This window comes from Prosopis cineraria, unplaced genomic scaffold (genome assembly GCF_029017545.1).
Source record: "Prosopis cineraria cultivar Desert tree isolate PC_DT_omini unplaced genomic scaffold, ASM2901754v1 PC14, whole genome shotgun sequence".
Classification (NCBI taxonomy): Eukaryota; Viridiplantae; Streptophyta; class Magnoliopsida; order Fabales; family Fabaceae; genus Prosopis; species Prosopis cineraria.
Window position 1 is genome coordinate 14248878 of NW_026555345.1, and position 72089 is coordinate 14320966.

General features: G+C 33.7%; 2 protein-coding genes, 1 long non-coding RNA gene and 1 pseudogene across 4 annotated transcripts; 2 read left to right on the forward strand and 2 right to left on the reverse strand.

Moving 5' to 3' along the window:
- The first annotated feature begins 5532 nt into the window (after nucleotides 1-5532).
- On the forward strand, nucleotides 5533-7626 carry LOC129292040 (profilin). Its single transcript, XM_054929541.1, has 3 exons — nucleotides 5533-5758; nucleotides 6453-6590; nucleotides 7212-7626. The coding sequence occupies exons 1-3, from the start codon at nucleotides 5636-5638 to the stop codon at nucleotides 7344-7346; spliced, it is 396 nt and encodes a 131-aa protein (XP_054785516.1). The 5' UTR covers nucleotides 5533-5635; the 3' UTR covers nucleotides 7347-7626.
- A 22156-nt stretch (nucleotides 7627-29782) lies between these two features.
- Nucleotides 29783-32388, reverse strand: LOC129293935 (uncharacterized). The gene is made up of 2 exons (XR_008589240.1): nucleotides 31963-32388; nucleotides 29783-29948 (listed from the first exon to the last, which is right to left on the reverse strand). It is a non-coding gene; the product is annotated as an uncharacterized LOC129293935 (long non-coding RNA).
- Nucleotides 32389-43583: 11195 nt separating this feature from the next.
- Nucleotides 43584-44912, forward strand: LOC129293643 (protein OXIDATIVE STRESS 3-like). Of its 2 annotated transcripts, none has more exons than XR_008589188.1 (2): nucleotides 43584-44129; nucleotides 44443-44582. XR_008589188.1 is itself a non-coding variant. In XM_054931710.1 (2 exons), the coding sequence occupies exons 1-2, from the start codon at nucleotides 43758-43760 to the stop codon at nucleotides 44648-44650; spliced, it is 465 nt and encodes a 154-aa protein (XP_054787685.1). In that variant the 5' UTR covers nucleotides 43606-43757; the 3' UTR covers nucleotides 44651-44912. The 2 variants fall into 2 exon arrangements, 1 of the variants encoding a protein (XP_054787685.1); XM_054931710.1 differs by having other exon boundaries at nucleotides 43606-44014; nucleotides 44443-44912.
- Nucleotides 44913-46107: 1195 nt separating this feature from the next.
- LOC129292509 (arginine--tRNA ligase, chloroplastic/mitochondrial-like) lies at nucleotides 46108-65486 on the reverse strand (annotated as a pseudogene).
- Between the last annotated feature and the right edge of the window lie 6603 nt (nucleotides 65487-72089).

A 72089-nucleotide genomic window follows, 5' to 3' on the forward strand; every position in this document is an offset into this window, starting at 1 on the left:
TATTTATTAGGAAAGATGATGAAAGCACCTTTTACTGGGCATGGTGAGAGGGCTAATGACTTACTGGGACTCATACATACAGATGTATATGGACCAATGGGTACACCTGCTAGAGGGGGTTATATGTACTTCATTACCTTTATTGATGACTACAGTAGATATGAATATATCTACCTAATGAAACGCAAATTTGAATCTTTTAAAATGCTTAAAATATTCCAAAATGAAGTACAAAACTAACTTAATAAGACTATTAAAACTCTTCGATTTGATCTAGGAGGTGAATATTTAAGTCAAGAATTCATTAATTATCTCAGGAGTTGTGGGATAGTCTCATAATTATCTTCTCCAGCAACACCATAATGGAATGGTGTTTCTGAGTAGAGAAATTGAATACTATTAGATATGATTCGATCTATGAGTTAAGTAGATCTTCCACCATCCTTTTGGGGCTATATATTAGAAATAGCTGCGTTCACACTAAACCGTGTTCCATCTAAGGCAATTGAAAAGACACCATATGAGATATGGACTGAGAAAAAACCTAGTTTGTCTTTTCTCAAGTTAGGGAAGTGAGGTTTATGTTAAAAAGAAAATCTCACAAAAGTTAGCACCCAAATCCATAAAGTACTTTTTTGTGGGGTATCCTAAAGAAACAAAGCGATACTATGTCTACAATCCCACCAATAGTAAAGTGTTTGTAATTCGAAATGGTATCTTTCTAGAAAGAGAATTTATCTCTAAAAGAACCAGTAGGAGCAAGATACATCTTGAAGAAATTCAATAACTACAAAATAGCATAGAGTTACAGATAGAAAACCGAGAAGACTCACAAGAAGTAAATCAGCCTACTCAAATAACACAAGGCCCACAAAGGTCTGATAGGGCCGGCATCATCCTCAAAGATATGAATTTTTGATTAATGAATGTCGTGATGTGTTGCTTATTGAACACAATGAACCAATCACCTACCAAGAAGCCATAGTGGGACCAAATTCTGAGAAATGGCTAAATGCCATGAAGTCTGAAATGCAATCTATGTATGATAATAAAGTATGGACCTTAGTTGATCCTTCTGAAGGTATAAAAACCATCGGGTGCAAATGGGTTTTTAAGGAGAAAACTGACATGGATGGCAAAGTAAATGTCTTCAAGATACGATTGGTTGTAAAAGGATTCATCTAAACTCATGGTGTAAATTGTGATGAAACTTTTACCCTAGTCGCAATGGCTAAATCAATCAGAATTCTCCTTGCCATTATAGCATATTATGACTATGAAATATGGCAGATGGATATTAAAACAACATTCCTTAATGGACATCTACTAGAGAAAGTGTACATGACATAACCTGAAGGCTTTATGCATCTAGAAGGCTTTAGAAAGGTGTACAATATTTAAAGATCCATTTATGAATTGAAGCAAGCATCTTGAAGCTAGAATCAATGTTTTGATGAAGTAATCAAAGAGTTTGGATTCATTCAAAACATTGATGAACCTTGTGTTTACAAAAGGGTTAATAGTAGCACAGTTATATTTCTAGTGCTATATGTAGATGATATCATACTCATTGGGAATAACATTCCTACCTTGTAGAATGTCAAGTCTTGGTTAGGAAAATCTTTCTCTATGAAGGACTTAGGTGAAGCCACTTACATCTTGAGATTAAGATCTATAGAGATAAATTTAAAAAGTTGATAGGCTTAAGTCAGAGTACATACATAGACAAGATACTATATAGGTTTAGTATGCAGGATTCAAAAAGGGGTTTCATCCCATATGTCTTATGGCATTCATCTCAGAAAGACCAATGTCCTAGTACACAAAATCAACGAGATTGCATGAGTAAGGTTCCATATGCCTTAACAATTAAATCTATCATGTATGCCATGCTGTGTACTCGACTGGATGTTTCATTTTCCTTAAGTATGACCAGAAGATACCAAGCAAATTTAGGAGAGGATCATTGGACTGCTGTCAAGAATATCCTAAAGTACTTAAGAAAGACTAAGGATTTATTCTTGCTATATGGCGGATTGAATGAAAAGCTAGTTGTAACAGGTAAGCTTCCAAACTGACCAAGATGACCTTAATCGCAAGCAAGATATTTGTTCACCTTAAATGGTGGGGCAGTAAGGTGGAAGAACTCAAAGCAGAGCACAACAGCTAATTCTACAATAGAAGTTGAGTATATAGCAACATCAGATGCAGCTAAGGAAGCCATTTGGATCAGGAAGTTCATTGTTGAACTAGGAGTGGTACCTAGTATATCAGATCCAATAAACTTGTTCTGTGACAATAGCAGTGCAATTGCACAGAGTAAGGAGCCAAGGTCACATCAAAAGACCAAGTATATACTCAGGTGTTTCTACCTTGTCAGAGAGATTAATGATAGAGGTGATATAAAAATATGTAAAGTAGCAGGAGGAGACAATGTTGCTGATCCTCTTACAAAGCCTCTTGCACAGGCGGAGCATAAGCATCATGTCAAGACAATAGGAGTTAGACAAATTAATGATTGTACCTAATGCAAGTGGAAGGATATTGGAAATTATGCCATAGGGCAAATAATTATACTATGCACATTATTATTTAATGAATTTCTCTTTTGTTATTATATCAATTGCATGTTTACTATGATAACTTTATTATTGGACAAACTATATTGATTGTTCTAAATATCCCTAGTTAGTCATTTATGAGGGATTATAAATGAAATAAGACTAGTATGATTTTAATTAATTATAGAGATACAAATCAAAGTCACAAGTACTTAAAAGAGTACAAGGTGCTAGACTAACCTGTTATGAGAAAGTTGCATGGTAGAAGTCATAAGTTTATCTCATATGTAACTATATCACTAAACCCTTTGACTTGAGATCATCATGGATTCCTACATGATAACCACTGAACTTTGACCTAGTCAAAAGTCACCTTTGACCAGGTGATCATAAAGGCCATGATTGAGTTCAGTGATATTCATGTAGAGGAATATGAGTGGTCAAGATGAAATTTGTCCCTCACATTAAGTGAGATATATTACTGGGCTCCTTGATGAGTAAGACTAAGAAAATGTATAGTCATACTATAATAGAAAGGGTTTTTTCATTGCTACAGTCAGTCCACTCAAATATCGAGCAAGTAATGGTTAGGTAAAGGAGAATAACAATTCCATGTCTCACACTTGACTAAAATATCACGTGATAAAAGGGATGTGATACAGTTGCATGATAGGTTACATCAAATCATCGATCCCCATGTGAATTGAGTAGTTGCAATATCTTACTAGAGGCCACTTGTGACTTCTGGGCTAATAGCGTAATTAGCTTGTTACTAACTTCATATGGACCTACAGGATTGAACACAAGAACAGACTAACTCGAGCTATAATGTTCAAGTTTATTGAATCTGAAATATGTCTAGATTCAATGATCATAATATAGGGTGAATGAATTATATATATATATATATATTTAAATATTTATTTGATAAACATTTATATATATATATATATTTATATGAAATATAAAATTTGAAATATAATTATATATATATATATATATATTTTGAAATACAAATATTCATATGTGTGTGTGTATCTAATATATATATGAATATGTATATGATATATAAAATTAAATATATATAATATAATATATGTATATTTTTGAAATAAATATGTATATATTTGTGTGTGTATATATATATATAAATAATATAATATGTATATGTGATATATATTATATTATGTTAGTTTTAAATTTAATTTTATATGAAAGATTAAATTTAATAACTAACATGATATGAGAGAATATCATGTTTATTTTATAATTTAAATTTATAAGATAAATTTAAATTAGATCTGATATCATGGATTAAATTTATGAGATAAATTTAATTAAATTTTTATGGGCTCTTTAAGTGGAAGGCAAAAATCCTAATCTATATACTATATATAGATAGTGACGTGCTTTGTGAAGATATAGAGTTAAAAAAGTTTTGATGGCCAAATACTTTGAGAGTCACAAAACACCCTAGAAAAAAGAAAACTAATGTTTAAAGAAGAACGGATGCTGGGCACACTAGCATGTTGTTTGAGTTAGAGAGCTGTTCATGTGGATACTGGTAGAGGGAACAGATTTACATTGTTAGCTCCTAAGATCCAAACTCTTGAAGAGAACATGTGTCAAGTTTGAGAAATTAATATGTAACTCTTCGATCCACCTTGACTTAAATGAGTTCGTTCAGTTCATATCAGGATAGAGATTTTAAAATTTTAATCTTTCGCTACACCTCCTTATCCAACAAGAGGTGCCCTCAATTGCCAACTAGATTAGTTTGGGTCAAAGACCTAGAATACCGGACCCCATGCACGAAAATAACATTATATTTTATAAATTAAAATTTAAAATTTTTTGTGTTACATACAAGAAATTAAAATTTAAATAACACCTTGTCATATTTTAACTTTTTTATCTATGCACATATTGAAAATATAAATAACATACCCCATAAATATTTAAAAAAGTATATATAAAAAGTTTGTTACTCTATATATGTTAAAATTATAAAGAATAATTTATTATTCTAAGATGTGTTATTCACTCACAAATTAAAATTTAAATAATAAAAAAATTATTTTATAAATTGTTAATTTAGCTTTGTATTTTATTCTACCATTTATTATCTTATGCATAAAAAAGGTCAATGAGAAATATATTTCTTAAACTATTACGCGAACAGCATCCTAAACCTTAAATTTTTAAAATGCGCAAATTTTTTTTTTCAATTTTTAAATTTCTAGCACTTAAAATCCTACAGTTAAATAGTAAAAAATATCACTATTTTTCAAGTTATGTGGCTTACTCACATGCGGTCCCTATAAATAGTAAACATGATATACTTTTTATATATATATATATATATATATGTATGTATGTATGTATGTGTAATCCATCACATTCTAATGTCATATCAAAATATTTAATGATAAAATTTGTAAGGGGAAAAAATAAAAAGTGATTTAATTTTAAGATAATTAAAATTTTAATTTAATTTTACTAATTTAACCAACTTATCTTAATTTTATTAATTTAAGAGCACCCATGTATAGAAATATACTATTTCAATCTCTCTATTATAAGATACTTTTTAAATAAATTTTTTAGTTCCTAATATAATACACTTAATGAAATGTTAATTACTTTTTTATATTATTTTTATTTAATTTATTAATTATGAGAGAGAATTTAATATAAATTAAATTTTTTTATTTATTATGGGTGAAATTAAAAATTTATCCTTTTTTCAAATAAAATTAATAATTTAATATTTTTTCTTTTAATTTCAGTGCGGTTAATAAATAAAAGAAGTATAGGATTGAAGAAGTATATTAGCATTTGTACCAAAATGGGCCGTGGTTTCAAAACAAATGGCCCAGCATAGCGCAAATGTGGGGTCAGTCTAAGGGTACTATAGTAAATTAACATCGGCACCGCATCATTACAAGAATTTATCACATCTCCGTGGTTTCAACGCAGGCGAAGAAAGACAGAAGAAGACAGAGGAAGCTCCCATTTTCAAGAGACAACGAAATCGCCGAACTTGCTAGAACTCAACCCTCCCAGAGAAGAAGATGTCGTGGCAAACCTACGTCGAGGAGCACCTCATGTGCGAGATCGACGGTAATCATCTCAGCTCTGCTGCTATCCTTGGTCAAGACGGCAGCGTTTGGGCCCAGAGCGCCACTTTCCCTCAGGTTCCCCTCTTTCCTCTTCTCTTTCCCAATTTCAACTACTTATCTTACTTGGAATTTCGATTTCTTCTCTGTTTCGTAATGTTTTTTTCCTTGATCCGAGCTGAATTCTTCATCGCTTTCTTCTTACCGACCACCTTTTGTCGATTTAGATGCTTCTTACTTCCGTCGAGGATGATTTTCTTTCTGATTTATTGGGTTTGCGTGGAATTTTTTATTTTTTGTTCTGGAGAGATTGATTTATGTGAGATTTGCATGCATAGGATATAGCGCATGATCCTGCTTTTGCTTTGATTATGATGCTTCGTTGTTTTGGGGATTGAGCTAATAGTTCATTTTAGCATGCGAATTATGCTTTTGTAACTAATCAGAATCACTTTGGTAAAACGCTTCTCACTTGGGTGAGTTTGTAAAGATAGGCGATACAATCAGGGGGAAAAAAAAAAGCTCCTAGTAGCCTGGAATGCTTGATTAGGGTACGGATGTACCTAATTTTGCTCTGCATTTTTTTTAAACTAAAAATAGGCTTTGATATTGTTGAATAAGTAGTCAACTGACAGTACTACATACTTGAATTGTGTTTCGTTTACTGCATATATCTCATTGCTTTGCTCACTTACCCTTCAATCAGGAAAGGTTCTTTTTAAATATTGTTCTAATTGACATTCTTATGCATTCCTTGTCAACATTGTATTAGTTCAAGCCTGAGGAAATAACTGGTATCATGAAAGACTTTGCCGAGCCTGGATCACTTGCTCCAACTGGGTTATATCTTGGCGGCACTAAATATATGGTGATTCAAGGTGAAGCAGGAGCTGTCATTCGAGGGAAGAAGGTATACAATGTTTCTAATATTGTCTTTTGACTTTCGTCACACCTTAAACTTCTGTGGATTGATATTTGTGGAACTAGTCAGTGGGTTGTGCAATCAGCCGCTATCCTACAATCCGACCATTTTTTTAATTAAGTACTATTTCATTCCCAAGATGATGATTATAATGGAGTTTGTTTGGTTAAATTTACTAGGTGACCTCCCAGAAGTCTAGAAACCTTATTTTTATTAAGTAACACTGCTACACAATCATGCAAGCGAAGTTTTGCATGTGGCAACTAAGCAAACCATACCTCTATATGACTGCTGCATTCTTCTTACTGAAATTGGTCTTGTTCATGCTTGTTTTCATTTAGTAGCAATTGCTAGATCGGCAGGCATGAATTTACATTGAGATGTTTGTGCATACTGTCTTTGAACAATTGAACTCTCTATATAATGATTAGCTGGTATCAAGTGTTTCGTGAATCCAAAGCTTAATCGGTAACTGACTCAAGATTTGGACTCCGCTCTGAAACTTGAACTTACCCTTGGTTTTGGTTTTTTCCTCAATATCCTGTTTCGATATTACCTTATGCTGGTGATTTCTACTATGGTTTCTCAGCATTTTCCCCCATTATCCAGGGTCCTGGTGGGGTTACTATCAAGAAGACCAATCAGGCCCTAATCATCGGAATTTATGATGAACCAATGGCTCCCGGTCAATGCAACATGATAGTGGAAAGGCTTGGTGATTACCTCATTGATCAGGGTCTTTAATTTTTGTTTGGAATGTATTGTTATCATGCATATTTTATTGGCTTCCATATACAAAGGCTTTGAATCAACCTGATTGCAGTGTAATAATATTTTGGGTATCATCAAAAGTCATGGGATCTGCGCGTGGCAAAGAAATGTTTGGTGCTTGAGAAAGTAATGACTGTAATCTCTCGTGTACTTCCTAGTGGGTATCTGTCTACATTACAGTGGTTTCATTGCTATGGTATTAATGATTGGCGTAATCTTTATATAAACATCGCATTTTCTTGTTCTTGTGTCAGATTGCCTTAATTCTTTATGCCTACTTGCCCTGCTCATATCCTTGAGAAATGGAAATGCATTAAAATGACAAATTAACTGATATTTTGTTATGGGATTTTTGTTTGAGTCATGAGGGATTGGCTTTTGTGGAGTGTGTCATATCATAATTGTAGTCAACAATGATGTTTGATAGATTAACGAGGAGGGGGCAGTTGTGAATTTTATTCGAACTTCAATTTGTGTTTCTTCTCAGTCTACAATAATGTTTTGCTCAAAGTCAACCGCTCGAAAATTTCTCAACAGAACAATTTTCCATAAAACAAAATTGTTGTGGAAAAAAAGTAGTGGTAACTGAGTTTTAAGTACATCTTATTTTTTACTTTTATTGACAAAGCTCCCGCTAATATTCTAACGCAGTACCTTCCGTTTTTGTTATATCATATTCTGGCGCAATACTGATGAATCTATACGTTCAGTTTTTCCCTGATACAATATGACATGCCCTCTCTCATTTTTATTATGAGGTATTTTTAACTATTTCACCAAAATTAAAGAGGGATAGTTAAGCTATTAATTTTATTTGAAAATAGAATAAATTTTTAATTTTACTTTTATTGAAATGAAAAATTTTCAAATTTACATTATGTTCTCTCTTATGATCAATCAGTTTAAATTGGAATGATATTTAAAAAAACATAATTAATATCTTATAATGTGTCTTATATTAAGAATTAAAAATTGCTTCTAGAAGGTATCCTAATGAGCACTAAGGGGAGTATAATATTTTTGAGGTGTATATATATTTGTATCAAAATACAAATCAAAGCAATTACATGAGTTTTTGATGGATGCATTTCTTGACACAGGAATATAGTAACAATGTCCCAGCATTCAGCCGATTACTAGAGTGCAAATATGATAACCCATAATATAAAAAAAAAAAAAGACACTCCTTCAAATTGTTTGCGACGGGTTTTATTCTAAACCAATTGTTCGTGAAGTTATATATTAAATCTTAGAGTACATTTCGGTAAAAATGAAAAGAAAAATCTTACTTTAAAATTCCATACTATTTTATTAGTGAGACTCTTGAAATGGTGGGGAGAGGAATCTCTCCTTTTTTCTCCACTTTCTCAATCTTTACTCTTCATTAATTTTATAATTTAAAAACTTATTTAATAAAATGATGTAAATGGTGAAAAGTGGGGAAGTAAAGAGAAAAGGAAGGAAAGAAAAGAAGAGATCCCCTCTCGAAATGGTGTCATTTATGTTATTGGGATAGCTGCAATTTTTCACATGCATATCTATAAAGGTGGCAAGGTGGCAATAGGACAAGTCAGTCTACATTTTGGTTAAACAAGACTAAACCTGTAACAAGAGGGGGGCAAAAAAATCCAAACCTATGCTTGAGCATGTATACATGTTTTTTTCTTGATGTTTCAAGCCCAAGCCTTCAAAATGCTTGGCTCGGCTTGGACTGAAATCTTTTTAAAAATATATTTAAAATGCAAGTATTTAAATAAGCCTAGGAGACTAGGACTCAGACTTTAAGTAGATTTTGAAACTACCAAAGTCTACATAAAATATTAAGATAGACACATTGCAGGCTATAGGGAGGTTTGTTGCTTAAATAAAATTTAAAACCTAATTCATACAATTTAATAAATCCAAATAAAAATCAAGTCAAAAAGTTATTATTTGACATCTACATTCCGGACAATTAACCCAATGATAATACTCTATGAAACAATATGTAACAATAATATAATATAATTAGAGTAACACTAATAATGAAAGGTTAAGATTTAGGAGTGCTGAATATTTTATACTTTTAAGTGAGATAATTTTTTTTTAAAGTATTTTTTTTGAGGTTCAAAAATGCGCTGATGTTATTAAGCCATGAAATCCACCATTATCTCCCGCTGTGGCAACTTGTAGGGCTCAGGCAAAACTCATTTTACCATTTGACGTGTCTAAACTTCATTTCTTTTACTACATACGAGGCTTCCTGCTTTTAAAATAGCTAAGGCAATCCATGCATGAACGAATAGTTCATCATCTTCATTGTTTTCTTTTTCCATCGCCATTTTAGGTCTTGGGAATGGCTCAAACTTCCTTATGGTCAACAAGAAGCAATAGAGGGAAGGTCACTTTGCTCACGTGGTGTGTAATATCCCAAGTTTTTAATCTAAAATCTAATTACTAATTAAGAATAAATTAGTAAATTAGTGGATTAAAAGTTCAAGTTAGTTTAATTGTGCTATTAAATATTTATATTTAATATTTGAAATTGACATATAATGCTTAATTTTATAGATTTAATCATTTGGAATCTCTTTTGAGGTTGAAGTAAGTTGAAGCTTTTGGATTGATCACAAGTAAAAAGGTTGGGGTAACAGAATAATTCCTTCTATTTATTAGCTTGTTTAATTGAAGTTGTTTTCAAAAGGAAATATGATATTCCATGTTGTGTGATTTAGAACTTGTAGATGGGAAAAACAAAAGATTTAAAAAAAATAAATATTTATTAATGGCTTTTGTAATTGATAACTTTCAATATTTTACTAAATTTATCGGTGTTTTTAATACAATGAAAGTCATTTCTTTAAATTTATTAGAAAAAAATAATTAAGTGGATGTTTATATGTGAGAATGGATACGTACATGTGATTAGAAGTTAGTGGGTCAATTTTAGGTTTTATACATACAGGGAGACCCAATTTATGGGCCTAAAGGTAAAAATTTCAAAGCCCAAGTCCAAAGAAGTAAATCTAAAAAGAAATTTTATAGTGGTCATATTTGCTGCAACGAAAATGTGTTTTATTGTAGCAAAGCGTGAATTTCAGTAAAACACACGGTTTTGATCTTCAACAAATTTTTAAGGTTTGAGGACATCAATTTTGACCATTCATCACTTCCAGCAACTACAGAATGTCCAAGGAGAGAAAAAAGAGCCAAAAGAGGGTTGGAGAAGCTTGGATTTAATAAAAAATTAAGGGGTTAGCTCAAGATTAGTTTGATTAAGTGCTTATTCTCCTTCTTCTCTTTAGTTTAATGTATATATTGTTAATATTTGCTATCATTAGAGCCATGGGTGGCAGTTTTTTTGTTAATCTAGGGTAGCTATGAACTAATTTTTAGATTAGAGCATGTTTAAACCATTTATTTGAGTTTAATAACAGTTTTGTTCACTTAGTCTTGTATTTATTTGTCTACTTAATGCTTGGCTATAATTGAGTGTGAATTTGAGGGTTTGGGTTTTGCCTTGGAAACGAAAAATCTAAATTAGACCATTAGATTGAGTAATGTGGGATTAAAATTTATTCTAATTTGTCAATAGAATAAGAAAATACCTAGTGGACCCATATAATTATATTAGAGTGAGTTTGTGCCTTTTGATTCTTGTGTTTTTGTGTTGGGAATAGCATATTAATTCAAAAAAAGGGTGTAATTAATCAAAAGATAATTATTTCTATTAATACCCTGGGTTAACTAATTAATATTAAGTAAATTTTTTTGGGTAATTACAAGCTCTATGAATTGAAGAAGGGCTTGGCCACCTTAGGTTACTTTAATTATTTGTGGTTGGTGGAACTTTAATTTTAGTACATTTTTATAACTTCAATTTTTATTTTTCAATATGAAATCCAAATTTTGTTTTGTTCAACTCAAATGAAAATGAGGAATTTATTACTCAATTACCAATTAACTTGATTCTCTATGGGAATGACTTTGATTTATCACATACTATTTTTATGACATGTATACTTGTGGAATCCATTACATATTTGTGTGTTCAAGTTTTTAGCATTGTTGCTTGGGAGTCTAGGCAACTATTGATTAGAATTAGAGGACCCTGAGTAGTTTTAGCTTGAGCATTTATTTTGTTATGTTATCTTCTCTTGTTTGTTCAGTTAAATCCTTTATCTTCTTTTTTGTTTTTGCAAGACTATTGTGTATGCCATATAAAGCTAAATTGAAAAAGACACCTATGAGAACTAGGAGTTTCAAAGAAATCTTAGAAGATATTTCACCTCAAACTCAACCTTCAATCGGTGAGAAGTCTACAAAAGAAGAGATGGCTGAGGATGAGAATGATAGGCTGTGTGTCAATGATTTCTTGGGTAGACAAGCTAGAAGATACCAGTTTGGGATTAAAGTGCCTAACTTCCAAGCAAACAACTTTGAGATTAAGCAAACAATGCTTAAGATGATTGAGATGAATGGGCAGTTTGTTGGAAATTAAGATGAGGAACTTAATAGAAATTTAGTCAACTTCCTTGATATTTGTGACTCTTTTAAGTATAATGAAGTTCCTCAAGATGTTATTCATCTCCACCTCTTCCCTTACTCTCTACAAAGGAAAGTTAAGGATAGGCTTAACAACTTAGAAGAGGATAGTGTGTCATAATGGAATGAATTAAAAGGAAAGTTTAGATCTAGATTCTTTTCACATAACAAGAAGGTGGATGCTAGAGCCAACATTATCAATTTCAATCAAAAGTTTAGTGAACATTTATATGAAGCTTAGGAAAGGTTCAAGCAGTTAATTAAGTAGAGTTTTGGGAATAATTAAGAGAAATGGGTTTTGATTCAAGTTTTTAGTAACCAATTGACATCTGAGTCCAAGTTTGAAATGAATACAATCACTATTGGTGGCATTACGAAACAACTAGTGAACTATGTCTGAAATTATTTGGATCATCTTGATATTGATTACATCCAAAACAATAGTGAGAGGAGATCTGGTAGACCAATAGAGAGTGTTGCTGATGACTCTTCATCTTCCTAAGTGATTGCAATGCTTTAGACTCTTAGTAAGAGACTTGATCGCTTAAAACCAAGAGTTGATTGGAACAATAATAGACCAATAGGAGCTCATGCCATATATACTCAATGTGATTATTGTGGAGATGCACATGCCACTAAATAGTGCTATCTTTCTCAACAGGTCTGTTAAATATGGCAACACACCTAAGGGGATGAATTGGGTGTCTATGAAATTTTCAGTTCTCTTAAAACTTTTTCAGTAAAACTATATTTATATTTAAGAGAAACTTTAAGCAAATTCAAGTACTGAACTTTTATTGCAAGAATGCTAAAGTAATTTCCACAAGCTCAATATGTGTAAAATTAATTTCTAAGTTCAAATTTGAGTTAGAGCATGTAGATATATCAAATTTAATTTTATGCACTAAAATATAGCATTAACTAAGGTTGCTGGAGATATAAAGAGTTAAGGGAAGAGAGAGTGCAAACTATGATTTATCCTAGTTCAGCTTCACCACTTAAGCCTATATTTAGTCCCTAAGAAATCACTTGAGATTTCTCCACTATAACATAAGCTTAAGCACACCACAACACAATCACAAGTTTAGTTCAGGTATTTGTGAGCCTTTATAGCAACTCACTTTACTAGTGAGATTCTTTTCCCAAGAGAACAACCTTTTTTGATTACACAAAAAATCTCTCTCTCACCTTTACAATGATTTTGAATACATAAATCACTCATTGAAACTCTCTCTAAGATCAATGATGAATACAATGAAGCTCTAATACTTAAATGGTGAAGATATAAATGATATTAGTATAAGAACAATGATTTTCATATAATAAAAGTATAAAGAAATGCAAATCTTATAACTCAATTATTTCTTATCTTAATCACTTGTTAAGATGAGTTTGAAGTGTTATATTTATAGCCCATGAAGTAAAATAGGTGTTGGAGATATAGTATAAATGTTTATAGTCGTTACAGTGACTATAACTGTTAGTGATGTTTTAAGTGTGGAACAAAACTCACTCATGTGTGAAATGGTAATTTCACATGCACAAATAACAAATCTCATATGAAATGTGACAAATTATGCTTGAAATATTGTGTGATATTGCACATGTGACAATTCATGCATGGAAAAATGTGATTCAAGCTTTAATTGGACCATAAAAGCTATTTAGTGAACAATAAGGCTTATGGGTGATGTTTCACACGTGTATAGGAAGTGATTCATGCTTAAAATAGACCATAAAAACTATTCAGTAAAAATAAGACTTTTAGAGGTTGATTCATGTGTGAATGTAGTGAGGATTCATGCTTGAATTGGACACTGAAGCTTTTTAAGGACTTTTCATATGTGTGTCCTTCTTTCATTCACACATGATTTGGGGGTTCCACTATGTAGAACTTCATAAGTTTATAACTCAATATAATTCTAAATCTAACAAACTATATATCGTTGAAAATCTCTTGAAGTCTAGTTTTTAGTAAAAGAAGTGTCATACTTAAATTCAATTTAGATTTTGAGATATGATTAAAAGAGTGAATGAAGATCAACTTTAAATGCTATGTAGAATTATTATCTCAACACTTAATTTCTAAAATTCATCTTTCTTAATAGAGATCCATTTTAAATAAATAAAATATTATTGAAAACATGTTGGAGTCTATTTTCAAATGAAATAATTAAAACGATATGTGTAGTGAGAGATATAACTAAAAATATGACCAAAGGTCAAATTTGATTTTCTGCACAATTTTTATTTCAAAGCTTAGATTTTAAGTGGTCATGACTTTTTCAACTTAATTCCATTTTGATTAAATAGAATAACTTTAAAAATTTTATGTGATCAAAGATGAAAAACATGATTATAGAAATTATACCTCACTCTTTCTGTTAAGAGCTAAAATACATGTTTTGATTTAAAATATCTTGAGCCAATATTGCATATCTAAATCAATTGAGTTTAGTATAAAGACTTATAACTTATTGATATTATACCTATAAAGTCCAAGGCTTTCAAGATGTATCCAAGTTTGTATGAATGTCTTTATTCTTCTTAAGCTCTTCTTAGATCATCCTTTTCTTTATCTTTATATTCTTCAATCATGAGTGTAATATGCAAATGATGACTTTAACTTTTTTCCTCTTCATGCTTACTTTCATCGTCGTCACTTTGGACAACTTTAAATGATATATTATAAACAAAATGGTTGGTCCAATTCTCAATATACATATATTCAAGTTATGAAAGATAATACCATGAACATTTTTAGATACAAAATTAATTTAATTTAAGGAAAACTATGATAGTGTAAAATAACTTTTGTCCATTCAACATATTTTTCCAAATCTCATGTGTAATGTGGAACAATATAGATAAGAATTCTTTAAAGCACTTGTTCCATAGTTATGGTTAACTATTATGTGTGTGTTTATATATATATATATATATATATATGAAAATAATTAAGCATAAGTATAGTTAACTCATCTATATTTGTTATCTTCAAAACTTAACCTAAACATAATGTTATAAGTGATTATGTCCAATAAGGTTGAGATGATAAATGTAACATCCTGACTTCTAATTTAGGAAACTAGTTGTTAGTTAGAGGTAAATTAATAATTAGTAAATTAATTGTAGTTTTGGATGGTGGGTTAATGTTTTGACATGTTGAATTGATGTGTTTATACGACTAAGTGAGGGAAAAACAGTTTGAAGTAAATTGGGGGAGTAGCTTAGAGATTTTTAATTCTGTGCCACATACCACGGCATATGCTGCATGCATCACGGTGCATGGCACAAAATTTTGAATAATAATATGTGGCTAGACATAAAATTGAAGAGGAGAAGGAGTGAAGAACGTAAAAGGAAAGGAGAAAGAGCAAAGCTCTACTAGGGAAAAAAGTTTAGGTGCTTAGGAGATATTTTTGACTTGTTGCTTACCAAGTAAGTTTCGTATTGCTTTATACATCAATTCTACCATAATTTCTCTAGGATTTAGATATAGAGAGATTGGATCAGGGAGCTTTGAGGGGTTAGATTCTAAGTAAATAGTTGTTAAAGTGCTTTTGCGTGCAAAACTAAAATTTTATGAATGGTTTGAGATTTACAGTTGAACCTTGGAATTATAGGCTCAATTTGACCTCAATTAAGATTTTTTGAAAGGGAAGTGTTGGCATTGGGTGGTAAGGGTGGTTTGGCCTTGTTAACAGCTTGATAATGTGTGGTTGTGCTAAAAGGGGCTAGAGTAAGACCGAAGGTGCTAGTGAGATGGGTGTGTGCTAATTGATGTGATTTAACCAGTTTAGTATTGTGTATTGAGTTGGAAATTGATTAAGGGTACTTATATATATATATATATATATTCATTTTACAGATGATTTCATTAATGAATTTAAAATCCAAGGTTATCGGTTAATTAAAATTCTCTAATATTTAAACTTATTTTCCAATGGGATCCTAAGTTTTCATCATTAAATAAAAAAATATTATTTAAAATAAGACTAAATCAGAGTTATAGAATATACGAAAGCATGAGACACCAATCATTTAGAAAGCATTGCAAAAAAAGGGCAAAAACTGTCATTCACAAAATTATGGGTCATTCACCACGAGGCAACGATGCATTCACTGTGGTGAATTATGTTGAGGCTAATTTGATCTACATAATAGTAAACATTCTATACATAAATGGTGGGGGTAATTCACTCAAAATTTCAAAGTTAAGGGTCTAGGATGCTATTTGTGTAATAGTTTAGAGTTTGTGGCCTTAATTAACCAGGGCTTATGGTGAATAGTAAAGTGAATAGTAATGGCATAAAAAAAATAACGGTGAGGTTTAATTTGTTTCAAATTTAAAAGTTTTGAATTTATTTTGCTCATTTTAAGAGTTTAGGTTTTAGGGCGCTTTTTGAGCAAGAGTTCAGGGGTCTATTTTGCTCATTAATCTTATGAATAAGCAACTATTTTCATGTGTTGCTTATTAATCCTCACTTTTTACAACAACTATTTGGCAACATCTAAAATCTGTATTCTAAAATGGAATCGATAATATTTTTCAACAATTGCAATAAAATTTTAAAATAAACAACATGAAAACTGTTGCCTATAAAACTTTCCTTATTGCAACATTTAAAAACCATTCCGTATTTCAATAGTCAATAAAAAATAAATGTTGCTTTTAAATGTTCCTTTTCACAACATTTAAGAATTGTTACCTATTGTTTACCTATATAGAATAAACTATTTACTTTCTCTTTTATCCATTTTTAAACATATTCTTATTATTTTATTTATTATTTAATTAATTTAATATTTTATTTATTAAATTAATTGAAAAATTATTTTACCCATTATCTCTATGTATAACATTTTGTAATAGATAACATAATAATGTTGGAAAAGCGGTTTGAGGGTTTACTTATATTCAAAAGATTCAAGGTTCAAATTCTAGGTAGGAGAAGAAATATTAAGTTTTGTTTGTTAGTTTAAGTTTTATGCAACAATCAACTTATTTTTATAGAAAGGCAACAATGTGAAACTGTTGCCTATTGTCATACTAGGCAATAGTTTTTGCTATATTGCCTAAAATTTAGAAAACTATTACTTTAAATAATGGCTAATGTTGAAATATGTAATAGTTGAAAAATATTGCCTAAAGTCAAAGGCAATATTTAAAAGTTTTCATAGTTATAGCAAAAGTTTTGAAATATCATTATAAAGAAAAAATGATGTACTGTGTTCTAAAATATAGATTTTTAGAGAATGTAATTAAACATGATTTAAGAATATTCTATATAGAAAATATAAATTACATATCTCACTTTTAATATTTAAAAATGTACTCTTTCCCATATGGTGTTAAATTATAAAGGCAACAATGGAAAAAACTAATTTGTATATAATACTTCCTTTGTTTTTATACATAAGTGAATATATAATTGTATCACACAATTTAAAAAATAATTTATTATAATAATTGTGTCTAAAATTAAAAAATAAGACTAAATTACCCATATATTTAATCAAAATAAGACTGTATATGAATGAAAATTATGAGTTTATGAGTGGTAATTTATGAAATTTATAATAAATACTTATCGAGATATGAGATTTTGCTTATAAAAAAAACAATAAGCGACAGTTTATCTTATATAGAGAACTGAAGAGAGTACATATTTTAGCACATATCATGATTTGTGTGCTTTTTAGAATTGGGATTTACATTAAAGACAAGAAAGCAGTATATAATGACACTACAAATACATTCAAACAAGAAGAGACATTAATGTTAATGCCTCAAACAAAATTATCTCAAATAGAAAGACACTAGTAAGCAATAAAAAAGAAAGAAAGAAAACATTAATAATAGTAATAAGGGTTTGAAAAATAATGTACCCACACATTTCATGTTCCAGGAATACATATTTTTTTTGAATGTCTATGGGTGTTTTGATAGAAAAAAAAAATGAGGAATCAAATTATATATTTAATATATTAAAGGGTTTTGCATCTCTTAGAAGAATTATGCATATTATGGAAGAATAATTGACATCCTTGAAGAAGTCTTGCACTAAAGGAGAACTTGCACCTGATGAAAAAGCTTTGCATTTAATTAATGAAATAACTCTTACACCCATAGCAAAAATCTACATCTTATGAGAGAATTTTGCATCTTACAAAAGAACATTGCATTGAAGGAAGAAAATTTGCACAAATGAAAGAAACTTGCATATAATGAAAGAATGTTGTATATTCATGCAAAAAAGTTGCATTTAGTACCTTGCACCTAATGAGAACTTTCATATGATAATTGAGCTTTGCATCTAGTGGAAGAATTCTTGCATATGTGAAATAAATATGCATCTTAGGAGAGATTTTTGCTTCACAAAAGGAAGGTTATTATTGTTGGCATATCCTATAGGAAATATGTTGTGTCATGACTAACACATTGTCCTTAAGAGTAATTCTGGCATAGTTGTCAAAGCTTTTAGAATTAAGAAAAACCCTCATGTAAAATAAATAGGGTGACCGAACAACAGAAATATAGAGTAACCCAAGATAGGCATGAGGAGGGGAGGAGATGAGAGTGCTTGAAAGCTCGAGGTGGTGACCACTTACTATGTGATCTACATTGCCTTTTGTAAGCAAAATGTCACGATTTATCATTTTTCATGAGGTTAAGGAGCTCCAGAACATTCCAAAACCCTCTAAAAGGCTCCTAGACAACCTCAAGAGAGCTAGAGAGTGCAAGAACGTTCTAGAGAAGTCTACACAACTCTAACCTCAATATTTTAATATTTTCCTCTAGATATTTCCATGTAAATATCTAGGAGAGTATTCTAGAGAATGAATTGTAACCGTAGGATCGATTTGATCTCTACCGTCTATTAAGAAGGTGGGAATTTTCTAGATCCAAGGAGGAGGTCTATAAATATCTCACCCCTCCTCATTTGTAATACAACCTTTGAGTTCTCAAAGCAATACTACTCTTACATTCAAGCTCTCTTTCAAGTATCCTTTGCCCTCAAGCTTTCCCTTTCCTCAACTTAGCCAAGTATCTTCCTTTTATATGAGTTAGGCTTACTTAGCAACTTCCAGTGAAGATTGTCTAAGTGCCGCATGGGTCGAAAAACTAGCCCCGTGACAGTTGATATCAGAGCATGGTTTTAACCTTTGTGCTTGAAGGAAGGCATTGCGCAATGGCAACCGAAGAAGGAAACACTGTTGGCATGGAAGTACAAGAGCAAGCTCGTGTACAAGAGGAGCAAGCTCATACCAAGTCAAAGTAAGAGCGAGGCTGAAGCAGGCACCCGCAGGTGAGTCCCTTAAACCTCGTGTTGTTAGCTTGGAATCTAACATGGAGGAAGTGAGAACTATTATTAGGGGACTCGACGATCAACTCAGCAATCTTATTCAAGAGAATATTAAGGTAATGCGTGTTGCTAAGTCAATGATTGCAGAACTTGGCGGTAATTTGGGGGAGGACATTTGGTCCCTCACCCAGCATCTCGTTGATCTTCACAAATATATCGAGGACGAGGTACAAGGTCTACACCTTCAAATGAATGAGATTCGTCATGAGTAGGGAACTCATCATTGTGTAAGCAGCCCTATTAGTGGTAGTACTTCAAACGCCACTTCTCAGAGTTTGAAAGTGCCCAAGCCGGCCATGTATAATGGGGCTCGTAGTGCCATAGTTGTGGAGAACTTCCTCTTTGGCCTAGAACAGTACTTTGAGGCCATGGGAGTCTCTAACAACTTATCAGAATCAACAATGCTTCAACTTTCTTTCAGGATGTAGCCCAACTTGGTGGTGCAGAAAGCATGCTGAGAGAGAGAAGGGCATCTGCACTCTCAACACATGGGAGCTATTCAAGTTAGAACTCCGTAGGCACTTTGTTTCCCGTAACGCTGAGACGGAAGCTCGAGGTAAGCTCCGTAGGTTGAGCAAAATGGTAGTATTCATGACTACATCAAAGAGTTTACTATCATCATGCTCGAGATAGAAGACTTGTTCGACAAGGAGGCTCTTTTCCATTTCATTAACGAACTCAAAGACTGGGTTAGAGTAGAGCTCGACAGGAGCAAGGTGTAAACTCTAGATGAGGCAATTGCATCTGTTGAGTGCCTAATTAACTACTCTACCAAGCCTAAGAAGTCTAATCCTGGTAAGAGTGGGGGAGATAAAGGAGGACAAAAGAACTCTGATTGTAAGGATGGTGGTAAATCCTCTTGTGGAAGTTCTAAACAGGACAAGCCATCCTTAACTAAACGTGATGCCTCAAAGCCATCGAAGCCATGTTTCATATGCGATGGTCTACACTGGACTCGCGACTGCCCCAATCATAAGGCTATGAATGCCTTGGTTGCTAAGATGAAGGAAAAGAGGGACAAGGAGCAACAGGTTGACCTTGGTTCCCTCTAACACTTGAATGCATTGACTGGGCTCTTTTCTCCATCCAAAAAGGAAGAGAAGGGTCTACTTTATGCTGATCTTGCCATCAAAGGCAAGATTACCTCTACCATGCTCAACACAGGAGCATCTCACAACTTTATGGAGGTTGAAGAAGCAAAGAGATTGGGCATCCAACTCAACAAGGGAGAAGGCACCATCAAGGCAGTGAACTCCCTAGCAAAATAAGTCCTTGGGATCGCTAAGGGTGTGAAGGTTAAGATTGGGGACTGGTAAGGTACGCTAGACTTTACTATTGTCCTTATGGATGATTTTAAAGTTGTATTGGGACGTTTGTTTTGTAAAGCACATGCCTTCCCTATTCTCGAAGCCAAATCTATAGTGGTCATCGACTCTAACATGATTCGAGTGATCCCTTTGAAGCGATTGGAGAAATCCAAACCTATAATTTCTGCCTTGCAATTTAAGAGGGGTCTCAAAAACTCAAAAGGATATTTTGCCATTGTATGTTCATTGGCTGAGGAAGAGGATGGCACAATCAATCCACGAGAAACCTTACCCCCTTATATTCAAGAGGTGTTATAGGAGTACAAGCATGTCATGCTAGATGAGTTGCCCAAGAAACTACCTCTCAGAAGAGAGGTAGACCATCAGATCAAGTTGGAGCCTGGTGCCAAACCACCTGCCTTGGCACCCTACCGAATGTCGCCTCCAGACTTACCAAATTAAGGAGACAACTTCAAGATCTCCTTGATTCAGGGTATATCCAACCATCTAAGTCTCCATATGGTGCTCCAGTCCTCTTCCAAAAGAAGAAGGATGGATCGTTGCGGATGTGTATCAATTACAGGGCCTTGAACAAGATCACTATCAAGAACAAGTACTTGATACCTTTGATCGTCGACTTGTTCGATCAGCTTGGAAAGGCCAGGTACTTCTCTAAGCTTGATCTTCAATTAAGGTACTATCAAGTACACATCGCCACAGGTGATGAACCGAAGACAACCTGTGTGACGAGATATGGAGCATTCGAGTTCCTTGTCATGCCCTTAAGATTGATGAATGCCCTAGCAACATTTTACACTCTTATGAACAAGTTGTTCCACCCTTACTTAGACCAGTTCATGGTGGTATACTTGGATGACATTGTGGTGTATAGCAATACTCTTGAAGAGCATGCTCAACACTTAAAGAAAGTCTTCCAGGTACTCTTTGATCACGAAATCTATATTAAGTTGGAAAAATGCTCTTTTGCCATACAAGAGGTGGACTTCTTGGGGCATAAGATTAAGGATGGGAAGCTCATGATGGACTCGACTAAGGTTCGAACCATCCAAGAATGGCAACCTCCCACCAAGGTCTCGGAGCTATGATCGTTCCTTAGTTTGGTGAACTACTATCGACGGTTTATCAAGGGGTATTCAACAATTGCTGCTCCATTAATAGATTTGCTCAAGAAGAATAAGTCTTGGTAATGGTCACAAGAGCCTATTATGTCCTTGCCCAACTATTCCAAGCCATTTGAGGTACACACTGATGCCTCAAACTTTATAATAAGGGGTGTGTTAATGCAAGAAAGGCACCCTATTGCATTCGAGAGTCGTAAGTTGAATGACACAGAGAGGTACTACACGGTGCAAGAAAAAGAGATGTCTGCCATCATCTATTATCTCCAAACTTGGTGCCACTACTTACTTAGGAGTAAGTTCACTATAATGACAGACAACGTTGCTACGAGCTACCTCCAAACACAAAAGAAGCTCAGCCCGAAGCAAGCTCGTTAGCAAGATTTTCTTGCTGAGTTTGATTATCAGTTAGAGTACAAGCCAGTCAAAGCAAACATAGTGGCAGACACATTAAGCAGGAAAGCTGAGCTAGCTACTCTCACAACCAGCATGCCCCAAAACAACTTCCTAGAACAAATCATAGAAGGTACGTCTCAAGACTCTACTACAAGCAACTTAGTAAAGCTTGCTACAGAAGGCAAGACTTGGAGATTCCGGGTAAATGATGGAATGCTCCACACCATTAGGAACCGAGTTTATGTGCCAAAATGAGGCAACCTTCAAAGGGATGTCCTAAAAGAATGCCATGATTCCATGTGGGTTGGATACCTAGGTATGACTAGAACGCTTGCTCTCGTACAAAATCACTTTTACTAGCCACATATGCAAGATGATGTCAAGCATATGTGAGGACATGCTTAGTATGCCAGCAAGATAAAGTTGAACAACAACATCCTGCTGGTCTACTCGAACCTCTGCCGGTGGCTAAAAGACTATGGGAGAGTGTCTCAATAGACTTCATAGTTGCTCTCCCTAAGTTTGAAGGATATGGGAGTATCATGGTGGTAGTTGATAGATTTAGCAAATATGCCACCTTTATACCAGCCCTAATAGATTGCAAAGTTGATGAAGTGGCATGCTTGTTTTTTAAGCATGTCGTGAAGTTATGGGGGATCCCTCGCAGTATCGATAGTGATCGAGATCCTCAATTCATCGAGAAATTTTGGAGAGAACTTTTCAAGCTCTTGGGGACAGACTTAAATTTCTCAATAAGCTTTCATCCTCAAAGCGATAGACAAATAGAGCGGATCAATGCTTTGTTAGAGCTCTACCTTCAGCACTACATGAGTGCTCATCAATGAGATTGGGCCAAGTTACTTGATGTGGCCCAATTCTCCTATAACTTGCAGCGAAGTGAGTCGATATGTAAGAGCCCTTTTGAGATAGTTACCGGGCAACAACCTTTAACCCCCAAAGCACTTGCCACACCATATAAGGGAGACAATCCAGTTGCTTATAAGTTTACTAAGGAATGGTAAGAAGAAGCCGACATAACTAGTACATGCCTGGACAAAGCCTCCCGTAAAATGAAGAAGTGGGCAGACAAGAAGTGGTACCCCATTGAGTTTTAAGTTGGTGATTTGGTCATAGTCAAGTTATTACCGAATCAATTCAAGTCACTATGCAAGGTCCACAAAGGCTTGGTCAGGAGATATGAAGGCCCTTTCCCTATCGTCAAACGTGTGGGAAAGGTTGCATATCAGGTACAACTTCCTCCCAAGCTTAAGATTCATCCTGTCGTCCATATTAGTCTCTTGAAGAAATACTACAGAGATGAAGAAGATCTATCTCAAGGTATCTCTAAGAGAGCACCGACAACGGTTGTTATCGAGTATGACAAGGAGATAGAAAAAATCCTTGTCGACAGGGTGATCAGAAAGAGAGGTGTTCCCAGCTACACCGAGTACTTAATCAAGTGGAAGGGTCAATAGACTCTAAAGCTAGTTGGGAATGAGAGGACCTCCTGTGGCAGTTTAATGACCAAATCCAACATTACAAGGAGGAAGGCGCAACGAGGGCATCGCAAAAGTAAGTAGGGGAGAATGTCACGATTTATCATTTTTCATGAGGTTAAGGAGCTCCAAAACATTCCAAAACCCTCCAAAAGGCTCCCAGACAACCTCAAGAGAGCTAGAGAGTGTAACAACGTTCTAGAGAAGTCTACACAACTCTAGCCTCAATATTTTAATATTTGCCTCTAAATATTTCCATGTAAATATCTAGATATTTGTTCTAAATATCTAGATATTTATTATAAATATCTAGGAGAGTATTCTAGAGAATGAATTATAATCGTAGGATCGATTCGATCTTCACTGTCCATTAAGAAGGTGGGAATTTTCTAGATCCAAGGGGGAGGTTTATAAATACCTTACCCTTCCTCATTTGTAATACAACCTTTGAGTTCTCAAAGCAAAACTACTCTCACATTCTCTAAGCTCTCTTTCAAGTATCCTTTGCCCTTAAGCTTTCCCTTTCCTCAACTTAGCCAAGCATCCTCCTTTCATACGAGTTAGGCTTACATAGCAACTTTCAGTGAAGATTGTCTAAGTGCCACACTGGTCGAAAGATTTGCCTCATGACAAAAAAGCTCATAAGCATTGGGCAATTATAACATTAATTGATGACACCATAATGCAATTAAAAAACAATTTCAAAGAATAATGGTGTTTAAATTATTAGTTACAAAATAAATAAATTTAAATGATAATTAATATTATTAATCAAAAAAGTCCTTTTGAAATTTCATTAAATAATTAAAATATCCAACAATCCCCCATATAAAGCAAAAAATTTTGGGAAGCTATTTTATACAAATAATTTTGTAACTTCACATAATAGTTTTAAAAAAATTATTTCCTAGTACCATTTCTCTTTTAAGCTTATTTACTTGCTCAAGTTCACACCTTAGTATATATGTACTAAGGCCTCTGTACATTTTAACAATGTTGGATTTCAATTTTTAACATGCATACATAAACTTATAATCATTTCAAATTTGGTGTCTTTTGGACTATGAACCAGACCTAGACCAATATTGCATAGTACATAGAGAAGTTAATAAAGCACACTTCTATGAACCAACAACTCTTAAGTGTATACTAGAAGCCTTATCAGTCAAATTATACCCCTATAATTTTTGTCATTATAGTGGTGTTGTGCTTTAAACGGCTATGCGCGCGCCTAGTATTTCAACAAATACTCTAGAGATTTCACCACAATTTTATAAGAGCAGCCTCACTCTACATTCATCTAGGTGATTCCATAAGAATATGAAATCATTAAAATCTGTGCTCAACCTCACCAACGATGCATTCTAACACTTTCTCATATCATACACCATAGGAAGAGCAACAAAGTAATTTTAATACTAGCAAAACTAACAAATGATTTATTCTCACCCATATAAACCTTTTTCATGGGATCACTAATCACAAATGTTGGGTTACCATCATAACATCCTAGAGAATGTAACCCTTAATTAGTTGAATACATGAGGATTAATTAAGTAAATTAATATGGTGCGTGGTTATAAAGACCTAATGGGTGTTTTGGGTAGTCTTTTCAACCTTAAGATTGAGTCCGAAATGAAGTTAGGCCACCTAAACGTCAAAAAGGGAGAAAAATAATAGGAAAAGGCTCTGTGTCACATGCCATGGTGTGTGCACGAGAAGCTGCGGCGCATGGGCTAATCAGAGCATGAAGACCCCTTTCTATACCACATGTTATGGCATGTGGGGACATATGCCATGGTGCACAGTACAAATTCTATAGAATTAAGTCATGAAAACATATTAAAAACAGAGTGGAAATGTAATATCCAGGAAAATTAATTGTGATTAGTTAACCTGATGATTTTGATTAGTGAGTTAATAAGGTATGTGGCTAGAGAGGCCTAATTTATGTAGATCATTGTGATTTCAACCCTAAAAGTGGGTTTGGATTAAAGGTAGGCTATATGGGCAAGGAAAGAGGAAGAAAGAATAAAGGTTTGCCCTTTGTGCCACATGTCATGGCGTGTGGTCAATCCGCTATGACACATATGGCAAATTTGAACATAATGGACCTTTCTGTGCCATGGCCGTGGTGGAGCATAGTGTGCGCTATGGCGCATGACCAAAAATTTGATAAATCATATGCATCTTTGCATGTGAAAATAAAAGAGAGGAGAGGAAGAAAATGAAGAAATCGACCTTAACTCTATTAGGGCACGTTGTGGGATCATATTGAGGATAGATTAAAGATCCCACATACCTAAGGTAAGTAATATAAGCCTTCTTTTTCCTTTCCTCCCTCATTTATGGAGATTTATGATAGGGTTTGAGTTGGAGAGTTCCTTTTCAGTCTATAGGAGTATGGGTCTAATCTCATTGATTAAAATGGGTATAATGAGAGTTTTTAAGGTATTAGAACACCAAAATTTGTGATTGTTGAAGTGGTTAGTCCATGGGGGTAATAAATACCCAAAAATTGACATAGATGTGGTAGTTAGGAGAGGTTTATGTCTATTAGTGGTGGTTTAATGACTTATAAATGATAATGAGAGTTATTAGAACCTATAAACCCATTAGGTATGAATGGATAGTAATTTATGGCTTGAAAGAGTAGAGTGTGTGCAGATATGTATTGGTTAATCCTCAAGATTGAGACAATGATGATATCTTTGTGTTACGAATGCAGTGAGGTTTGATTTTAGCACCATTCAAGCTTGGGAGAAGCTTTAGAAGTATTTTGGGTAAGGGGTAAACCTTTGACCTCTTAAAGGTTTGAGGTAACCAAGAAAAACCTAATTTTTATAGTTGAATGTTAATTATGTTTGTGAAATATGGTTGATGATTTAGATAAATGATACATATTAGCAATGTGTTTAACTCGTGAAATGGTCTTGGAACGAAAAACATTGATTATGTCATCTACTTGTGATTTATAAATTTACTTGTGTCATGTTGTGAAACTAAAGAATTATGATATGTGGAGTGATTGAGTATGAGTATGTGAGTTTATGTTCCATGAATTGATTATTTAAAATTCTTATTATGTGAAATGTGCATAGCATGATTATTGGCGGGAGTTTGCCTAGGGCGAGGAGTAGATTGATTTAAATTCATGTGGTACTAGCAGTGACCGTTGAAATCAGGAACTTGCCTTGGCATCGACTATTGGAATAAGGAGGTAGCCCTTATCCCATGGTTGATTTAGGATTGTACCACTTATTCTATGAGGGACTTAAACCTAACTAGTTTCTATTGGTTTATGAAGAGGCTAGATTTGGGGTACAACACCCTATGGTTATTAGTATTGGGAGAAATCAGATTACATAAGTAAGTGAGTTTATTTTAGCTTGGTAGCTCCTCACAAGTGAAAGGCTGGGTTACTTTATGAAAGACATAGTCATGGGGCAGCCACCAGTTTCATGTCAGAGGTAACAAGAGGGTATAAGGTGGCATTTGATCATGTATATAAATTCAGCACATGATTGTTAGTATTGTGGTCTGGTATGTGTTAGGGGTGTATGATTGTTATTATTGTGACCTCATGTTTCATTTTGCAAAATAATGGTTATATGTGTTGAAGGCCCGATCACATAATTGTTAGTTTTGTGAACCGTGGCCAATTTTTTCATGTTCTGTTTACATTATGCTTGTTTAGCCTATTTGCATCTATTTACAATTAATATGTAACAACATAGATTAGGTAAAAAAACTTGGTTACTAAGTGGTTGTACTCACCTTTCAATTCTTAATATTTTAGGACCTAGCTCATTGGATTAGAGTTAGGGAAAAGCACTCTAAGGCATAGGATTGTGGTGAAATCCTACTTTCATGCCTCTTTACTTCACTTGTGTATTAATGTTGTGTAATTTTCAACTAGGATCACATGTTATTGTTTTTGTACTACTTGCATTACCATAGTATACAACTTATGTATTTTGTGCTCAGGTTAGTGAGTTTTAATTGTAAACCCGTAGATAAGGTTAAAATACTTGTGCAAGTAGGAACATGTGTATTTTCAAAGAATTGAAATGAAAATGATGATTTTGTGCATGAATTTCCTCCCCTTTGTATTTTGTGAAAATTGGGGTTGAGTGAAGAATTTATGATATATGAGGTTTGATTGTGTATGGTGCATTGCATGAGTTCACTAGAGTCTATTGGGTATGATCGGATGGTCAATATAGGCTTTTGGCACGTGACGTTTTGTTAGGACACCAAAGTTGTGAGATTTTTGTGAAAAAGTGGTAATATGATTTTTGGTGTCCTACTTTTTATAAAAAGAGAATTTGAGTGTGAAACTAGTGCCATTAGCTAGAACTAGAAGAAAGCTCTGTGTAGACACCAAAATCACCTTAATCGGATATCGGATAGAGATTTAGGATACGTTGGAATTTTGCTCCCTGTGCTGTCAAATGACAGCATTGATGCTGTCAAATTCGTGCAATACACCACAGCGCATGGTGCCTCATGCTGTGGTGCATGGCATAGAGAAGGATGAGCCGTAAAGCGTATGTCATACGCCACAGCACATGTGTCATTTTCTGCACAAAATCCTGTTTTGAATTTTAAAACTCATAGTTTTAGGCCCCATTAGTTTTTCAGGGTTTCATGCCACTTTCAAACTATGATTTGAACATGTTAAGTGTGTGATTGAGATTGAAAATTGAGTCCTAGGGATCCCATAATATATGTTTTAAAAATTGTTATCATTTGTGTAATTATTACAACTTTGATAATCCTTTGAGGGTTAATCCCTTAATTACCTTGAATTTGGAGTTAAACATGATTAAGAAAGAGGGACTTTATAGGAAAGAAAGGATACACTGAGGAGATGTGAGGAACTCTATTAGGGCTTGAAAGATTGAAGGATTGGAAGTTTTCTGAAGCTTCTAAACACTAGAGGTAATTTTCTTAAGCTTGAATCTCTCTTTCTCTTCCATTTTTCTTGATGATGGGAGTTAGTATTTGGTTGAGAAAGATGATTTATAGAGACTATAGGTCCAAACCCATTAACTTAAATAGAGTTAATGAGAGTTGATTGAGCTATCTAAATCTAGCATTTGTGTTTTTGGTTGGTTGGGGCTATAAATGGATGAAAGTCCACTACTAATGAGGTAGTTAAAGCAATGTGGCTTCATTAATGGTTATTTAGGAGTTTAATGAAGTTAATGGAAGTTAGAGAAAGTTGAGAAACCTTATGGGTACCTTTATATGTAAAGGGTATGAATCTTAAGGGTGAAGAAATATTGAACTAGGTGGTGGAAATTAGGCAAAAAGGGATATTGATGAATTATATTATTACTAATTGTAGAGTAATCATATTTGGCTCCATTCAAGTTTTGTGGAAGCTTTCATAAATTGAGAGATAAACTTTTGACCTCTCAAAAGTTTTAGGTAATTGAGAAAATTCTTTCTTGTACTTTTGTGTGTTAATTAGTTTATTGAGTTATATTTAATAATTTAAATGTGTGAGATTAAATGAAATGCAAGTATAACATAACTTACTTGAAAATCCACTATGTTGATCTTGTAAAGTTTAATTATGTGTTTTCATTTGAAGTTTAATGATATGATTCACAATGGAATTCAATGACCGTGGTGTCATGAGGAGTTCAATGACTTGAAAAATGAAAAGTTCAATAAAATAATATTTGTGGAGTTCTATGATGTATTGTTAGTGAAGTTCAATGAATGCATAGATGAGGAATTCGATGAGATAAGTAAAGTGGAGTTCAATGATATGATTTTGTGAGTTAATGTATTTTTCATATGTAAAATGAGTATAATGATGATGTTATGCATGCTTCTATTGGATAGGTAGGTACAACAGAAGATTAAAATTTCAAATTCTCTATTCTGATATGGATTGAATGAAATTGTTTAAGTTAAGGTAGAAATGTCACGCCCCAAAAATTAAATGTAATCGGCATGGGACGTATGCATAAACACATCCCCCTTAAGCCTTGATTAAGAAATCTCTAATCTAATATATGAATTTATATAAAATATAATTTGAAACATCATCATTTAAAAAAAAAGCTTTCTAGATTTTTTATAGAAATTTTAGGAGAACCTTCCCTGTAAATAAGACCTTCCGAAACCACCACAACAGCCATATATAACGCAAGAAAAAAATAAAAAAAAAGTGTGGAACTCTGCTCCTCCACAACATACAGATAATAATCTTACCTATAGTTAACATGGAGCAACTAATCATAAATTCAAAATATAACACATAATTAAGCATTAACAAAAAAAAAAATGCATCCCCAAAAATCTTCTAATCAATCCAACAATGAGCCTGCAAATGTCAACAAAAGGCGTAGCATCAATTATACCATCTGAAACCAAATAAATATTTTTCAGTGAATAACATCTCATATTAATAAAATTTAAAAGGATAAATCGAACAAATAACAATGATTACATAAATTAAAGACAATAATTTCATATAAAATAGTTTATAAACTATGAACATAAGAGATTTTATATAGCCTTAAGTAAAATGTCAAACCATTAAATTTATAATATCAAATATCCTTGTCACTTGGTCTCAAAAAGACAAATAATTAAAATAGATAAATAAAGTAACATTTACTAATTTAAAATAATGGAGTATGAAATCACCAAATAATTAAAAATTATATTTCTAGGGACTTATCAGAACAATTAACAAACGTGGACACACAGTCCACGAGGGTAAATAACCAGATATGGTCGAAGCCACGAAAACAAATGTGGACACATAGTCCACAATGTAAGTAACCAAACGCGCACAATCCACGAGGATAATACTAACCAAATGCGGTCGAAGCCACAAAATGAAACGCAGGTACAATACCTAATAATAACAAATATGAGAACAAAACTCACAAAAATCAAACTAGCTAGTTATTGACTATGGCATGTTAAGGGCTAACAAAACTGCCGTTAACAACTAGTGCTCTGTATAAAGATCTCTTGAACCTCATTTTCAAACATGCAAGAAAATAATCACTTTTAAAATAAATTTTTCATTTTTAACGTGAAACTCGCATAAGCCGTTTAAAATATCAATCCTTCTAAGAATGAAAACTCATATCAATAACATACATTTCTTCACCAATATCCATAATTGCTAATTTTTATCAAATAAATAAAAAATTTACCAGAGCTTGTAAAAACATTTTCTTGAATCTAAAAAAAATGCCTTTTGCAAGAGAATATACATACATATACAGAAATTCATCTATCTTTCACCATACAAACTATCAGTTCACGAGCTCAAGTAATTTAGTTAAGGAAGATGTTCAACACCAAAGATAGTACACATGATCTATTTAAGAAAAATAATGTTTCAGTAGAAAGAAATTTGTTAGTAAATTAATTGGGATGTTATCCACTTCCCTGAGACATTCCCAAACATATAATTTTTTCTTAATTAGCCACTTTTGTAATATTGTCCATGCGTTAATTCCCTAATGCTCAAAGGGACATTATTGCTATTTCTTTTATACATTTTATAAATTCAAAATCTTCAATCCAACCAAATTGAAAGAATGGGGGAAAGAAAATCTCATCAACATCAACCCTTCACAAATAAGAAGCCAAATTTAATCAATAAATCCTCAACAAACACACATATAAACAACATTAGAGCTTCCAAGTTTATCTATAGACAATAAACAACTTCTATTATAACATAATTAATGTTATCATTTATATATATATATATATATATTTAATTTTCATAAACTTAATTCCTCAAACATTTACCAAGCACTATTTGAACTTAAAAGCTAACAAAAGAACCAACAAACTTGGTTCTTGAATTATTGATGCCTAAAATTTTCCACCTACAATCCCAATCCTGTATTACAGAGAATTATTACCTGTTATAACAATATACCCAACCATAATCCACTTATCACATTCATTTGCTACTAAAAACTAGCATCCCCCTATCAAACAATTCATCAAATATTATGTGAATTCAAACTTAAACCACACAGTTATTCTTTAAATATCTTCCCCAAAATTTCATGAACATATATATATATATATATTTAGCAAACGTTTCAAATTTCATTCCTTCAACTAAAATCAATTTAAACTCAAAGAAATGCCAAATCCAAACAAACATTCATCATGCAGCCAACAAAATTATAATATAGCTACTTCTCAAATGTGAAATCCTTAATCTTCAACTTAAGCTTGTTAGAACATTCAATCGTAAAGCAAAATTTTAGCGATCAGTTCCTAATCCAAAATTTTAGCAATTCTCAACCACAATACATACTCAAATCTAACAAGGGAGAGAGTGAAACTTGGCTCACCAATAAAGCAAAGAGTACCGAAGGAAGGAGAACCAAAATTGCAGTGACAGAACATGAAGATCAAGAAGACGAGCTGTGAGCGAAAACAGGGGAGGAGAAGGACCCACAAATCAAACCTCCAGCAGCAACAGAAACAACTCCCGTGTACACACTGGCAACGTGTAGAAGGAATAGAGAAAGGATTCAAAGCACCACAGCACAATACAGACGAAATGGGAAGAAATCGACGACACACAGATGAAGATTGCAAGCTCATGGATCTACTGCAGCTGCGGATGAGACGGCAACTCTCACAGCACCCTCGACGGCAACTGGAAGGAGGGAGGAAGAGGAAAAATGGAGTGACTCCCTCTCTCTCCCTCCCCCCCCCCTTCTCCTCTCCGCCGAGAAACCAGCAATCTTTCGAGAAAAATGAAGCAGGGAAGAGACAAACTCCCCTCCTACTACTTATCTCATATATATATATATATATATATATTTTGATGGCATTTTTGTAATATCGTAAGACTGGAACAAAAAAGACACAAAAATTCTCTCTTATACATAATAAAGATTCGAACCCATACTTAATAAACTACAAGTTTCCATTGAACTAATAATCTTTCTTGTTACCTTCACTACAAAACTCTTTAAAAATACACTTAAAATTTTTTATCATAAATTTTAATTAATTAATTTTTTTATTTTTTTTTTTGAGTTATTACAGGAAAGAAGAGTTACATTTTTCTTTTCATGCTTCATGTATGTTCTCTTCAAGAGTCTAGATCTTAGGAGTCAAAAATGTAAACCTACCTCTCTAACTTGAACAACATGCTAGTACTCCTAGCATTCGTTCTTCTTTGAACGTTAGTTTTCTTTCTCTAGAGTGTTTCGTGGCTCTTAAAATGTTTGATTGTCAGAACTTTTTTAACTCTCTCATTTTTGCACGTCCCCTTGTATCTATTATAGATAGATTAGAGTTTTTTGCCTTCCTCTTAAAGAACCAACCAAAATTTAAATTAAATTTATCTCATAGATAAAATTTACAATATTATATCTAATTTGAATTTATCTTATAAATTCAAATTATAAAACTGATATGATATTTTTTCACATCATGTTAGTTATTAAATTTAATTTATCATATAAAATTAAATTTAAAACTAACATAACATAACATAATATATATATATATATATCACATATACATATTATATATATGCATATGTATTTCAAAAATATATATTTTTATATAATTTTATATATCATATACATATATATAAATATTTATCAAATAAATATTCAAATATATATATATATATATATTTCATTCACTCTATATTATATTCATTGAATCTAGACATATTCCAGATTCAATGAACTTGGGTATTATAATTTGAGTTGGGCTGTTCTTATGTGTGACGTTGTAGGTCCATACGAAGTTAGCAGTAGGCTAATTACGTTATTAGCCTACAAGTCATAAGTGACTTCTAACAAGACATTGCAACTACCCAATTTATATGAGGATCGATAATCCGATACAATCTATCATATAACCATATCATATCCCTTTTGTCACGTGATATTTCAGTCAAGTGTGAGGCATATAATTGTCATTCTCCTTTAATTGACCATTACTTTTTTAATCTCTGAGTGGATTGACATGACAATGAAAAAACCCTTTCTATTATAGTATGGCCATATATTTTTTAAGTTTTACTCATCGAGGGGCCTAGTAATATCTCTCAATTAATATGAGGGACACATCTTGACCACTCATATTCCTCTATATGAATATCACCAAATTCAATCATAGTCTTTATGATCACCTAGTCAAAGGTGACTTTTGATTAGGTCAAAGTTTAATGGTCATCATATAGGAATCCATAATGATCTCAGGTCAAAAGGCTTAGTGATATGGTTACATATGAGATAAACTTATAACTTACACCATACAGCTTTCTCATAGCGGGTTGGTCTAGCACCTTCTACTCTTTCAAGTGCCTATAACTTTGATTTATATCTCTATAATTAATTAAACTCATATTAGTCTTGTTTCATCTATGATCCTTCATAGATGACTGACCAGGGACATTTAGAAAAATTACTATAGTTTGTCCACAGATATAATTATCATAGTAAACATGCAATTGATATGATAACAAAAAGAGAAATTCATTAAATACTACTGTGCATAGTACAATGATTGGCCCTAGCGTACAATTTCCAACAGCTTGAACATTGAGTAATTGCATGCCTTGAAATGTTGCATTGTTATGCGTCGCATGATCTTGAGAGGTGAGAGTTTGCCTAGGGAGAGGAGTAGGAAATTAAATCCATGTGTAAGGCTTCCATCAGAGCTCGATGGTTAGTTTGGATTTATTATTTATATTGTCCCACTTGTTCAATAAGAGACTATCCTGCTGGTTTAACGAGAAACTCAAACCTAATTAGTTATCTACTTATTTAATGAGGAGGCCAATCTAGGGAGGATGACACCCCATATTATAAGAAATGAGGGAAACTGAGACCCACACTTGAGTTGGGCAACCTTGGCCGGATAACCTCTCATGCGTGTTTGGCTAGGGTAATCTCAATTTATAGACGATCCTAATGTGTTATAGCCCATGATTTTGTGTTAGAGGCATAAGAAAGATATAAGGAAGGTGTAATCATGTATATAGTGATAAAAGAATATATGGTTGTTTGTATTGTGACCTTAATGAAACAAATCATGTGATTAGTCCTATTTCTATATGAAATTGTACTAAATTATTAGTCCTATCTCATGAGCATGTGATGAATAATAATTTTATATATTTTATCCCACATTTTTCATGTATTTTAGTGATGATTTTGGGCTATTTTGGATTTATTAGATATTATTTTGATTATTAGCCAATTTTGAGGAATAATATTTTTTCAAATTAATTATAGGAATTTCGGGCTAAATTGTGAATATTTTATTTTCCTACCTTTAACATGGTTTAATTTTTTCAATCATTAATTGAGCTTAATTTAAATTATTATACATTATTTGAATTTGTGACCATTTTGTGAAAAAATTATAATTGCTAAAAAAATTAATTTGGAAATATTTTGACACATGGAATTTATTTTGAACATAATCTATACTAATGGGTGCATTTGATTTTTTAGGCCATGGAAATAAAATTAATGAATTTCAATGGTAAAGATTGAGTCTTAAAAAATGAAAGAACATCTAAGGGCTATAAAGAAACAAGATAAGAAAAGAATTATTAAGGTTTATTAAGGGCACAATAGGTATTTCCAATCAAGAAAAATTAGAGAATTTTTATAGTTTTTTTTTATATCTTTTTTCTCATGGGCTTCTTTTGAATTTACTGATTATGATTTCTAAAACTCTCTACTCTCTTTTTTAATCCTTTTTTTTTTTCAAACCCTCCCTTCCTCTCACCAAGTTTACACTACCGTTGAAACGAATGGAGAAGCTCTCTCTCAAATTTTTCCCCTTTTTGCGTGCATCATCGTCATCAGCTCTAGCCTCTTCTTTATCTTCATTTAATAAAATCATCCACAGCACCATTCTCCAATTTTCCCCTTTTTGCCATTCCTCTCATTCCCAGCACGCCACATGTGTGCACGTACACCAAGAGAATTGTCTCTTATTTCCATCTCCATTAATCATCTTCTCATGGCCGTGACTTTCTTGAAGCTTGTAGGAAGAAGAAAATCCATGGGAGCTTCACTCCTTCATAATTATATACAACGCGCGCGCGCGCGCGCACCAAGAGAATTGTCTCTTATTTCCATCTCCATTAATCATCTTCTCATGGCCGTGACTTTCTTGAAGCTTGGAGGAAGAAGAAAATTTATGAAAGCTTGAACTAATTTGAGAGACAACTTAGGACAAGCATGGAAGAAATTAGAGCCTAAAATTTACACTTGAAAATTATTGAGGAGTGATTTTTTATTTATTTTTAAATTTAAAAGTTTAAGATTATTTAGTTTTAAATGATTCTAAATTATAATGTTGAAAGACAATCTAGTTTTAAATTATAAATATTTTAAATCACTAACTTAAAATCTAGTTTTATATTATAAATATTTTAGATTGTAAATACTTTTGAATCTATATTGCTTAAGAAGTATATTATTGACAATATTATTAACAGTTACTACCAATAAAAGAAATTTTTCAAACTTAAAATAGCTTAAATTAAATTTTAAGATCAGTCACTTATCAAAAGTAAAATGTTAGAATTGTTGGATTATAAAATTTGAATATGTGATTTTACAGCTCAAAAAGCTAAAATATTGACATAAAAATAGATCAATGATAATATATTAAACTTCTCAAATAATACCTTAGGCTATAAAACCTCTTTTCATGGCCTTGATAATTCAAGGCCTAATCTATTTTTACTTAGCTATATATACATGTCAAGTAATTGACATGCTTTAATTTATATATTAAATTAATTTTATAGTTGATTTTGTGTTTTAAAATTCAAGGAGCCAATATATAATAATTTTAAAAAAATAAAAGACTAAATTTATAAAAAATTAAATTTAAGAGATCAAATTGATATATAAAACAAATTTAAGGAAATAAAAATTTCATTATATATCACTTCTTTTTTTTAAATCAATTTCAGTTTAACTTAAGTGAAACAAATAATAATAATTTTTTAATTATCACTTAAAATATAATTTAATTGTGAAATGTAAAAAAAATAAAAATCCTAGATTATTTAAATTTCATTAAAATAAAGCAACACATGAACAATGGACCAAATCTAAGCAGTCCCTTTGTGAAGAAGTCCACAATCTTATCTTCTCATTTTCACGTTCCAATTCCAATGTCATATCATTCTCGCACCAATCCAGCTCATTCTTGAAAAAAAAAAATCAAATGATAATACTAATAATAGAAAAATATTATAAATAAAATTAAATTATAAAATGACAAAAGAAAAAGAAAAAAAAATTCAGCAAGGCACTGAGTCTTCTGCTTACCCAAAAAAAAAAAAACAGAATAATAAAACATTAATTCAGCTCATTCTTGAAACAACACACTCCTTTTAACGCAAGCTCCTTTTTTAAAATTATTTTTAAATATGAATTGAGAAATTGATTTTAATATTTATGTTGTTTTTGTAAACATATTTGCCAAGCCAAAACACACATAGATGGTGAACTACAATGATTATCTATCTTTCTATTGGCTATAGGATCTACATCTTATCATTACATTCCGATTATTTTCCCTCTACTCCTTTATGAGTACACCACATGCACTTAATTTTGTGCAGTACAAGAAAATAGGAGAATTATATTAAAATCTAACAAAAAAAAATTATCATTGTCGGAGATTGTTGGAATTGGTAGGTAGATTTAAAGTCTGAGTCGTGTCAAGGATACTGTCTTTAAGAGCTATTCTGCCACACTAGATTGTTCGCACGGCAGCTCCCTATAATTAAATAGACTTATCCTACAAATTAAACAGGGCCACAGAACAACAAAAACTAACAAAATATACTCAAACAATACATTACATAGGAGGAGCTTGAGAACTCTAGAGCTTGGCACCGGATACACTGCACTCCCCGGGCTATATATAGTCACAACTAGAAGGTCCCCTTAATAAACCATCAAACATCAGTTTTAAAATAATTAAAACAAATTAAGTCTCATAACTTGGGCGGTTTTGAACATTAAAGAAATTTTTTAAATAAATATTAAACCTTTTAATGTCATTAAATCAAATAAAATGTGATTAAAATCCTTCAAAGCTATAACTCAAAGTTGGTAAAAATAAGATTTAAGTAGGGGTTATAGAAATCAATATTATTAAATTATAACAATTCCTTTTGAAATACCCATGAATATTTTATAATATCCAACAATCCCCCACATATTTCAAAAGAAAAAAAAATCCACAAAACTATTTTATATAAATAATTTTGTAACTCCAAAAAATAGTTCTCAAAATTTAAGAAAATCGCCTAGTGTGCCTGGTATCACATTCACCTCACGCATAGGGGAAATTAGCAGATTTCAATTGCGTTTGCATGAGTTTACTTCTTTTCCAAGCCAATTTAGTTGCTCAAGTCCACACCTTAGTATATATGTACTAAGTCCTTCATCATGGGACTTTCTTTTTTGACATAACTACAACTACAATTGCCCACATCTGTTAAAAAGACTACTATCATTTGAGTTATTCACACGAAAGATAATCACGTTGAATTTGGTGTCTTTTGACTTGAACCAAACCTAAATTAATAAAACTTAGCACACAAAAAAGTATGTGTAATTTCATTATTGAACCAACAGATCTTGAGTATGTACTTGAGGTATTATTAATCAGATTATACTCATACAGTCTATGCTGTTAACGACAATTTTGCATGTTATCGGCCATGCGCACACCTAGTTTTAATAAATGCTCTAGAGATTTTGCCACGATCTCATAGGAGCGGCCCCACTACACATTCATATAAGTGTTTTCATCAAGTGTATCTGCAATGAATACACCATTCATAAGGATTATGAAAACATTAAAAGCTTTCGCTTAGCCTTCGATCAATGCATTCTAACACTTTCTTAAGCCATAGGAAGGGACAAAAATTTAATGCTAGTAGAATTAACAAGTGACTTGTTCTTACCCATTGAACCTTCTTCATGGGATCTCTAATCACAAAGGTTAGGTTTCTATCACTGTTAATTTTAAATTGACTTAAGTCCCATTCCCCTTGATATTTAAATAATTAAAATTCTTCCCCAAGGGCTAGTTAATGGATCCGTCAGATTTGCATCTATTCTCACATTATCAATTGAGATAACTCCCTCTTTTAGCGTGCTTAATTGTATCTCAAATGATATCTACCTATGCCATTATTCTCTTTATAATGACTATCACCATTTAGCAATTACACATCATCGATATAATGTGTGTCGGTTTTACCCTCAATGCAGTATTATTTGCTAAAAAGTTTCTCAATCACTTAGTCTCATTATTAGCCAACTCTAGCTCACATAATATTTTATTTAGTTATAAATAGATTTTTCTCATGAATATAAAATTGAATCTACATCATTGTATTATTTTAATACAATGAAAATCCATTATATGTGATACTAACATTTATGGTATCTCTCAAACGCTCGTTTGTCTCATCTTCTTTTGAGACTATTTGATATACTCAATCTAGAACATAACATAACTATATCATGGAAATGCTCATCGACACTAAGTGTCGGATCTACACCAAAATAATTACTAAGGAGATTTTTCACAACTTAGCCTTTAATTTTAGAGTAATAAACTTTATGATCTTATTATTGTATTTGTTTTTATCACCACTACGGGTGGATAATCACTAGTGGGTTCTTTCACACAAATTTATAATTTAGTAAACATTCATGTATTTTATATAGTGGGAATTCACTATTCTCATTTTCATAATTTACAAAAATTAGTTATCTCATCGGATCATAACATATATAAACAAATCATTATTTATAATAATGAATATTTGTGTCAAAATAATTAAATAGGTCATGCACCTATTTTTTTTAAATACATTTATCTACATTAAATAAATGATTAAATTTGTGCCATTATCATAACGCTTGTTGCAAGCCACACAAAATGATAAATCACAATTTTTGTATTTATGCAAATAATAAAGCTTCCATATAATATTTTCTCTAAATTACAATATAAAGCCATCTTGAAATTTATAGAATGAGGCTAATAATATGATATAATATATAATTAATTATCTAGAGTAAAGCAAAATATTTTGCTACCCCCACACTTTCAAATATATTTCAACCACATGTATGAAAAATATTTAAATATTTTCCATAACTTATCAATAATAAGTCTAATTAAATTATAAACTCATCACATAATCTCCTCCCATTCTAATTAAATTAGAAATGTGCAAATATGATAGATAAAGGAAAAATAGTGATATCACCGTGCTTATCATAGCATAAAAACTACCATGCTTACACTGATTTATAAACTATAATATAAATTACAGATATAAAATCAGTCACGCTTATCATTAATTGTCTCAAATTATGAAATAACTCCTTCATGCCCAATTGGAATCCTTAAACAAAAACATAAAAACCATTTCCCATCAAAACCTAACATTGTGTACTACTGGTTTCTATTATCCTTGATTCCAAATTAAATTGTTCGACCTATAGATGCATAATTCAAGCACTTTCACATATAGAGTAGAGTGTATATACAATAAATATTATCTCACTGGTAGTAACTCAACGTCAAGCCACAAACGAATATTAAATATTATATTCTTTAAGAACAATTAATTTTATGTTATAAACAAATAGTTCGAGAGCAACTTGATAAAAAAGTATCATTTCAAACCATGGTTGATGCAGGAACATTTTAATCTTGAATACTACCTTAATTTCAAATCAATTTGCATAAATATTTAGAGCATTATCAATATATATTAATAGCCTCACAAATTACCATAAACCATTCTTAGCAAAATAACTCATGCTAAAACTTAAAACGTCTCTTTGATTGCTTCATTCATCCCCTATATGAGAGTGAGTGATTTTCTTTAAGAAGAACCAAGCCCACAAAATATGATGGAATTTTTTTTTCTTTTTAATGTTGCAGTCCAATATCCAAAAATTCTAACTACATGACCATTATTCCATTCGGCCAAATGTGTCAGAGTAAGAAAAATAGACATTTTTTGACAGGAATTGATTCTCGTTCGACCCAAACCAGCAAAGTGTACTATTATATATATGTATGTATGTATATGCACATAGTTCCTCCCTCACTTTATCACCCATATATCTGTAAAATTATAGGCCTGAAGAAGTATGCATACATACCTGAGGCTGAGAACCAAGACATACGAATGATGAAACAGTCTTTGGAAACCCGTTCATCAACAACAGCACATGCATGAATCTTTTTCGTTGGGCCTGTCATCAATTCAAATCACCACATTGGATGGGTGTGCCCATTGTGGCATTCATCCCGAGATATTTCATCTAAAATGATGTACTTATGAGGTCTCAAATGAGTTTGGATTTTGGGAAAAATTTGACATTATTGGTATTCATATTCACCATTCTATTTTATCATATACACACATGCATGTACCCTAACACCTAATCATGCTCATAAACATAATCAAAACTCATTGTCTCACCACACACCTCCATTAGGACCAAACCCACCAAGTTTAGTACAACTAAACAAGATCAACATGTTAGAAATAGCTCTTAAGATTGTTGGAGATTGTTGGAACCGGTTGGTAGATTTAAAGTCTAAGTCGTGCTAAAGACATTATCGTTAAGAATTATTCCGCCACACTAAATTGTTCACACGGTAACTCCCTAGAATTAAACAAACTCATCTTGCAAATTAAGCAAGGCCACAGAACAATAAAAACTAACAGAATATACTCAAGCAACACAATACATAGGAAGATATTGAGAACTTTAGAGCTTGGCACCAGGTACATTGCACTCCTTGGGCTATATATAGTCACAACCAGAAGGTTCCCTTAATAAACCATCAAACATCAGTTTTAAAATAATTAAAACAAATTAAGCCTCATAACTTAGGCCATTTTAAACATTAAAGAAGCTTTTAAATAAATATTAAACCCTTTTAATGTCACTAAATTAAAAAAAAGGTGATTAAAATCCTTAAATGCTATAACTCCAAGTTGGTAAAAATAAGATTTAAGTAAGGGTTATAGAAATCAATATTATTAAATTATAAAAATTTCTTTTGAAATACTCATAAATATTTTATAATATCTAACAATCACAAGATTTATTTTGTAGGACATTGTGGTAAAATTTTTTTTGTGTGGGACCTATATGTCATTTTTTCTAAAAAATTTTGGGACAAGGAGAGATGAACAATCATCATTTTTATTTTTAAGTCAATAATGTAATTTTTTTTAATTCTATGCTTTATTTCTTTAAAAATATAATACATGATCATGAAACTTTTAATCCCTCAAATTTTTCTCAATTATTAATTTAGTACTTTAAATTTAATTTTTATTGATTTAGTTTCTATGCTTTTTTAAATTATTACGTGAGTCATTTATATTTTAAAATACAAATTAACTCTCAAAATAATATAATGTATAAAGTATATTGATTACTTCACTCACACACACACACATATAAATGCTAGTAAATTAACCCTCAAATTAGTTTAAGTTTTACCAATGTAATCTCTTACACAGTGTTTTTTCTCGTTTTCTAAAATTTTGAAGTTTATTTTTTTACCTAAATAATTATATTTGTTTTTATTATTAATCTGTTTGGTTGTGATTAATATTCTGTTATTCAAATCAGTAAATTTTAACAATATAATTTCTGTTTTTAAATAATAAACATTAAATCAATAATCTAATTAAAGTTAATAGATTAAATTAATAAAACTAAATCAATAACTGAAATAAACTTAAAGAATAAAAGTTATATTGTGCTTATCATGTACCTTATTTGCGTGATTCAAATGAGGAATGAACAGTCCCCTTTGTGGAAGTCCGATAATTAAGCGACAAGCACAGTAAGAATGAGTAGAACACGCGTTAAGTCTAAATAAGGGTTGTTGCAAATATATAATATCCTCATGCAAAAAATCAAACTTTATCCTTTCCATTATTTTTTTTTTCCGGGCATTCTCTCAGTTTTTCTCAATATTCGAATATTTTCATTTATACCCATTATTGTGAAGCAAAATTGACGCGTTAGATTCAAATTATGACAAAAATAATTTTTTATACAATTATCATGACATCTAATCTATCTATAGTACTGTTATATTAATCAAATCCGAGTAGCGACTCTGAATTAATTGAGATTAAAATAGCCCTCTTCTCATAATGTCTATCTCAAATCCTTACTACTAATAAAACCAACCATTCACTCAACCCAATCAGCATTTCCAAAAATAAAAGAATCGCACCTAAGACCCCAAAAACCAAGAAAATCACAATTAAAGCCTAATAAAAATCTGAATTGATTCTGCATGCCCAAAGAACCCCCATGCAATTAAGTTGTCTTGTGAAATGATGAAATTGTCCTTGATTTGAATCCCACTGGTCTTCCTTTCTTGACCGAAATTTCTCGTTTCATAAGACAATTTAATTGCGTAAGGATTTTTGAACCAACAGAATCAATTCAAATTTTATAGGGTCTTAGTTGGGATTTTCTTGATTCTGAATTTTTAAGTGCGATTCTCTCTTTCAAAATTAATATATAGAAAGAGAGATAGATCTGTTAACGTGATTTCTCTCATTTATAATAGATTTGAATATTAGCCCTATTTAAAGAAAACCAAATCCTTACTGCCACTCACTCAACCTAATCACTATTTCAAAATTAATAGAGAGAGAGAGAGGGAAGGGGAGAGAGAGAATGATGATGGTGTCTCAAGATATGGATATACATGTTCGATTTAGATCTTATCCTCTATCTTAGTAGGCCTGAATTTTGCATCATAAACCGTGACTGATAATGACCTTTTTTTTTTCTTTTGTTGAGATAAACAAGCATTACAAAAACAATAAATAACGTTGGTCAATGTTATCCATATTTCTTCTTCATTCGAGTGTCTGAGTGTGCATTATATATATATATATATATATATATATATATAAAAGACGCCGTTTTGTTCTGTCAAACACACATCTTCATGCAAACAAGTATGTGGGATCTGTGCATGCTCAGGAACTATTCTTCGTTCTCTCCTTGACAGATCAAAACTCCCCGAAAACAAATTCGCCCAGAGAATTATGGAGGTAGGAAGAAACACGACTTGGGATCTCAAAAAAGCTGATGATGACGATTCAATATCATCCATTGGATTTGGATCTATCTCAGAAGATTCAATGAACACTCTGAGTTCATCATCCTCTTTATCAGAATTATCCTCTGAGGAGGAGGCAGCAGACTCTTCAAAAACATCATCTTCTTCTTCTTCTTCATCAACACAAACAAAAAAGGGACCTTTATATGAACTGTCCCAGCTCATGAACCATCTTCCTATAAAGTAAGGAATTTCCTGCCTTGTGTTTCTTTTCTTTTCTATATATATGTGTGTGTGTGCTAGGAATAATGGGGAGAGGAGAAACGGGCAATAATAACAGGAGACGCCACATCTGAAGGTAATCACTCAATTTATTAAGCCTCATCAACCAGTGGGTGTGGCATGAATGATCTGTACCCTTAAATATCATTCCAGATATCGATTCTGTTGGGAGAATATAACTTCGTAAATGATATTCAGATATTTCTTGAGAGATTAGTGGTTGCCAGTTGTAGAAATAATTTGAGAAATAAAAAGAGGTTATTAAGCTTAATTTCATCTGATATCTAACTTTCACTTCAACTAATTTCATTCACACTTCAACAACCTAACAAAATATATGTATATATATATATATATTAACGGAGATTGGATGTTGTGAATTGATGCAGGAGAGGGTTATCAATGTTTTATGAAGGGAAGGCTCAGTCTTTCACTTCTTTAGCAACAGTGGAGAGCATAGAAGATCTTCCTAAGAAAGCCACGTTTTGCAGAAAGAAAATGAAGTCAATAAGCAAAAGCTATGGAGGAGATTTGGATCCGGACAGACACAAAGTTATATCACACATTAATCCCAAGGCCACAATATCAAAGGATTAGTCTTCAAGATCAGGATCTTTGGTTTCTGCACTCGGTAGCAGAAGAGGGACTTTTCTGGGAGCTTCGGGCTCTCCATTGTACACAAGAACTAATTTTGAGATTCAAACCAGTTATCTAGAGCTTACTTCTTTAATTCATGCCCAAAAAATTTGAAAAATTTTGGTGGGTTCTGTTACAATTGCGAGTTATATTAAATTTTTCTTTATTTTCTTTTAATATATGACAGAATAATTAACCTATTTTTCAGCCGATACTTCCTTCACATGAATCTCGCACCTTCATGCTAAAGATCGTGGGCATAAGTTTTTATTGCTTTATCATTTTCCATGGTGGTCCTTGTTCATATGTGGTTTGTTTTGGCTAATAATACAACCCTACAAGAGATAACCTATTAGGATATCATTATCATAATTATCAATTGGGACGGTGGGAGAATCATTACCCCAATTATCTTTAATAATTAGAATGTGAGAAGAATAATGCAGTGCCTGTATCTTTCGCTCCTTTTTCCTTCATGCATTGTATCTACCAAACTTCCTGCCGTTCATATATTACCCTCCAAAGTTGATTCCAGTGAAACCGTTATAGAGTGAGCGAGCGAGTGGGGTTTTTTCCCTTTTGTTTTTTTTGGGTGAGAATGGGTTCATGCCTTTCCGTATTTTACTTTCTTTTAACTTAGGTATTAAAAACCAAACTGATTATTAAACTAGTTTAAATACTAATTTAAAGATTAATAAACAAAACATTTTGAAATTAAAGATTAATTTAAAGATTAATAAACTGATTATCAAAACTATAGTCAAACGTAATCAAAATAATAAACAAAACATTTTGATTTACCGGTTTACCAGTCCTACCATACGAGTCAACTAAAATATTCATATTATGTTGTTAACCTTTTAAAAAGGAAAGAAAAATAGAGAAAAAGAAAACTAAAAAAAAAATAAACACATAAAAATAGTAAAAGAAATTATTTTTGAAATTATTTTGTCCCAATTTTTTTCTCCTCTATTTTCATTTCAGTTTTCACCATCTAGACCAAGTTCTAAGTGAAGTACAATCAGTTGGTAAAAAATCTAACAATTCACTAAGAGTGCTTAGGTTAAAAAGGATTAAGTTCCCAATTTCAAGGATTTAGTATAAAAATCATATTGAAAAAAATATTTATACATGAACCAACTATAATCGAATCTAACTTTACAGTACCAAATACCATTACCATTCACCGCAAATCTAACAATCCAAATGTCCAAATACGTAGCGGAAGTGAAATGGTTGAGGAGTGCAATGAAAAACTCATACATGATTATTAGGCAAGAGAATGAAAAAAATAATAATAATAACTGATACACGTTGAAACTAATATATTAAATAAAAACACGTACTCCATCAATCATGTCACATTAGGATTATTTTTTTTTAAATTAATCATCTTAATACTTGAGGGACAATGCAAGTTGAGGAAAAGAAAAGGAGGTGCAATTTTCCTAACAAGTTGTGTCATAATTTGGACAAGGTATATGGTTACAAGCTCACAACACAAAGATGAAGAAAATTGGGATCAGGGGCACATCATGTCAAATAGAAGTCAGCTCAAATATTACAGCACTCATCTTTTTAACCCGATTCCTTCCGGCCATGTGGGCATAACAGGAATCTAAAGCCCCGGGAAAGACAGATGAGTTTTAAATTAACAAGTCTAAAGAGGTGTACAAAAAATGACAGCCGCAAAAATTGTGTATTTTACACTTTAAGATAAATCATATCCTGTAGACAGGTACAATCCCAAGGAGATAAAAGCACTTTCTCATCACAGTGGCAGTTGCTTCGCAAAGCAAGAGTCTACTTGTTTCCTCAGGCGACCCAACAACCTGTGATCTCATTTGCTTGAGTCAGTATTCTTAACCTGTACATATCAATTCAGACTCTACAACTTAAAATTTTTTTTTTCAACACAATAAAGTTGATAGAGACTTAATAACATGGGATACCAAGTCCCATATTAAGTAGTTTGGAATGCTCAATAGAGTATTTAAGTGGGTTGGTGCTTTTACTTCAAGAGCTAGTTTTCGGAACAAGGTTTCTCATCCTACTTAGGTATCCATTACTACTAAGTCTACATCAATTCCCCCCCCCCCAAAAAAAAAAAAAATGAAAGTTGACATCCCGATGGCTACACTTCATGGCACTTGAGTTCCTGCCGGTCAAAACCTGCCATGGGCAGGCCTCTCTGGAACCTTTGACAACTTGGCCCTAATAATAATTAATGGGTAATTAGGTAGAACAGAGAACCCTACCCCAAAAGCTTGCTACTAAAGTAAGAAAATCAACCCACTTAAATATCCCATTAAGCATTCCATACTACCAAGTTTCAGCTACCAAGTCTCCATCAGGTTAAGAACAAGTTTCAGCTGATTAATGACCAATCATTTAGCTTTTCAAGGTTACAACGCATCATTTAGCAGGCACATGAGAAATTTTGCAAGCTAGATGTATGTTCCTTGCATTGTATGAAGTTTGAGGAATGAATTGCGTTGTTCATGGCTCATGAATAGTATAGCATGCTAAAATTGTGAGCTTCACTCTAGGCCCGCCACAGATTGACAAGAAAAATATGAACATAAAGCATAAATTGGTTGTCAAGATTATACCTGACAATTGGAATAAAACTTTTGCGAAGTTCTCTGATAAATTATATAGGCATTCACACAACACGTTGGACAACAAATTGGTCCATGCCTCCTCAACAACCTGAAAAATAAAGAAGCAGAAAGTCAAACAAAAGGAATTTAAGCATCGTTATGGATTAACCAATAAGCTGGAACACAATGCAGCATTAGAGTTGAGATCTCATCCCAATCTCGTGCTTGAAGGAAGTGAAGTAGCACGACTGATCAAATTCTAAATATTGAAGTACGGATTATAGGTCAAAGCATAAGAATTAAAGCACACATCCTTTTGACGTGTCCTACCTCAGAGAATTGCAGCAAATGGAGCCCCAGTGCACGCTCATCTTGATGATCCAATGCTATTCTCCCAGTCTGTCACATCAAGTAAATAAGCATAAAATACGCAGCACTACATACAAGCTGGGAATTTAGCAGACTGACAATATATAAACACGAGTGGAATATTTAGTACGACAACACTAGTCTTGGGCGATCCACACATACAATTAAATCATGTTCCCTTTTAAATGGATGCATAAAACAGCAAAGGAGTCAGAAGATCATTTCAAAACTCAAGCTGTCCAATACTCAAATCTTATGAGTAAAAATAACAACAACAAAAACCTCATTCTACTAAATGGGGTCAACTAAATAGATCACTCGGCACCATCGTGTTTTGTCCAAGACCAACTCTACCAATAAGCCATTAGCCAGGAGATCTTGATTAATCACTGCTTTAAGCATTCTTCTTAGTCTCCCTCTGGCTCTCTTCATAGGCTAAAGATTATACGCTCACCCCACTTTACAGGCACATCCACTGGCCTTCTTACACATGAACAAACCATCTTAAATGATCTTCTATATTTTATCCTCAATAGATGCCAACCAACTAGTCCTATTATATAATCATTACATATCTTGTCCTTCCTTGTATAGCCACACATCTATCTGAACACCTCCATCCCTACAATTCCCATTTTATGCTCATGTTGTCCCTTTAATGCCTAACATTCACAATCATATAACATTGCTAGCCTTATAGCAATTCTATAAAATTTTCTATAAAGCTCTACATGGACCTTACAATCACAAAGAACTCATGACACCTTCATTTCATTTACTCAGCTTGTATCCTATGTGTAACATCATTATCAATTTCCCCATTATTTTGTAGATCTAGGAAGCATGGACTCACCAAAATAGGCGCGTGTTCCTGTCAAATATGTATCCGACATGGACACACGTCCTGAACGTGAGTGTGATGTGTTTGATGTTTTTATTTTTTGTTGATATGTTTTGATGCAGGCGAGCATGGGTGGATACAGGCGAGTATGGGTTATACACAAGACACATCATTTTGGCTTCTTTTTTCCTATCAAACCAAATGCCTTGCTTCGTCAAGTTCATTCCCAAATCCCTCGCCACCTGCTTCGCTCTATCTCTGATGGTGAAACTACAGGAGTTGTGACCTTGCTTCATGTTCAGCATTTTCTGGTAGTCTAAGTTCATTCCCAAAACGCAAAACCAATGATCTGCTTTGTTGCCTGATCCTTCTCTGCAATACATCATCGACTACATCACCTCCACTTGACCCAATCAATTCGCATCACTCAACTAGCTGATCTACTTCGTCGACTTCATCGCCTCCAATGACCCTGAAACTGCTGTCAACTTCATCCATTTCTTGCCTGCGTCCTTCGTTGTTCTCCTAATATCTTCCATCTTCCCTTTATTTCTTTCATTAGTTCATGGCATGCTCATAGAGTTACACACTTGGACCAATGTTTTAAATTTACTATGATGGAGATCAGGAGAATATCAGGACAATATTCCACTGAATTTACACACTTAGACCCATGTTCTAAATTTACTTCTATCACTAATTCATGGCATGCTCACAGTCACACACGTTTTTAGATAACTTGTGTCTTATTTTATTTTCTTTCCTTTTATGCTAACATAAGTTTATCTTTTTCTCCCCGAAGAAAAGACAATTTTTATAATTTTATTTATTTGTTTTAAATTTTTATTAGCTCTCCTCATATTAAAATTGCAAGACATTGTATTGAAAAAATATGTATGTATCTAAATATTTAATATTTAATTATTTATATAGCCATACCCATATCCTAAAATTTTTTAAAATTGCCATGTCCGCATGTCATGCCATATCGTATCTGATACTCATACCTATGTCGGTGCTTCATAGTGTAGAATTGATCCCAAGTACTTCAACTTTGTGATTTGTGGTATCGTCTACTATCTTAAGATCCATGTTGCTTAATCTAACATCTTTAGCAGATTATTATCACAGCTCACAATTACATTCGATGAGTACTGGGAAGTGTCATATCAACCATGGAAAAAAGCAATTTATTCAAACATAGGCAGAACCCCAGGAGGAAAAAAGGAACTTACTCTTTTTAACTCTTCTGTCTTTACCAGATTTCCTGATAATGGAACAGGTCCGGGCATGAGCATACAATAAATAGACAGCAGTATTGTCCTGTTTCACATTAGGTTGGTAAGACAACATTAACATCATAACCAACAGTTTTTGTGGAAGATACAGAGATTTCTGCAACCACTTATACAAATTTAATACACACATATTTACGGGTAGCTTTTAACCATTTTCAAAGAAATTATGAAGTCAAAGAGAGTATACGATTATGGCTTGTAAAAATGGTGGTAGGGGATAATGGTCCTGAAATCAACACGATTCTTGCCCTTAGCTTCATTGGAGTACTTAAAATTTACATGCTGATACCGCACCTTATCGCTGAGCATCTGATCAAAGTTGAATGTGTAACTTGTTAATCTTTGTTCTTCAGGTCAGCACACCTGTCAAGACAAATTAAAGAGAAAGAAATAAGAGGCTACCCCTCCTTTAACATTCTTATTGCTAACATCAGCCTAATTCACAAAGATTGTTACATTGAAGCATAACCATTAAAATAACCATACCTTACCGAAATAAAATAAACCTTCATGTCAATGGCACAGAAATAGACAACTGATTGCACACTTGGAAGGATAGAAGTTGCTATATGTATTAATATATTTACTTAGGCCCCGTTTGGCTGCAGGAAAAGAAGGGGAAGGAATGGATTAAAGAAATAAAGACAAAAATAAAATGATTAGAATGTGGAAGGTAGATGAGTCAACCATGTTTGTGAGGGAAGGAGAGTAACTTAGTTTATGAAATTGGGAGTCATGATTCATGAGGTTTTTAGATGATATGGTGATTCTCATACTTGTTATAAGTGGTATTAGGCTTTATCACACCATGAAAGGGAGCATAATTTAGTTCATTTTTGTTCTTATTTTTTTAATCCATTCCATTCCCATCTTTTCCAACAACCAAAGCTCCTTAAATTATAGGGGGGAATTTGTATATGCCAACACAATTCACAGCTGTAGCTCTTATTTAAATTAAAGGCACCTTAAATATAACATGTAAGTATTCAGTCCGAGACTTCTCTACCACATATATACATATGTATACATCCAAAGTAACACTATAAGTATTACGGTCATATAACTCAATATCTTAGGACAAAATGTCAATTATCCCTTCAAATAGAGGGAAAATTTTAAAAAATGGACTGGATATACATTTTATTTTAATGTAAACAAAGGATGCCTAAGCCAGGACTGTTTATACTTTAACTAATGTTATCTGCCAGCAATATTTTAGTTTAACTAAGCAAGAAAACTTTAACATACTTTTAGAAGAAAGAGTGACTTACTTAACAGCACCATAACCAACAGTCTCTGCCGTCTTCTCAACCTCCTCCACAGACCAATCTTAAGCCATTTCTAAAGAACATCAACAATTTGAAGGTTATCTTCCAGTGTTAAAATCTAAGTAAATGGTATCAAAATAGGCATATCCTGTTAGGATAGAAAGAGATGAAGAGAGAAGAAGAAGAAAGATAGGTAGACGAGAAGGAGAGAATAGAAACGAGTAGACGAGACGTTCTGAATAGTATGTTTATTAAAATGAGTTTCAACAACAACACTGTGCATCTGGACTTGGGTATTTATAGGGCTGGACCATTAGACTAAATATTAGTAACAGTACCGACCCAAGGAAATAACATTTATACCCCTGCCCTAACTAATTCCTAATATTTTCATATCAATACTCCCCTCCCCAACATCCTTGCCCTCAAGGATCAAAAAGAGGAAAATCCGGAAACTGTTTTTGAAATTTGAACTGAGACAGCCATGTAGCTTCCTCATCTGGCAAGCCTTTCCACTGAACTAACACTTCAGTAATAATCCTTCCTTTCTTCCTTCCCACTCGCTTGTTTAATACCTTCTCAGGAAATAACATTTCTGGGATTTCTGGCCATTCATCAGGCGGATGTCGCTGCTTCACTGATGGGTCAGGGCATAACTTGAGGAGAGAAACATGAAAAGTGGAATGAGTTCTGGAACTAGGAGGTAATTCCAGTCTGTACACAACCTTCCCAATCCTTTTGAGCACTTTATAAGGCCCAAAGTACCTTGGTGCTAGCTTTTGAGTGCTTCTAGAGGTAATAGAGATTTGCCTATGAGGCTGTAATTTCAAAAACACCCATTGACCTTCAAACTCTCAATCAGATCTTTTCAAATCAGCCCTTTGCTTCATTAAATTCGCTGCTCTATGCAAATGATGCCTTAAAACTCCAATCATGCGTTCCCTTGCCTCAAAACTCCTGTCTACAGCTTCAACGATTGCTAATCTAGGCAAATAAGGAACATATAGAGGAGGTTTCTGCCCATAAAGTAATTCATAAGGAGTAGCCTTAATGGAAGTATGGAAACTAGTATTATACCACCATTCAGCAAGTGATAACCATTTACTCCATTCTTTAGGATTCTCCCAACACATACAACGTAGATAAGTTTCCAAACACCGATTGAGCACCTCGGATTGACCATCGGTTTGGGGATGGTAGGAAGAAGTAAGCTTTTGCTCCACTCTAATCACCTTGAGGAACTCCTTCCAAAAATTACTAATAAACACTGGATCCCTATCACTTATCACTTCAACCGGGGCTCCATGCAATTTATATATATTATCCAAGAATGCTTGAGCTAACGTAGAAGCTGAAAATGGGTGAGATAGGGCCATAAAATGGGCATACTTGCTCATTCTATCTACGACAACCCAAATGACTTCCTTCCCACTTGATTTAGGGAGCCCTTTGATGAAATCCATAGTAACACTTTCCCACACCTTACTCGGAATTGTAGTGGCTGTAACAACCTTGGACTTGCCACTATCTCATACTTACAACGGGCACAAGTGTCACAATTTTTGACAAAATCCTGCACATCTCGTAACATTTTCTTCCACCAAAATAACCCTTTGATTTTCTGATATGTGGCTTGTATTCCAGAGTGTCCCCCTTGAGCACTGGTGTGTAACCATTCTAGAATAAATTGCCTCAAGGCTGGACTTTCCCCTACCACCAGCTTCCCATTTCTTCTAAGGAATTTGCCATCCCAAGAATAGGCTTTAATACTGCCATTTTGTCTTTGTAACTCAGAAATAAGGCCCTTGAGATCTGGATCCAACTCCCAACTCTCCTCAAGCTTGTGTAATAATTCTGGAGATGATGTATCTAGAGTCATCTGAAGTAACTAAGGTCGTGAGAGTCGAGAAAGAGCATCTGCAGCTGTGTTATCATTCCCTTTTTTATAATGAATTTCATAATCATACCCCATTAACTTTGTAACCCAATACATCTGAAAAGGGGTTTTCAACTTCTGTCCCAACAAAAATCGAAGGCTTTGCTGATCTGTTTTGATAATAAACCCTCTTCTTTCAAGGTATTGATGCCAATGCTCAACAGCTAGGACAACTGCCAATAATTCCTTCTCATAAACTGCAAGCTGGAGCTGTTTGGGACCCAAAGCCTTGCTGAAAAATGCCATGGGTTGATTTCCTTGGAGCAGGACAGCCCCAATGCCCCTTCCACAAGCATCTGTTTCCACTACAAACTCTTTATTGAAATCTGGGAGAGATAAAACAGGTGCTGAAACAAGTATTTGTTTCATCTTCTTGAATGTGGCAGCAGCTTCTTCATGCCACTGGAATGCATTTTTCTTCAAAAGGTCCGTCAAGGGTTTGATTATCTGTCCATACCCCTTTATAAACCTTCTATAGTACCCGGCAAGCCCTAAAAAGGACCTCAATTGTTTAATAGTAGTTGGTGTAGGCCAATCTACCACTGCTTGAATTTTTTGAGGGTCAGTAGCCACCACTCCATTACTAATAACGTGCCCCAAGTATTCCACCTTATTGTTGGCAAATGTACACTTGCTCCTCTTGATGAAATAATGATTTTTCTGCAAAATTTCAAACACCAGTCTTAGATGCTGAACATGCACATTTAAATTTGAACTATAAACTAAAATGCCATCAAAGAAAACAAGAACAAAGTGGCGTAAGTAAGGTCTAAAAATAGAGTTCATTGCTCCCTGAAATGTTGCTGGAGCATTGGTTAAGCCAAATGGCATAACCAACCACTCATAATAACCCGAGTGTGACCGGAAAGCTGTTTTGAATGTGTCTTGAGGCTCCATTCGGATTTGATGGTATCCTGCTCTCAAATCCAGCTTTGTGAACCATCTAGCTTCCTTCAATTCATCCAACAATTCTTCCACAAGTGGAATAGGATATCTATTCTTGATTGTCTTCTTATTAAGCTCACGGTAGTCGATACACATGTGCCATGAGCCATCCTTCTCTTTTACCAATACAATAGGTGCAGCAAAAGGGGAGCTACTCTCTTGTATCACGCCTGTAGCTAACAACTCTCCCACCATTTTCTCAATAAGGTCCTTTTGGGCAGAAGAATAACAATAAGGCTTGAGATTAATAGGATCTGTCCCTTCTTGTAAAAGAATAGGGTGGTTATGACCCTTCCTAAAAGGGGGCAGACCTTTAGGTTCATCAAAAAGACTAGTAAATTCTTCCAAAAGGTCACCAACAGCTTCTGGAATGGGTTCTGTTGGTTGCACAGCATGGATTTGACTCTGAAACTGACTATTTTTTGCTAATTGGAGTAGAAATAATTGGCACCCGTCTCCATTCTTAATTTCCAACTTGCTAGAATCAACCATTTGCCATTTTGATGGAGGTTGCGCCTGCAAAACACACATTTTTCCATCATTCCAGAAATACATAGTAGCAGAAATATAATCCCAAAAGGCATAATGAAGGCTTTTAAGCCATTCCCAGCCCAACACAATATCATAATTGCGTATGTTCATTATCCTAAGGTCTCGGCCAAAGTCTTCTCCTTGCATTTTCCATTTAAATGCCTTCCAAACTCCATATATTTTCAATTTTCCAGCCCCTGCAACCACTGCATCAGTCCATCCATCTTCTTGTTCATTCCAACCCAGCTTCTTTGCCAAGTCATAATCGAGAAAATCATGGCTGCTTCCATTATCTATGAGAATTTGGATAGGTCTTCTTCCCACATATCCTTGAAGGCTCATAGAATTCATACTAACTTCACCCTCAATGGCATGTATTGAAATTTGATAGCATTCAGGAGGAATTTCATGTTCATCAAGGTCTGTCTCGTTAGGTTCCACCTCCTCTTCCTCCAGATTTTCATCCAGCTCTATTAATTGCAACTGCATCTTGCGTCTTTGAGGGCAATTATGGCCTCTAGAAAATTTTTTATGACAATAAAAGCAGAGGTTTTGTGCTCTGTGTTCTGCCTCCTCCTCTGGTGTTAATTTTGTGGGAATTTTAATCCCAAAAATAAATTGGCGAGAAGAAGATGAATCTTTTGCTGTGTTGGACGCTGAGCCTTGCAAGACTGAGGATTCTGAGGTTGGCCGTGCTGTTTTAGTTGTGTTTTGGCGAGACCCATCACGTGAGAAGCTCTGTTTCGGTGTTGCCCAGGTATTCGCAGAACGCCAAGAGGCTGTATATGCCATGATGTTGCTCTGCAGTGTGTAGGACCCCTTTCTTGGGCATGTGGTTGCTTCTAGTGATCTCTGAAGGTGTATTTCTTGAAGTCGGGCCAGACTTCTTGCATCCTGAACAGTTGTGGGCTTAAGTAATCTCATTGGCCCAGCATATTCTTCTTGTAAACCCTCTAAATAGGTCTGCACCAGATACTCCTCAGTTAGATCCAGCTTACATATGATTTCATCAAAAGAATCATTGTAATCTCCCAAGCTCCCTGTCTGTCGCAGCCGCATCAGTTCCGCCATGGGTGCTTCATAAGTGGGTCCAAATCTGTTCTTTATGGCTTCCGAGTATTCTTCCCATCCAGTCGCACATCTCCTTCTAGTGCGCATGAAGCTTTGATGCCATTGGAAGGCTTTCTCATCAAGATGAATACTAGCCATCATGACTTTCCACGCATCTGGGGTGTTATCAAGCTAGAAATACTGATCACACTTCATGAGCCATCCAAGAACATCTCCTCTCTGAAATCTTGGAAACTCCATCTTGGTAAATCGGGTAGGAGGTTGATATTCTCGTTCTTGTCTTGGTCGCTGGCGTCCTTCTCCAATTCTTCGCTGGTGTCCTTCTGCCTCGTTGGAGTCGGTCTCGTGATGAATTCGAGACTCTTCTACCGTGCGGACAAGTTCTGCGATCTAGGCAATGAGCCCCTCAATCTGGTTTTCAACCATCGTGAGTCTTGCATCTGTTTCTTCAGCCATCCTTGTTTGCAGACGAGTGACGGGCATATGAGGCAGGAAGGACTGGCTCTGATGCCACTGTTAGGATAGAAAGAGATGAAGAGAGAAGAAGAAGAAAGATAGGTAGACGAGAAGGAGAGAATAGAGACGAGTAGACGAGACGTTCTGAATAGTACGTTTATTAAAATGAGTTTCAACAACAACACTGTGCATCTGGACTTGGGTATTTATAGGGCTGGACCATTAGACTAAATATTAGTAACAGTACCAATCCAAGGAAATAACATTTATACCCCTGCCTTAACTAATTCCTAATATTTTCATATCATATCCACTCATCAATCTTAGTCTACAAGAACTTTTTCTTTCCCGTAGATGCTTGCATGCACATAAGCTGAACCAGAAGTTTCATACATTCCAAGAGTAAAGCAGGCATCCAGTAATTTACCACACTCAATTAGGGCACTTTTACTGCGATTCTTGGCTTCATCAAGCAAATCAACCAGTCGAACAACTTCAGTGTTGCCAGTTGGAAAACGTTTTCCATCTTCCCCAAGAACAAGACCAAAGCCTACATGAGTAGCTTTGGGATATGAAGCATCATCTGCTGGCAACCAGCCTGCTCACTTAACAGCCTGAAATAGAAATGGGAAGCCTTTAATATTTCAAAAGTGGATACTTGGTCAAGTCTGACACTCGTATCAAACATGTAACACTCAAATTGAACCAGAGAACTTCACATTTCTCTCAGAGAGCCGAGTCTGGCTTCTTAGACCATATACATCCTCTTGAAGAATAAACTAAATCGTAAGCTGTCATTGATTAATTAATAAAGCAAAGTAGGAAGACAATATGAAATGATTATTTTGTCAAAATATTCAACCAATAAGGGGGTGACCATATTGGTAAAAATAAATCATACTACAAAATGCAGGAGCCATAAAATAGTTTGGTCATTAGCATCTGAAAGATACCTTAAAGACCATATCGAAGTGCTGCTGTTGCCCTACATCTGTAACGTATATAATCCACTCAGTTTTTTCTCCATTTAGTCTATACCTATATGAACAAGTAGCACATAGCATCATCAACTTTTTGCTGATATTTTTGCTTCTATAATCAGATAAAAATTGAGATAAGGATAAACAGAAATAAACATCAGCACTGAAGATGCAAAAACAAAGGAGGGATGTTTACCATACAAGCATACCTAACAGATTCAGTCAACTGATACATGGAATTAGTCTGTCAAAATGTTCATGAACATTGTTATTCCAGCCTAAAGAAACATTTTCTTAATACACTCAAAAACGATAAACTAATGTATTAAATGTACTAGCTGACAACACTGCACATCTTATGTAAACAAGACACTTAAAATTTCTAGTAGAGTAGTGGCACAAAATGATTGTTTTCCATCTGATGTAGTCTTGTTCAAACTGAAATGTTAATGTTATTGCAATCAGAAATTAATGTCTAATTACTACTCATAATAAAATTAATAAAAAATAAATCTTTTTTTGCTTATTTTAATTCCCCGAGATAAGTGACTCAATTTTATTTCATCAATCTCAGGGAAAAATTTAAAAACTATAATGCCATAATATTTAACCCAAAGGCCATGCTAAATCTCAAAAACAAACAGACTAGTCATCAGAGTCCTCAACATGAAATGGAAAGATAATTAATATTCAGTTTGTAATATTTTATTAGGTATCCCAAATTCAACTTGAATAGCTGAGAATACAATTTACCCCTTCGGGAAGAAAAATAGCAAGCTAATTTATCATTACTATTTGGCTACTTTATAATTGAGAAATTTGCAGCTGAAATATATTTTTAGAAATTTGTTTAAATGAACCGGTACAAAAAGGAAAAAAAGAAAGAAAGAAAGAAAGAAATCTTACCAAATAGCAGCTAGGTCGGTTGAAGCATAGTTGTAGCCACCATCACTCTTCACAACAATAAGTGGTATGTTCACCCCTTCAAGAAATATCATACGAACTCCTTCGCTTTCTTCAATCAGTCCTTGTCTATTCAGTTCCTCTAAAACCCCAGGAATATATGGATTATAAAAGCTCTCTCCCTGTGAGAGAAGATAACATCATTCAATGATAGTAAAAAATGTTAAAACTACTTTTTCAAGCAAAGATTACACCTGCAAATACTACAACTGTTGTACAATATATTCAACCCAAATCCACATTAGCACATGAATCATGACTGAGATGGTTCACAATGTCAAGTCAAAAGTGATTTTTTCAAAAGTTTCATGGCTCATCGTAAATCCTGGGAATTTATAAAGCATCTGAGGAGTCCTCTTTCATACAAAAGCTGAATTTCAAAATTCCAATGTTATTTAACAATATAAGGAAAACCAAATGCCCATCAGAAAATTTCAAAAGATAAATTTCAATCTTATTTGGGCAAATGATCACACCCTCAATCATAATAAAATAAGGAAAAAAAAATTGCAAGATCAGAACTTAAGGTATTCAAATAATAGACTAATAAGCATCTGAACTGTTAGATTTTGCAGCAAACTCGAGGAAAAATAATCAAGCATAAAAATCCTAAAAGGTACCAATAAAAAGATATCATGAACACCCCCCCGGCCCCGGGGGGGGGTGAGTGAACAAAAAGGAGACTAGTACAAACACCTTTTCCTCCAAATGAACTCCAAGACATTGATAGACCGTGTGGAATTCAGTCCGGCTAATTTCACAAATTTGTGGCCATGCCTTATGATATTTGGTTTCCCCACACTGAAATCAAAATAAATCCAAACAATTTAAAATAAAGTCTTCCAAGATCTCATATGAGATCAAAAAGAGTTATGAAATTAAAAATTGACATGATTTACCTAAAGATGGACCACTGCCTGTTGTGCCCTTTGCTTAAATTCGGTATCACTGTCAAATCTCTGTTTTGAAGCCCTGTAGAATGTCTAACAAAGTAGAGCTTTTTATTAGAAAATAACCAACCATAATTTACTTTCTAAAATGTCAAGAAAAATTTTCATGATAAAATAACCAAATAGATATGCATAACAAAAATGAAGAGAGAAACATAAAATGTGGCTATTAATAAGAACATCATCCCTCAAGGCCTATGCATATTGCCATCTCTAGGATGAATATCAATTGCAGGCATTGAAAAGGAGCAGTATTACCAATAAAATATCAATTCAAGCAATGATGTTTAATTCAATCTTTCAAGAACTTAGAAAAATGAAAACAGGATTGATTTCAAATAGCACACTACAAATTCAAATTGTGCACAGAAGAAAATGGGAGAATTATATTCAAGTCCCACACAAAGAAATTAATTACTGTAATGTCCTTCAACAACTGAAGTAAGGCCATTTACAACAGTTGTATGGAATCTAGATGTAATTCTCCTGAAGGAAAAAAAAAAGTCAGAAACAACTGTTCACAATGCTGCACATTGAGAATATAACGTTGGTTGGAACTATTCTTTACTTAGTCATGAATAGGCATTTATACCTTCTTGCATGGATTAAATACTATTTATAGAAAATCCTACTCAACTCTGACCACTATAACATGAAATTACATTAATAGAAGCTCACACAGCGAATCCCATTTAAAACAATAGATTAAATAGCTATATAAGATTAAATGAAATTGTATTCATTTTAATATATCTTGTTACCTGAAGATCTCCAATGGCTGCTTCATTGACATTTTCTGGGTTTGGAAATTTTTCAAAAAGGAATTCAATTAGCATACCAGACTGCAAAACGAATAGGCAAACTTTGATGTTTGAGCAAGATAATATCAATACCAAAAAGGAGAAATTACCCAAGGTCCAACAAAATCATTTTTTAGGTAAGGATATCTCTTCAACATAGCAATGACCATTGCTAAATGCTAATTTTACTCATTAAAATGCTTATATCAAAGATACTCAAACATGCTCTAATTTAATATCGTACAATGAAGAAAATACTAGAGGTTGCAAAAGTAGTTTTGGGAGAATCAAAAGGTTCTGGTCCGACAGATAAGGAGTCTTGGTGGTGGAATAATAGTGTACAGGACAAAATCAAGCATAAGAAGAACTGTTTTAAAGCCATACATTTGTGTAACAATGAGGAAAATTGGGAGAGGTACTCTATGGCTAAAAAGGAAACTAAGAAAACTGTGGGTGAAACTCGTTCTAAAGCTTTTGAAGAATTTTATAAAAGCCTTGAGACGAAGGAAGGAGAACGAAACATTGATAAGATTGCTAAGAGTAAGGAAAGAAAGTCAAGAGATCTAGAACAGGTAAAGTGTATAAAGGATGAAGAAAGAAGAATTTTAGTTACAAACGATGAAATTAAAAATAGATGGGAAACTTACTTTTCCAAACTTTTCAATAATGGAGAGGGTTCATCTAATAACTTGGAGGATTTAGTAACCGATGAAGGAGAACAAAATTTGTCATTCTATCGAATAATACGTGATAAGGAGGTAAAGGAAATTCTTAAGAAAATGGTAAATGTTAGAGCCAACGGACCTGATTGTATATCTATTAAAGTGTGAAAATATTTAGGTGAAGAAGGGGTGAGATGGTTAACTAAGTTATTTAATGTGGTTTTACGGTCCAAGAAAATGCCTGATGAGTGGAGAAGTACATTAATTCTTATTTATAAAAATAAAGGGGATATTCAGAATTATACTAACTATAAAGGGATTAAACTCATAAGCCACACAATAAAATTATGAGAGAAAGTATTTGAGCATAGGTTGAGTTGGAGATAAGTATTTTAGAGAATCAATTTGGTTGTATGCCAGGTAGATCGCTTACAAAGGCGATTTATCTACTAAGGGGATTAATGAAAAAGCATTGTTATAAAAATAAAGATTTACACATGGTTTTTATTGATTTGGAAAAAGCTTATGACCATATATCAAGAGAAGTGCTTTGGAAAGCCTTGAAAAAAAAGAGAGTATGGATTGCTTATATTAAAGTCATACAGGATATGAGGAGGTAAAAACTAGTATAAGAACGCCTAGTGGTCAAACAAAAGATTTGACTACATCAGGAATCATCTTTGAGTCCTTATCTGTTTAACTTAATCCTAAATATTTTGACAGAACATATTCAAGGAGAAATTCTCAAATGTATGCTCTTCACGGATGATATAGTTCTTATAACAAATATAAGAGAAGAGGTTAATTACAAACTTGAGTTATGGAAGAGGACATTGGAGTCGAAAGGTTTCCGTCTGAATAGGAGTAAGACGAAACATTTATATTGTAAATTTGGTAAAAGACTAGTCGACAGTAATTTGGAAATGAAATTGGAAGATCAAATTATACCTTAAGTGAAAAAGTTTAGATATTTGGGAGCCATTATTCAAAATGATGACAAAATCAGTGGGGATATTTCACATAGGATTCAAGCTAAGTAGTTTAATTGGAGAAAAGCTAAAGGAGTTATTTGCGATCGTAAAGTGCTTAATAAACTTAAAGGAAAGTTTTATTGTACTGCTATCAGACTAGCCATGTTATATAGTAGTGAATGCTGGGTTTTAATGGGACAGTAAGAGTATAAAGTTAGAATAGCAGAGATGAGAATGTTGCGATAGATGTACGGACATACACGTAAAGATAAAATTCGAAATGAGCATGTACGCGAAAAATTGAGGGTAGCACCTATTGAGAAAAAAATGGTAGAAAACCAGTTGAGATGGTTTGGGCTTGTACAAAGAAAACCACAAGAGGCACCAGTGAGAAGAGTGAAACATATAACTTTGAGCCCGATTAAGAGGGGTAGAGGAAGGCCTAAGAGAACACTCTTGGAAGTTGTTAAACGCGATCTCTTAATTAATAATATTCTTAAAAGTTTGATAACTGATAGAACACAATGACGTCTTGCAATCCATGTAACTGACCTCACCTGGTGGGATAAAGGCTTGTTGTTATTGTTGTTGAAGAAAATACTGGAGAAATTATCTTAATTCTCATCTTATTTGAATAACAATCAACAGATTTACATAAAGGCCATGGCTATGAAACAAAATAATCATTTAATTTTTCCACTTTACAACTCATGCTTTCTATCAAACACTCAGATCTTCTCTCTCGAATTTGTGAACACAAACTCTGCTTTCAATAAGTTCATCGTCTTAAGGAAGAGACTGCCCAAAATATTATTCAGTCCTAAAAACACCATTTCAATGTTAATGAATCACAGAGTCACCAAGCTAAGCAATGGCCATAAATGAGCTACCAAAGTCCAAGAGCTATTTAGAAAGACACGAAATCCAGAACAATATAGATCCATATGGAACATTTGCTACTTTTATAAGCATATCATCAAAATCAAATCTACCTGTGTTCCCCAATCCCCAACATGATTCTGGCGGAGAACTTCCACATGTGAAAATTCAAGCATACAAGCTAATGTATCCCCAATAATGGCAGATCTCAAGTGACCAACATGCATTTCTTTTGCAATGTTGGGAGAGGAAAAATCAACCACTGCCCTCTGGACTGGATGTCATGGTGCCCATGTATCAATACCATCAATTAGCATCCTTTGTAAGTTCTGTAATAGGAACTTCTAGTGTAAGTGCAAACAAACCACTTTATGACCAACTAAATCAAACAAAGCAAAAACTTTAAGCAACATCTCACAATAAATGAATAAAGTTAAAGTAAAAAAAGGACCCAAATATTAGGTAGATACAAATCACAATTTTAATCTAAAAGAAAAATTTAATTACATGTGCCATCCAATTCTTTGATAAGACAACATTGACAAATCCAAGCCCAACCACAGGGCATGATTCTATAATCTCAGAAGGAGGAAGATTCCTCATGATTGCCCACACAAACAAAACAAAAAGGTGATCATCTAGCAGTAACAAATAAAAATTTAATTCAATGGTGAGGGAAACAAGAAAAGAACATCACTGGCTATACCTGCCCAATAGATGGAGGACCCCTAAATTCTGTCTTCTTCCCTTTTAGTTTAGACCATCTGCCCATTGCATTATTACTGCACAAAGGAAAATAACCTAATTTAGCTTTTGAAAGTAGGACGAAGATGGCATAAAATAAATTTAGATTCTCCAATTCAAATAAACATTGAACATGAAAAAAAGATTAGCCCACCATTGGTAGTCACCAAATTTTCCTGTGCAAGCAGCAATTAAAGGCTCCATATCAGGCTCATCAGGTACTGTTGCCTTCAGAGATATCTCAAATAGTTTTGCTAATTGTCTCTTGACATTACCCACATTATCTTCATCCTTGATCCAAGCAATAAAACATAGTTTCACTCTTATCAAAAAGAACAACAAGACACTACCACATTTTGTGTAGAAGTAGAAAATGTATTGTCACACCCCAAAAATTAAACGTGACCAGCACAGAACGTATGCATAAACACACATTCCTAAGCCTTGATTAAAAAATCTCTAGTCTAATATCTAAATTTATATGAAATACCATTTGAAATCATTGAAACATTTTCCTTTAAACAAAAAGCTTTCTAAATTTTTTGCAAAGATTTCAGTAGAACCTCCCCTATAAGTAAGACTTTCCAAAGTCTCTACAACAATCATATATAGCCCAAATCAGAAATGTGGAGCTCTACTCCTCCACAACAAACAAACAAATAGATTATAAATAACAATCCTACCTATAGTTAACATGAAGCAACTAATCATAAATTCAAAATATAACACATAATTAAGCATCTACATCAAAAGGAATGCATCCTCAAAAGATCTTCTAATCAATTCAGCAATGAGCCCTCAAAGGTCAACAGAAGATACAACGTTAATTATGCTATCTGAGATCAAATAAATGCTTTCTGGTGGATAACATCCCAATATTAAAAAAATTTAAAAGGATAAAATGAATACATGACAATGATTATATAAATTAAAGAGACAACAATTTCATAAAAAATATTTTTATAAACTTTGAACATAAGAGATTTAAATAAAATAAATAAATATAGTAACATTTACTAATTTAAACCAACGGAGTATTAAATCACCAAATAATTAAAAATCATATTTTTGGAGACTTATCAAAACAATTAACAAACGTGGATATACACTCCATGAGGGTAAATAACCGAATGCAGCTTATGCCACAAGCGTTCAAGAAAGCATTTAATGATTTGTGGATGGATGATAAACATGGTCAGAAGATTTTTCACATGAATAATAGTCAGAAGTAGCTTGATATCCAAAGTTTCATATTTCCCATTATACAATGAACAGTAATAGCAAATTGTCAACGTTTGCCTTGTTCTCTTTTCTAAGTAATTACCAATTATCGATCCACCATATAGCCTCTATCAATTTTAATGACTAAAATGGCAGTAGATGATAGGTATTATTAATAGTCATATATATTATTATTACTACTATTTTCAATGTCAAAAGAAGAAAACATCTATTTTTCTTTAACGAATACCAAGTTCCTACGATCTCTGTGCCACTCTTTTTGATTATTTGTTTAAGTCACTAATGTTGAGCATGCTTCCTTTTCCAAATCTAATACCATGCACTGTATTCCTCTTAAAGCCTATTCAGCATATCTCTATCGTTATTCACAGAATAAGACCACCTAACTGTTGAAAATTCTATCATAATCAGTCAACCATGATTCATATAAATGCTAGAGAAAAACACAAATAATATTACAGCATGCCATAACTAGCATTCCCCAAACAACCATTTCATCAAACACCTTGTGTGCATCCAAAGATCACACCACATAAAAATCAACTTATTCTTTAAATATCTTCCCAGCAATTTTCTAATCATCCATAATCACATTCATTATGCTTTTCAAATTCAACTCCCCACCAAAAATCAATTAAGCTTAAAGAAAACTCAAACCCATGATATCCTCATCTTGCTCTTTAGATTAGAAAAAATAATAAAATAAAATAAAACACATTTCAGATTGTTAAAATTCCCCCTCCTTACTCAATCACACACAGCAACAGAACAATGGGGAAAAAAATCAGAATATCAAACACTTAATCTCACACACACACACACACACACACACACACTCTCTTATCTAACAAGGAAAAGGATTCAAAACTCCTCATACTAAGTCAATCACACTAAAGCAAAAGAAGAGAAACCTGATGCCGTGGAAAAATGGAGGGGGGAGTAGTCGACGGCATGACCCACAAAACAAAGAAGAATTTCAAGCTCTCTCGAGCCAGATCAACGACAAATCAAGAGAAGAGAAGATTCGGGCAACGCAGAGCAGGACGGAGGACTGGAAGAGTCCAGCAGCGATGTAACCACAGTAACGTTAACGGCAGACACATAGGCGAGCTACTGCTTTTGTCAGCGTCGGGCTGAACGGAAAAGGAGGAAAAAGGACGAGCTCTACTCACCAGCACAGCGAACTCGGCACTCACGCCGGCGACCAACTGGAACGGAGAAGGCTGGCAGAGGATGAAGGCTTGATCAGAGCATTCTCTCGTCTTCCGTTCCAGAGCCTTCGAAATTGAAAAACTATCCCCCCAAATAAAACCCGCGTGTCTTTTTTATTTCTGACTCTTCCGTGTGTGTGAGTGTGTTTTTTTTTTTTTTTTGTAAGGTCATAATGGTAATTTTGGGCAAATCAGACAGAAAAATAAATAACGCCCCTTGCGCCCTGTAAGGATTCGAACAAGGAACTTGAAGATAAACAGAGCTACCCGAACATTTTGATAAACTTATCCCAAAATTCATAGAAGTATAATTAAATTTTCTAATGACAGATTTTAATTTATTTTATTTTCCTTACTCAGTACATGCATTGTCCTCACAAAAAGAGTTGCAGCATGCAGCATCAAAAAGGAAGAAAATTTATATATTTACTAGATGAATTAATTGCCATGGTGGAAAGAAATTGTGTCTCTAACTTTGTGGCAAAAGTAAGTCTTCTAGATACAACCTTCAGTAAGTCTGTCTAGTTTTACAATGACAACATTAAATTGGCTTTAGTACTGCAGGCAACTACCAAAATTTTTAGACTGCACAAAGAAATAGAAAATCAAGAATAGTTTAGTCAAGGTAGCTTCAGTTTTGAGAGGAAATCCAAACCATGTATGCTCACACTGCATGATTAGAAAACAAGCAAAACAAATTATTTTGTGTTAGCAGTATTAAAGTTGTTCATTAACTTCTGGGACAATAAAGAAAAACATATCCCAAAAACCCAATATAGAAAATGCCCATGTAATATTATACTCGAAGGATAATAATACAAGAAGAAAATAGCATAATGCCACGACTAAAAAACTTCTTTGGTGTCAAGCCGGTATAGAAACACGAATCCCAAAAGAGGAAAAAGGTGGGATAATCCACCAAAACAAACAAAACTTAAAGGAGAGAGAGAGAAAAGAAAAGAGCATGCTTTAACACTTAGGCCTTGTTTGGTAGGTGGTATTAGAAGGGTGGAAGTAGGATTGAGATTGAGTTAACCTACTTTTATAATATGTGGTACAAAAAATTGCTTATTACTTAGGATTGTTGAAACCCACAAAGATGGGATTGGGCAAATCCATGGGAGAGATAGTATTAAAAATTTAATCCCAAAATTGAAACTTTCAAACCAGAATGCCTTCCTTTCTCCAGGCACCATCTCTCCTGTCTCTCTGCCCTCACCCCAACCCCATTGCTCACCATTCTTTCACTTAGTCTCAAGCGAATCTACCATGGCCGTCCCTGGCATCGATGCCATCCTCTATCACTAACAAGTTCGTCTTCCTCCCTTCTCCCTCCATCTACCTCCCACCATTCTCCCTTCACCTCCCTTTTGTCTTTCCCTATCAATGTCGTTCTCCCTTCATCACCTGTTCTCACCTTCTTGACGTTCTCGCCATTCTAGTCTACTCGCCTTCTTACCTTCGAATATGCGTTGAGCAAGGTTGTTGCGTTTGCTATGTTTGCCTTTGAATCTTTGAAATCTATCACTGACGAGAATCGTTGCTACATTTGCTCCTAGTTCCATGTAGTTGAACAGGGTGATCAATGGAGAGGGGAGGTTGGGTCGTGAGTGACAAGACGAATTTTGGGGAATTTTTTTATTAATTATAAGGGGAATTATAGTATTTTTATAATTTATGTTTAATTATAAAATAAAATGGAGGAAAGTATTTCCCTACAATTATTACTCAATGCCAAACATAATTTTAAAACATCAATCTCACTTTTAGACCCAATCCCAGTCCCTTCAAATTCAGGCCTATATACCAAACATGGTCCTAAGATCCTCATAAATGGTGATTCCACTTCCTCCAATAACTCAATTATCTTTATCATAAAACAATAAGAAAAGACATTAAGAGGTGACATGGATAATAGATTGTGTTCAAAATCAAAAAGAGTGGAAGTGAGAGAGAGAGAGAGAGAGTATAAGCTAACCAGAGGGAGGTAGGGAAGAAGGCAAGGAAAAGTGAGAAAGCGATTGAGAATAATAGATTGAGAAGACGGCACTACTAGGAGAGATATGCTATTACAGCTGCTGCACCCTAAGGCCCTGTTTGGTACGCAGGTTTCAATTTTGAGGGATTGGGATTGGGATTGGGATTGGTATTGGGATTGGGATTGAGATTGGGTACAAGGTTTTAAAATTATGTTTGGTATATAGGAATATTTTCAAGAAATACCTTATTTCATTTTATTTTTTAATTAAATATAAATTAAAAAAGACAAAAATACCCTTTAAAATAATAAAAACAGAAAATAAAAACCCAATAAAAACGTCATCGCCCCTTCATCTTGTCATTTTTTCTTCTCGTTGGTGAACTCGAGAGATCTCTGGCTTCCATTTCCGATCGTCGAGCTCCATATTGCGAAGGGTTTCGTTCGCGCTGTTCTGATTTCTCTCAGCTCCATCAACTCGTAAGCGCCTCCAAGACGAAAATTTTAGGTATGCTTTGAAGCCTTCGAACGAAGCCTTTGATTTACTTTGCTTTCCCTTCGGAGCGTGTCAGGTATTGCCATTTTGTTTTTGCAAAAGCATCAAGCAATAACTCTGAATTTAGATGACTTTAACTCCCAGATTGCATCTTTCATTGATTCGGGAAAAAAATTGCAGAAAGGGGAAGTTTTCCCCAGCTAAGCTTAAAGGAAAACGTGTAATTGAACCTGGGGCTGGTTGTGGAGTTTCTGGATTTGGTGGGTTTTTAATATTATAATCAAGGAATTAAAAATTTGTTCCTTGAATTAATTCAGGCTACCTACTTGCATCCCTTGGCTCAAATTGTTCTGGCTGCCCTGCTTTGGTTGAATGGTGATGTCTGATATGATCCGATTCGTGCTTCTTTTGCACTTTGTAGGCATGGCTTTGCTAGGGTGTGATGTTATAGTGACAGGCCAAAAAGAGGTCTTGCCAATACTTTAGAGAAATGTTGAGCGCAATATTTCAAGGGTCATGCAGAAAAATCCTGGTATGGTTTGAAACTGTTGAACCATCTACATTGCCATATGCGATGGGGATGTTTTTGTGAAACTTGGGAGTTGAATATCTTTTTGAACTTGTAAAACATATTTCATTTTGGAAGGGGATGCTTTTCATGCATGTACGTGGTCTTAGCAGTGCTTATGTTTATTGTTATTGAAGAATAGTGCTTCAACTCTTATGATAGTTTTCCAGTTATCTTGCTCCATTTTCATCAGTCTTGTATCAAGATTTAGAACTGGATTAAAAGTAGAAATTGGAGTTTTTTTTCCTTATGATTGTTCTGAGAGCCCTAAACTAGTCCATACTATGCATATCCTTTGCCATTGCACTGGAAAGCAAAAGATGATATTTCTTCATTAAACATAATTGAGAGGTGAGGTTTTCTCCCAAAATTTGATTTACTTTATATATTATATTTTTTAGCATTGCATTCCTCGATCAATTTTGAAACTATTTCAGCTAGTGTAGGTGTGCTTGTCATTCAATTGTTGTGGTCCTTGTAGGATGGTTAATGGACTTCTTAAAACTGCACAGGGTGTCCCACCTAGTGTAGCAACTTCACTTTTGCCCCCTCAAGAGGCAACGCTGAAATTTGAGGCCATGAAATGCTTGGTTGCTGTTTTAAAATCAATGGGAGACTGGATGAACAGACAATTGTGCATTCCAGATCCTCATTCAACCAAGAAGACTAAAGCCACTGATAGCAACCATGAAGCTGGAGGTCTTCTGTTGGTAATGGAGAAGAACTTGTTGATGGATTAGATTCTCATTCTGAAATCTCTAATAAAGGTTCTGATGCTTCAACCATTGAGCAACGCCAGGCTTACAAGTTGTGAAGCTGCTACAGGCACAATCTCACTTTGGTGCAGTTGGTGCCACAGCAGTAGCTGTTGCAGCTCACAGACATTCTGGTGCTGTTCAGTATGGATTGTTATAGGTTAAGGACTTGTGTGAAAAGTGCTATGATTTTTATGTCAGGAATTGGACTGTAGGAAGCTGATTAAATCAGTAAACAAGTTTAGTTTTTTCCTCCTCCTCTTCTTTTTCTTTTCCTTTTTGGTTCTTTAAGTTATAGTTCTTGTAAAAATGTACATGTACATTTAATTGATTAATAAGAAGTCTATTGTTCCTCTTCTTCTCAATCTTGACTTGATGATTTTCCATTATTTTGAGGACACCAACACAGATATAAATGCACATGCATGCGCATGCATACACATACATATGATTGTGTAGATGGAACCCAAGATATCACCTTAGTTCAGTTTTATGGCCAGAAATTGTCATTGTATTTCTGCTCATCTGCAACTCTGGACAAATTCAAATATTCAAAAGCCTGTTCTTGTATTTCTAGCAATTTATGAGCAACAAGCCTTGGTAGGTTCTCATGAATACCCCTTTATTTATGCTCGTATTTTTGTTTTAGTTGCTACATTCTCCTCCATGGTAACTGTTATTTTTCTAATTTATTATAGTCCAATTTCTTTCTTTTGGTCTTCTTACTTATTTATTGTACAGCTAAGCAGTGGTGTTCTAGAACATTTCCTTTATGCAGCAGTGAAGGCAATCACAATAGATGTGTGAGCGCATTTGTCCTTTGGTAGCTTATATTTTTCTTATAAGTTGCCTTTACTTAAACTTCTAATTGTAATAGGCCTCTGCCTGTGAAAGTTGGTGCCTGTCGTGCACTTTGCCAGCTTATATTTTTTAGAAGCTATTATCTGCTGTGTTTTCTTATTGATGTTGGCATGTTATGTTAATTATTTTTTATGACTCATTTAAGCTCCATATATTCTGTATGGTCTAAGTTCACATTTTCAAACCTTGGCAACATCGTTTACCATGATTATAGATGGTTTTGAGATTCACCTAACTATTGTTATTTTCCCCAGGCCATCAAAAGTATACCTGGATGTTTACATCCACTGGTTTCCAGAATTTTGCCATATGTTGGGCCAATTTTAAGTAAAGTACAACTGATTAAAGCAAGGTACTACTATTATATAAAATTCCAAGAAATGCTCTATAAAACATGAAAGAAAGGATGTCATTTTATCATATCATAATCAATAAGGTCAAGGAAGCAAGATACTCCATATCTTACTTTAAAACAAAATATAGTTAATGGTGCTACTCATATATCCAAGCACCCAAGTAAGATACGCCATATCTTACACAAAAAATTAGACATCTAAACATGACATTACATATGAAGGATCCTCTTGCAACTTTACTAAGGATCACCAAAAAATCAAGATACACCAAAATATCAAGTGACATCTATACTAGCTTATGCTATTATTTCACGAATCACATCAGCTTTGTCCTCTTCAGGCATGGAATAAAAGCCAATCAGCATATTCTCATCACCAATAATCTTCACATATGCCTTGAGACGTTCTTGGTGGGAAAGTCCTTCAACCTTCTTCAACTCAACAAGGAGAGACGATCTCATGCCATCAATACGTTTCTCACGTTCAACTCTATCAAGGTGCATGCCAAAACGCTCAGATGACTCCTTCAACCTATTAGCTAGTGTTTGAACAATCATTTTCGTGCCTTCAAGCATGGAAGGTTAAGCTTCAGTGCTGTTTCGCTTCCTCTTTTTCACATCGGAAGTTGCATCAGAAGGGGACAGCTCAATTGGAGAGTTCTCTTGTGGTGAAGTGTTCGCATGTGATCCATCCATTTGAGAATCAGTTGGAATGTGCTCAGTAGGAGTATCTTCTATGGGTGAAGTGAAGTAAACCCATGTTGATCATGAAACTCTTCAACAATATCTTCATACGTTTGAGCATCCTTTCCAGTTGCCCGATCCTTCCCAAAGATATTGGATAGCTCATCATAATGGGGGAAAGTCTTGTTTCTCCACTTAGCAGCTTTCTTGTTTACCTGCAACAAAAAAAAAAGAAATAGCAGGAAAAGCAGAAACAGTAGACAGAAACAGCAGAAATTGAAACAGCAGAAACTAACAGCAATAAAAACTAGAAAAATAAATAAACAGTAGACAGAAACAGCAGAAATTGAAACAGCAAAAACTAACAGCAATAAAAACCAGAAAAATAAATAAACAGCAGACAGAAACAGCAAAAATTGAAACAGCAAAAACTAACAGCAATACAAACCAGAAAAACAAATAAACAGCAGACAGAAATAGAAAAAATTGAAACAGCAAAAACTAACAGCAATAAAAACCAGAAAAACAAATAAACAGTAGAAAGAAACAGCAGAAACTAACAGCAATAAAAACTAGAAAAACAAATAAACAGCAGACAGAAATAGCAGAAATTGAAACAGTAGAAACTAACAGCAATACAAACCAGAAAAACAAATAAACAGCAGACAGAAATAGTAGAAATTGAAACAGCAAAAACTAACAGCAATAAAAACCAGAAAAACAAATAAACAGCAGACAGAAACAGCAAAAATTGAAACAACAGAAACTAACAGCAATTAAAACCAAAAAAAATAAATAAACAGCAGAAATAGCAGAAACTAACAGCAGCAATTTACCTTCACATATTCATCCCAAACAGTCTTGGGAGCTGTCACACATTTCTTTTCAGGGTCCCAACCAAAACTAGATAAATTGAGAAGGTCAGAAACCACACCATAGTTAATTTTTAACTTCTTGACTCTTGACTGAATATGGGGATGGGC

Excerpts from the sequence above, each read along its gene's own strand:
- LOC129293643 (XM_054931710.1), top strand. The coding sequence starts at position 43,758 with ATGGAGGTAGGAAGAAACACGACTTGGGATCTCAAAAAAGCTGATGAT. Across the intron at positions 44,015-44,442 it reads ATGAACCATCTTCCTATAAA|GAGAGGGTTATCAATGTTTT; the intron begins GTAAGGAATTTC and ends GAATTGATGCAG.
- LOC129292040 (XM_054929541.1), top strand. The coding sequence starts at position 5,636 with ATGTCGTGGCAAACCTACGTCGAGGAGCACCTCATGTGCGAGATCGAC. Across the intron at positions 5,759-6,452 it reads AGAGCGCCACTTTCCCTCAG|TTCAAGCCTGAGGAAATAAC; the intron begins GTTCCCCTCTTT and ends ACATTGTATTAG. Across the intron at positions 6,591-7,211 it reads CTGTCATTCGAGGGAAGAAG|GGTCCTGGTGGGGTTACTAT; the intron begins GTATACAATGTT and ends CCCATTATCCAG.